Source organism: Heptranchias perlo, unplaced genomic scaffold, assembly GCF_035084215.1.
Source record: "Heptranchias perlo isolate sHepPer1 unplaced genomic scaffold, sHepPer1.hap1 HAP1_SCAFFOLD_65, whole genome shotgun sequence".
In the NCBI taxonomy this organism is placed as follows: domain Eukaryota; kingdom Metazoa; phylum Chordata; class Chondrichthyes; order Hexanchiformes; family Hexanchidae; genus Heptranchias; species Heptranchias perlo.
The window spans coordinates 1,038,993-1,111,081 of record NW_027139677.1 but is presented as its reverse complement, the minus strand read 5'-3'; the positions used below and the strand labels follow the sequence as shown (position 1 = coordinate 1,111,081).

The 72,089-nt window shown below is 45.2% G+C and overlaps 1 protein-coding gene and 1 pseudogene across 1 annotated transcript; both read left to right on the top strand.

Annotated features, from left to right (window-relative positions):
- The first annotated feature begins 16,746 nt into the window (after positions 1-16,746).
- LOC137318109 (neuropeptides capa receptor-like) lies at positions 16,747-24,827 on the top strand (annotated as a pseudogene).
- A 15,949-nt stretch (positions 24,828-40,776) lies between these two features.
- Positions 40,777-41,685, top strand: LOC137318108 (probable G-protein coupled receptor 139). Its single transcript, XM_067981084.1, has one exon. It carries the CDS (start codon positions 40,777-40,779, stop codon positions 41,683-41,685), a length of 909 nt encoding a protein of 302 aa, XP_067837185.1.
- The last annotated feature ends 30,404 nt before the right edge of the window (positions 41,686-72,089 follow it).

Here is a 72,089-nt window from a genome sequence, read left to right as displayed (position 1 = left end):
TCAGGTTTGTAAGGCATGACTTTCCCTGAACAAATCCTTGCTGACTATCCCTGATTAAACCATGCCTTTCCAAGTGACAGTTTAACCTATCTCTCAGTATTGAATCTAATGGTTTGACCACCACCGAGGTAAGACTGACCGGCCTATAATTGTTTGGCCTTTACCTTGTACCCTTTTTAAACAATGGTACTACGTTTGCAGTCTTCCAGTCCTCCGGTACTTACCCTGTATATAGTGAGGATTGGAAAATGATGCTCAGAGCATCTTTTATTTCCTGCCTGGTTTCCTTCAATAGCCTATGAAACAATGCACCCGGACCTAGTGACTTATCAACTTGCAAGGATTCCAGTCCCTCTCGTGCTTTCTCTCTCGTTATGTTTACCTTATCCAATGTTTCATACCTCTCCTCTTTAACTTCTACGTCCGGATCATCCCTTTCTTTTGTGAATACGGAGACAAAATATTCATTTAAAACCCTGCTCACATCTTCTGCGTCTGCACATACGTTACCCTTATCATCCCTGATAAGTTCCACCTTTTCCTTAGCTATCCTCTTGTTCGTAATATACTAATACAACATCTTTGGCTTTTCTTTAATCTTACTAGCTAATATTTGTTCATGCCCTCTCTTTGCATTCCTTATTTCCATTTTTACGTCATCCCTGTATTTTCTATGCTCCTCTAGGCTTTCCGCAGTATGAAGCTGTCATAAGCTTTCTTTTTCTGCTTTATCTTGCCCCGTATGCTTCCAGACAACGACACTGCTCTAAATTTGGCAGTGCCACCCTTTTCCTTTGAGGGGACGTGTCTGCATTGTACCCGTAGAATTTCACTTTTTCGTGCCAGCCACCGGCTTGCCACTGAGTTCTCCTCAAGTAGTTGTGTCCAGTCCACTTCTGCCAAATCACCTCTTAGTTCTGCAAAATTTGCCTTCCCCCCAATTTAAAACGTTTGCTTCGAATTTAACTCTGTCCTTTTCCATAATAATGCTAAAACTAACTGAATTTTCATCACTATCCCCAATATGGTCACCCAGTATCACTTCACCCACTTGCCTATCTTCATTTCACAGGATTCAATCTAGAATTACATCCCCTCTTGTTGGGCTTGTCACGTAGTGGCTAAAAAAAGTTCTCCTGGACACCGATAAAGAATTTTGGGCCCTCTGTGCCCCTCATACTGTTTGAATCCCAATTGATGTTAGGGTAGTTGAAGTCCCCTACTATTATTGCCCTCTTATTTTTGAACTCAGTAATTTGCCTATATATTTGTTTTTCTATCTCCCTTTCGCTATTCGGGGGTTTATAGCACACTCCTAGTGGTGTGACTGCAACCTTTCTTATTTCTTAGTTCAACCCATACGGCCTTGATTGATGATCCATTTCGCATATCAACCCTTCTCACAACTGTAATTGAATATTTTACCAATAATGCTGCCACCCCTCCTTTTTAATACCCACTCTATCCTGCCTGAAAACTCGATATCCACAGATATTGAGCTGCCAATTATCCCCCTCTTTAAACCAGGTTATAGCAATGATATCATGCTGCCACGTGTCGATCTGTGCCCTTAGCTCGACTGCTTTGTTTGTAATACTCATTGCATCGAAGTATATACCCTTTAACCCCGTCGAATTCCTGTGCTGAACACAATTTAAACATTGCTTCCTCGGCCTTTCTGAGTCGCTGACGACGTCACTAACTGTTTTTCTACTGTTCTGAGTTTGTCCTATTATTACCTGGCTTTGGTTCCCATCCCCCTGCTATACTAGTTTCAACCCTCCGCAAAAGAAGTAACAAATGCCCCCTATAGTAACTTCACTGGTGGTGACGCGATACTAACTTCACAGTTAGTGGCCCCATACTAACTTCATTGGTGATGACCCTATACTAAGTTCGCTGTTAGGGGCCCTATACTAACTTCATTGGTGGTGACCCTATATCAACTTCAATGGTGGTGACTATACTAAATTTACTGTTGGGGTCATATACTAACTTCACTGTTGGTGGCCCTATACTAACTTCATTGGTGATGACCCAATAGCAACTTCACTGGTGGTGACTCCATACAAAATTCACTGTTGGGGTCATATACTAACTTCACTGTTAGGGGCGCTATACTAACTTCACTAGTGGTGACCCTATACTGTCTTCACTGGTGACCTTACACTAACTTCACTAGTGGTGACCCTATACTATCTTCACTGGTGACCTTACACTAACTTCACTAGTGGTGACCCTATACTGTCTTCACTGGTGACCTTACACTAACTTCACTGGTGGTGACCCTATTCTAACTTCACTGGTGTTGACTCCAACGAACTTCCCTGGTGGTGATCCTATACTAACTTCCATATGGTAACCCTACATTAACTTCACTGATGTTATCACCACACTAAATTCACTGGTGGTGACGTTATACTCAATACATTGGTGGTGAAACTATACTAAAGTCACTGGTGGAGATCCAATATTAAATTCACTGGTGGTCACCCCAGCCCAACTTCACTGGTGGTGACTCTGTACTAAATTCACTGTTAGGGGCCCTATACTATCTTCACTGTTGGGGGCACTGTACCAAATTCACTGGTGGTAACCCTATACTCAATTCAGTGCTGGTGGCCCTATACTCAATTCAGTGCTGGTGGCCCTATACTCAATTCACTTGTGATGACCCTGCACTAAATTCACTGGTGGTGACCCGATACTCTCTTCACTGGTGGTGACCCGATACTCTCTTCACTGGTGGTGACCCGATACGCTCTTCACTGGTGGTGTCCCGATACTGTCTTCACTGGTGGTGACCCTATACTAACTTCACTGGTGGTGACCCTATAGTAACTTCACTGGTGGTGTCCCGATACTGTCTTCACTGGTGGTGTCCCGATACTGTCTTCACTGGTGGTGTCCCGATACTGTCTTCACTGGTGGTGTCCCGATACTCTCTTCACTGGTGTTGACCCGATACTCTCTTCACTGGTGTTGACCCGATACGCTCTTCACTGGTGGTGTCCCGATACTGTCTTCACTGGTGGTGACCGTATACTAACTTCACTGGTGGTGTCCCGATACTGTCTTCACTGGTGGTGACCCTATAGTAACTTCACTGGTGGTGACCCGATACTCCCTTCACTGGTGGTGACCGTATACTAACTTCACTGGTGGTGTCCCGATACTCTCTTCACTGGTGGTGACCCGATACGCTCTTCACTGGTGGTATCCCGATACTGTCTTCACTGGTGGTGACCCGATACGCTCTTCACTGGTGGTGTCCCGATACTGTCTTCACTGCTGGTGACCCTATACTAACTTCACTGGTGGTGAACCGATACTCTCTTCACTGGTGGTGAACGTATACTAACTTCACTGGTGGTGTCCCGATACTGTCTTCACTGGTGGTGACCCTATACTAACTTCACTGGTGGTGACCCGATACGCTCTTCACTGGTGGTGTCCCGATACTGTCTTCACTGGTGGTGACCCTATACTAACTTCACTGGTGGTGAACCGATACTCTCTTCACTGGTGGTGACCGTATACTAACTTCACTGGTGGTGTCCCGATACTCTCTTCACTGGTGGTGACCCGATACTCTCTTCACTGGTGGTGACCGTATACTAACTTCACTGGTGGTGTCCCGATACTCTCTTCACTGGTGGTGTCCCGATACTCTCTTCACTGGTGGTGACCGTATACTAACTTCACTGGTGGTGTCCCGATACTCTCTTCACTGGTGGTGACCGTATACTAACTTCACTGGTGGTGACCCTATACTAACTTCACTGGTGGTGACCCTATATTAACTTCACTGGTGGTGACCCTATATTAACTTCACTGGTGGTGACGTTCTTCAAACATTACTGTTATTATTGCTTTCTCACATTGCTGCTGATTATTCCGTATTCCCACTATATTCGTAATGACATTACTGCTGCTGATTATGGTACAAGTTTCAACACCTGGTACCTCAAGCGTCCGCTGCTAAAAAACACATAAATGCCTTTATTACTTGCTTGCTCGATTGAGACAAAGATGTCCTCGCCAACCTCCGTCACCCCATGAACTCCAGATCCTCAAAACCATTACTATTTGTAACATATTCTGGCGAAAAGTGCTCATGGTATCATAATGTAGGTCCAGCACAGAAGGAGGTCATTCAGCCCTTCTTCCCTGTGCTGGCGCTTTGAAAAAGCTATCCAATTAATCCCATCCCTCTGATCTTTCCCCACAGCTCCGTATTTTTTTCCATTCAAGTATTTATCCAATTCCCTTTTAAAAGTTACTTCTGAATCTGTTTCCAGCACTCTTTCTGACAATGCATTCCAGATCATTACAACTTCCTGCAAAAAATATCCTCATTTCGCCTCTGGCTCTTTCACTGATCACCTTATAGCCGTGTCCTCTGTTTCCTAACCTTCTGCCACTGGAAACAGTTACACTTTATTTATTTAATCAAAACCGTTCATGATTTTGAACACCTCTACCAAATATCCCCTAACCTTCCCTGCTGTAAGGTGAGCAACCACAGATTCTCCAGTCTCCCCTCATAAATGAAGTCCCTCATCCCTGGAACCTTTCTTGTAAATCTCTTCTATACCCATTCCAAGGCCTGACATCTTTCCTAAAGTGTGGTACTCAAAATTTAACACAATACTCCAGCTGAGGCCTAACCAGTGTTTTATAGATGTTTAACATAACTTCCCTGCTTTTGTACTCTATGCCTCTGTTGTTAACGTCCAGGATCCCGTATGCTTTTTAACAACCTTCTCAACTTGTCCTGCCGCGTTCAAAGATATTTATTCCCCGTTCTCTCTGCTCCTGCACCTTATGGGAGCTCTTGATTTTCACTTCGTAGGAACCTATCTACTCTGTATCCCAATCCATTCCTCCTTGAAGGCAGCCCTTTGTTCAATTGCTGCTTTGCCTACCAATTTGTGATTCCAATCCACATCAACGAGATCGCTTTTCAACTCACTGAAATTTGCCTTCCTGCAGTTAAGTTTTTTTTTAGATTTGATTGTTCCTTGTCCTTTTCCATAACTATTCTAAACCTAAGGATATTATGATCACTGTTCCCCAAATGCTCCCCCACTGAAACATGCGCCAACTGTTCAACTTCCTTCTCCAGAAGTGGACCCAGCATTTTTTTCCTTCCAGGTATGGCTGGAGACATATTGATCCGGAAGTTTCTCTTGTACACATTTCAGGAATTCCTCCCCCTCTTCGCCCTTTACACTTGTATTGTCCCAGTCTATAGTTGGATAATTGAAGTGCCCCATTATTATTACATAAGAACATAGCAACATAATAAATAGGAGCAGGAGTAGACCATACGGCCCCTCAAGCCTGCTCCACAATTCAGTAAGATCATGGCTAATCTTCGACCTCAACTCCACTTTCCCGCTCGATCTCCATATCCCTTGATTCCGCTAGAGTCCAAAAATCTATCTCGCTCAGCCTTGAATATCCGCAACGAGTGAGCATCCACAGCCCTCTGTGGTATAAAATTCCAAATGTTCTCGATCCTCTGAGTGAAGAAATTGCTCCACATCTCAGTCCTAAACGTCCCACCCCTTATCTTGAGACTATGCCCTCTCGTTCTGGACTCTCCAGCCAGGGGAATCATTCTGTCTACCCTGTCAAGCTCTCTTAAAATATTATACGTTTCAAAGAGATCATTCTTCTAAACCCCAGAGAGTATAGGCCAAATCGAGTCAATCTTTCTTCATAGGACAACACTCTCATCCCAGGAATTAATCGAGTGAACCTTCGCTGCACCGCCTCTAGGCTTCTATCCTTCCTTAGGTAAGGAAACTAAAACTGACTACAATACTATAGGTGTGGTCTCAACAAAGCCTTGTACAATTGCAGCAAGACCTCCTTACTATTGTACTCCAAACCCCTTGCAATAAAAGCCCACATACAATTTGCCTTCCTAATTGCTTGCTGTACCTGCATGTTAAATTTCTGTGTTTCTTGTACCAGGACACCCAAATCCCGCTCAACACCAACATTTAATACTTTTCCACCATTTAACAAATATTCAGTTTTTCTGTTCTTACTACCAAAATGAATAACCTCACATTTCTCCACATTATACTCCATCTGCCAACTTCTTGCCCACTCACTTAACCTGCCGATATCCCTTTGCAGACCATTTGCAGTCCTCCTCAAAGCTTACTTTCTCAGCTAGCTTTATATCGTCAGTAAACTTGGATACATTACTCTCGGTCCCTTTATCTGAGCTATTAATATAAATTGTAAATAGCTGAGGCCCAAGCACTGATCCCTGCAGCCACCCATTAGTTACAGCCTGCCAACCTGAGAATGACCCGTTTATTCCTACTCTCTATTTTCTCTCCTTTAATCAATCCTCTATCCATGCTAATATATTACCCCCAACCCCATGAGCCATTACCTTGTGTAACTACCCGTTGTGAGGCACCTTATCGAATGTCTTTTGAAAATTCATGTATACTACAATGGGCCGAATGGCATCCTCCTGTTCTGTACCTACTATCACAATAATTCACTAAAATGCATCTAGTGTAATTGTAGGGTGCCACCAGTAACGGTGGAGCGAGGTTTTCTCGAGTGTATGTGTGTTATTCCATGAGTCTCAGAGGAGCACAGTTATCTGGTGTAAGTGTGGTATACCATGAGTACCTGAGGAGCGCGGATATCTCTCGTGTAAGCATGGTATACCATGAGTACCTGAGGAGCGCGGTTATCTCTCGTGTAAGCATGGTATACCATGAGTACCTGAGGAGCGCGGTTATCTCTAGTTTAATGTGGTATACCATAAGTACCTGAGGAGCGCCGTTACCTCTAGTGTATATGTGCTATACCATGAGTACCTGAGGAGCGCTGTTATCTCTCGTGTAAGTGTTGTATACCATGAGTACACGAGGAGCACAGTTATCACTAGTGTTTGTGTGGTATACCATGAGTACCTGAGGATCGCGGTTATCTCGAGTGTAAGTGTGGTATACCATGAGTATCTGAGACACGCGGATATCTCTAGTGTAAGGGTTACCACTAGTACAGGAGGAGCACGGTCACCTCTATTGTAAGTGTAGGGGCACCACTAGTACAGGAGGAGCACGGTCACCTCTATTGTAAGTGTAGGGGACCCACTAGTACAGGAGGAGCACGGTCACCTCTATTGTAAGTGTAGGGGCACCACTAGTACAGGAGGAGCACGGTCACCTCTATTGTAAGTGTAGGGGCACCACTAGTACAGGAGGAGCACGGTCACCTCTATTGTAAGTGTAGGGGACCCACTAGTACCGGAGGAGCACGGTCACCTCTATTGTAAGTGTAGGGGACCCACTAGTACAGGAGGAGCACGGTCACCTCTATTGTAAGTGTCGGGGCACCACTAGTACCGGAGGAGCACGGTCACATCTAATGTAAGTGTAGGGGCACCACTAGTACAGGAGGAGCACGGTCACCTCTATTGTAAGTGTAGGGGACCCACTAGTACCGGAGGAGCAGGGTCACATCTATTGTAAGTGTAGGGGCACCACTAGTACAGGAGGAGCACGGTCACCTCTATTGTAAGTGTAGGGGCACCACTAGTACAGGAGGAGCACGGTCACCTCTATTGTAAGTGTAGGGGCACCACTAGTACAGGTGGAGCACGGTCACCTCTATTGTAAGTGTTGGGGCACCACTAGTACCGGAGGAGCACGGTCACCTCTATTGTAAGTGTAGGGGCACCACTAGTACAGGAGGAGCACGGTCACCTCTATTGTAAGTGTTGGGGCACCACTAGTACCGGAGGAGCACGGTCACCTCTATTGTAAGTGTAGGGGCACCACTAGTACAGGTGGAGCACGGTCATCTCTATTGTAAGTGTAGGGGCACCACTAGTACAGGTGGAGCACGGTCACCTCTATTGTAAGTGTAGGGGCACCACTAGTACAGGTGGAGCACGGTCACCTCCATTGTAAGTGTAGGGGACCCACTAGTACAGGAGGAGCACGGTCACCTCTATTGTAAGTGTAGGGGCACCACTAGTACAGGAGGAGCACGGTCACCTCTATTGTAAGTGTTGGGGCACCACTAGTACAGGTGGAGCACGGTCATCTCTATTGTAAGTGTAGGGGCACCACTAGTACAGGAGGAGCACGGTCACCTCTATTGTAAGTGTAGGGGCACCACTAGTACAGGTGGAGCACGGTCACCTCTATTGTAAGTGTAGGGGCACCACTAGTACAGGAGGAGCACGGTCACCTCTATTGTAAGTGTAGGGGCACCACTAGTACCGGAGGAGCACGGTCACCTCTATTGTAAGTGTAGGGGTACCACTAGTACAGGAGGAGCACGGTCACCTCTATTGTAAGTGTAGGGGACCCACTAGTACAGGAGGAGCACGGTCACCTCTATTGTAAGTGTAGGGGACCCACTAGTACAGGAGGAGCACGGTCACATCTATTGTAAGTGTAGGGGTACCACTAGTACAGGAGAAGAGTGATCAGGTTTAATGCTGCAAGACTGAGGTCATCACCAGTATTGCAGGATTAGGTTCCGCACCTGTTGCTGGTGGAGTTGGGTCACCGGGAGTGAGTCCAAGGCAAGGTCAGGGCGATTACTTCAAATGTAGCTGCCTCCACCAGTCCTGTAGTTATAGGGTCAGGACGAGTACTGGGAGATTCCACTTTCCATTTGTAAAGAATGTTTTAAATGTGTGATTTTTTAAACTGTCCACTAATAATTCCAACTATTACTCTGAATTCGATGTCTCAGACCAAAAAAGAACTTCCCTTAGTCTATTTGACTGTGAGTAATGTTAATTATGATGTAACCTGATTGACTCCCTGCTGAATTGATATGGGTATAAATATAGTGATCCCTTCTCCCGTCTCAGCCAGGCACTAGTCAGAGACATTCAGCTCCGACAGAATTCATCCATTCTCACAGAAAATGGGGCAAATAACTACACTGCTGATAAAAGAGATTTCCTACCCGATTATCGCAGCCGTCGGTGTCCCAGGTGAGGTATTTTAACCTGTTAGTTGTTAATCGCTGTTAATTGTATCACTGTTCTTACCGCATGTTGGATAAGGTAACGTATTTCCCAGATGTCAGCATTACACAGTCAGTCGTTACCGGAACCAACTCGTGAACCATGGGTCTGCAATTTCTGCGTTCCCCTTCATCTGATCATTTCACTGATGTTACAATATTCTTTGAAGCTCCAACACAAGCGTTTTAGCGGAATTACGGACCGTTTCTTCACCCCGTGCAGAGTGAGCGCTGCAGCAGCTCATTACACTGTGTGGGTCGCTTTCCCAAGTAGTGACTCGAATATTAATCCTGCTCTCACACTGCTCCGTGTTGATAATCACACCGAATGGAACAAAATGCTTTCAACAGGCATCTGCAAATATATTTGCAATCAGACACTGGAATATTATTTCTCTCCTCTCTCTTTCTTACAGCGAACTTGATGACAATTGTGATTCGCTCAAGAGGAAACTGCGGCCTTTCGAATTGTATCTCTGTCTACATGGTGGCCATGGCAACAGCGGATCTCCTGGTCATGATCATCAATATAATCGTGTATTATATTTTCAGTTATCACTTCCCACTTTCATTCCTCTCCCACACTCCCGTGTGTAGGTTCATTTTATACATGGCCACTGTCACCCTCGATTTGTCTGTTTGGTTCACCGTCTCTTTCACATTTGACCATTTTGTAGCTCTCTGCTGCCGGAAGTTTAAAACTGCGTCCGCGGTTATAACAACGGTCTCTGTCCTTATTTTTTTAAAGGACATCCCCATTTTGTTTGTATATTCATATGAACAAATAATTAACAAAGTTCAGTGGGGCTGCCGGTCCAGTGAGGCTTTTCTCTCCTCACCTCCAGCAATACCGTACGGCTGGTTTCACGGCATCTCGCTCATTTGGCTTCCTTTTACTTTAATTGCCTTGTTTAATTCTTTGACCATCAGACGGATTGCAATGGCGAATAGAACCCGCAGGAGACTCCGGGATCACAACAGTGAGAATCAGAGTGATCCAGAAATAGGGAACTGAAGGAAATCCATCATTTTACTGTTCACTATATCGGGCAGTTTTATACTGTTATGGCTGACAACTTCTGTGAGTTTTGTAACTACCAGACTGACAAACACCAATTATTACCGAGGGGACCGCACAAACCCAACATATATCGCCGCAGAAACCGGAGCGATGCTGAAGTATTTGAGTTGTTGTCCAAACACGTGTATTTATGCAGCTACCCAGAGGAAATTCAGAGAAGAGCTGAAGAAGCTGCTGAAATCTCCCTGGACACTGATTCTAAGATTGGTTAAAAATGAAAGAAATGCGAACTAGAGCTCCCATCGTGATACAAGATTTCACTTTCAGCCCCTATTCCAGTTTAGACTGAGGTTCCCTCTCCTTACCGCTACATAAACATGGTTCTTATAAAAACCCACTGGTCCGCGATTACATATGTGATTTCAATTCCATTTCATGCTAGCTTTGACCGAGAGTTTCTAAAGTTCATTGGCCGAGTGATTCCTAAAATATAAGGACATCCGCCGTTAAGTATGAAACGTCTCAGTGATGAAGTGAACTTTAATAGTGGAATAGAATGTTTGATCACCGAGTTTAATATCACTGTGCGAGGACGGTAATTAAATTCTGCCGTGTAATTGACAGGAAAATCCATCAGTTTTAGGTAAAGATTCGGTCGTTTCGAACTCCCGGAGAATTTACTTTTTCCGGGAAGTCTGATGAAAATATTTCTCGGACTGATGTCAGCTGCACCGACCGTCTCATCCCCTCTCCAGGGAATAAGGAGAGGTGCCGCTGTCTCGCTCGCAGTCTGGCGAGGTTTCAGCATTTTTGAATGTTAACAGTTGTTGCCTTGTTTTACCTGGTTTTTTCTGAGATCTCGATTAATTAGAAATACTTGAAGGCTGTCTGGCAACATTAAACATAACATTTTTATTTGTTGTTATTAAATGTAACACAGGGATCCTGACTGCTATTAATCTTAATCAACGACCCAGTAAAAATGATAAAGTAACGTGAGAAGTAGGAATTTATAACAATCAGGACATTTGAGGCAATCAATACTTTCAGATATTGAGAAGGATTAATCCACTGTGTGTGTTGGTGCAGAGACAGTAGCATCTAATGCCCCCTCCGCTTTTACCAAGGCTGTGCATCGGAGTTCAGTCCGGTAACACTGCAGACCGGGGTTTGAGAGCGTTGCTCGGTGCAAAGGCATCAGATGGCGACCTGAGGCAATTAACTAAAACTTTGTCCTCCCGCCAGTTTTTGTGCCTCGGATGAAACTGTTTCCGAATTTATCCTGCAGTATAGGGGTTACAGATTGGAAGATGTCGAGGAGAGGCTGCCCCTGGGACTGGTCAAATCCACCGCTCACACTGCAGCATGTGTGAGATCATCAGTGGAGATGTCTCTGACTGCTTCCATTGTTCTATTCAGTACACCCGGTTGCACATGGCACACAGACAGCGCTTTGTTCGATCTTTACAAACTCTGTGATTGATGGGCACCGCAAATATTGATTGCTGTGTTGTTTCAAATTTCCTTTAAAATTTATTGACATACATGTGTTTTATTTTGGTCAGCCGATTTATAATTTTAGCGAGATGCATTCCATCGACTGGACAGATAAACAGCGTGAAATGCCGATACTTACCTCATAGATAGGGACTAAACTCGCCCCAAAACGTTCGGGCTTGTCCATTCCAGTGTAAGTTCATTTTTAACAGCGTGGTAAGTCTTAATTACTGCCAATCAACCTCTCTGGCCATGAAAATTAAATTTACAAGTATGGAGTCTCCTTCCTTCAGCTTCTAATTATTGTCGGACATTTAAAAAGTATTTTGAAACATTTTTCTGAAACTTTTTCTATCCTTCTCTTTACTTCACTCACTGCACCTAATTTGATATTGAATTCATTATTCCAACTGACACTTCCTGGTCGAGACTCTTTTCTGCTCATCATCAACGATTCTTCAATCTGATTGATTGTGGAGATACGCAGTTGCTTGCGCTGTTCACAAAGCTCCAAGATGTCCATTAGAGGGCGCCACGCCATTTGGCTGCCCCGTTGACAGCAACTTGCCGTCAAAACCTCAGAGAAAGCCTTAAACTAAGAGCAAGTCTAACGAAAGGCTGGCGTCGTTCACAGCAAAATCCGGACCAATGTATATTTAGTCTATTACGGGGCAAAAACCTAACGGTAAAATCAGGCTGAGTCTCATCGACTCAGCAATGCTAAACCGCAGCTCACCAGATATACAGCGCCCCCTGGTGACGGTGAAAGGAAATTACACTCGCTTCACATTTCCTTCCACCTGCCAGGAGCACTGGGAAGGGTCAGAACACCAGGTCTCTGAAAAAGGCTCCACAGATAATTTCATCTCATGCTTTTTGAAGTTGCGGGTTGTAAAAGCACTACACGTGTGCAGCAAGTCAGTGGCTGGGAATGAGCAGCTGCCCAGGTATTGATTGATCAGAGACAGGGAAACAATTTTTGTTGATTCACTTCAGCTGTGGTATATTATTTCCCTTATTTTTCACAGGAGAGGAGAAAAAGATCACCACAGAGTTAATAATAAACATTCACAGATCCTCTCCCCAGCAACAAACTCTAGGCTTTTAAAAATGCATCATTCCATCGACTACATTTTCTGTTAAAATTGTGACTGTGCTGAGACTATTTATCGCGTGTTACATTTCAATTTGCAGAAGCATGAATCAGAATCGACGTTAGTACAGGAAATGAAGAGAGGGAGAGAGAGAGTGGGAGAAATGAAGGAAAACGTTCCACAAACGCGAGGATTTCCAGCATTTATTTAGCAGTTGAAATGTTCCTTTCTGTTAACCATTTCCATTAGCCGCGTCACTGACGACCCCAGGCAGCGGCTGCAACTTAAGGCCCAGACAGCGGAGTTACGGGAATATCTTGGAGTGTCGATATTCAGCTGTCCAATGTCACAGGCTAGGGTTGTGAAAGTTAATGACATACCGCAACCCCGCAAAGTGGAAAATCTTCTCAGGTTCCTAGCGATTATCGTCACAATTCCATCAATAGAGATGAAGTGATAACATTTCTTAGGATTATTTATTTTCTGTATTTTTCAAATTTGTGTCCATTTATTAAGATATAAAATTCTCATAACATTGGCCATTAACTTTCAACAGTGTTAACGATCCATTGATCAACAGAGGAAAGCTCAGTCAATGTTTCGATTAAGTATGGACTGATAGCACAGGCAGTGTGTGGGGACTGCAGTATGAACTGATAGCACAGGCAGTGTGTGAGGACTGTAGTATGAACTGATAGCACAGGCAGTGTGTGAGGAGTGCAGTATGAACTGATAGCACAGGCAGTGTGTGAGGACTGTAGTATGAACTGATAGCACAGGCAGTGTGTGAGGAGTGCAGTATGAACTGATAGCACAGGCAGTGTGTGAGGACTGTAGTATGATCTGATAGCGCAGGCAGTGTGTGAGGACTGCAGTATGATCTGATAGCACAGGCAGTGTGTGAGGACTGCAGTATGATCTGATAGCACAGGCAGTGTTTCGGGACTGCAGTATGATCTGATAGCGCAGGCAGTGTGTGGGGACTGCAGTATGAACTGATAGCGCAGGCAGTGTGTGGGGACTGCAGTATGAACAGATAGCACAAGCAATGTGTGGGGACTGCAGTCCGAACTGATAGTACAGGCAGTGTGTGGGGACTGCAGTATGAACTGATAGCATAGGCAGTGTGTGAGGACTGCAGTATCAACCGATAGCACAGGCAGTGTGTGAGGACTGCAGTATGAACCGATAGCACAGGTAGTGTGTCGGGACTGCAGTATGTGGGAATTTGTAGACAGCGAGACTGAGCCGGTTGTCCACCTCTGTACCCCAATCCATTCCTCCTTGAAGGCAGCCCTTTGTTCAATTGCTGCTTTGCCTACCAATTTGTGATTCCAATCCACATCAACGAGATCGCTTTTCAACTCACTGAAATTTGCCTTCCTGCAGTTAAGTTTTTTTTTAGATTTGATTGTTCCTTGTCCTTTTCCATAACTATTCTAAACCTAAGGATATTATGATCACTGTTCCCCAAATGCTCCCCCACTGAAACATGCGCCAACTGTTCAACTTCCTTCTCCAGAAGTGGACCCAGCATTTTTTTCCTTCCAGGTTTGGCTGGAGACATATTGATCCAGAAGTTTCTCTTGTACACATTTCAGGAATTCCTCCCCCTCTTTGCCCTTTGCACTTTTATTGTCCCAGTCTATAGTTGGATAATTGAAGTGCCCCATTATTATTACATAAGAACATAGCAACATAATAAATAGGAGCAGGAGTAGGCCATACGGCCCCTCAAGCCTGCTCCACAATTCAGTAAGATCATGGCTAATCTTCGACCTCAACTCCACTTTCCCGCTCGATCTCCATATCCCTTGATTCCGCTAGAGTCCAAAAATCTATCTCGCTCAGCCTTGAATATCCGCAACGAGTGAGCATCCACAGCCCTCTGTGGTATAGAATTCCAAATGTTCTCGATCCTCTGAGTGAAGAAATTGCTCCACATCTCAGTCCTAAACGTCCCACCCCTTATCTTGAGACTATGCCCTCTCGTTCTGGACTCTCCAGCCAGGGGAATCATTCTGTCTACCCTGTCAAGCTCTCTTAAAATATTATACGTTTCAAAGAGATCATTCTTCTAAACCCCAGAGAGTATAGGCCAAATCGAGTCAATATTTCTTCATAGGACAACACTCTCATCCCAGGAATTAATCGAGTGAACCTTCGCTGCACCGCCTCTAAGGCTTCTATCCTTCCTTAGGTAAGGAAACTAAAACTGCCTACAATACTATAGGTGTGGTCTCAACAAAGCCTTGTACAATTGCAGCAAGACCTCCTTACTATTGTACTCCAAACCCCTTGCAATAAAAGCCCACATACCATTTGCCTTCCTAATTGCTTGCTGTACCGGCATGTTAAATTTCTGTGTTTCTTGTACCAGGACACCCAACTCCCGCTCAACACCAACATTGAATACTTTTCCACCATTTAAGAAATATTCAGTTTTTCTGTTCTTACTACCAAAATGAATAACCTCACTTTTCTCCACATTATACACCATCTGCCAACTTCTTGCCCACTCACTTAACCTGCCGATATCCCTTTGCAGACCATTTGCAGTCCTCCTCAAAGCTTACTTTCTCAGCTAGCTTTATATCGTCAGTAAACTTTGATACATTACGCTCGGTCCCCTTTATCTGAGCTATTAATACAAATTGTAAATAGCTGAGGCCCAAGCACTGATCCCTGCAGCCACCCATTAGTTACAGCCTGCCAACCTGAGAATGACCCGTTTATTCCTACTCTCTATTTTCTCTCCTTTAATCAATCCTCTCTCCATGCAAATATATTACCCCCAACCCCATGAGCAATTACCTTGTGTAACTACCCGTTGTGAGGCACCTTATCGAATGTCTTTTGAAAATTCATGTATACCACAATGGGCCGAATGGCATCCTCCTGTTCTGTACCTACTATCACACTATGTCACTAAACTGCATCGTGTGTAATTGTAGGGTGGCACCAGTAACGGTGGAGCGAGGATTTCTCTAGTGCATGTGTGGTATTCCATGAGTATCAGAGGAGCACAGTTATCTGGTGTAAGTGTGGTATACCATGAGTACCTGAGGAGCGCGGATATCTCTCGTGTAAGCATGGTATACCATTAGTAACTGAGGAGCGCGGATATCTCTCGTGTGTGTGTGGTATACCATGAGTACCTGAGGAGCGCGGTTATCTCTAGTTTAATGTGGTATACCATAAGTACCTGAGGAGCGCCGTTACCTCTCGTGTATATGTGGTGTACCATGAGTACCTGAGGAGCGCGGTTATCTCTAGTTTAATGTGGTATGCCATAAGTACCTGAGGAGCGCCGTTACCTCTAGTGTATATGTGGTGTACCATGAGTACCTGAGGAGCGCAGTTATCTCTCGTGTAAGTGTTGTATACCATGAGTACAAGAGGAGCACAGTTATCACTAGTGTTTGTGTGGTATACCATGAGTACCTGAGGCACGCGGATAGCTCTAGTGTAAGGGGTACCACTAGTACAGGAGGAGCACGGTCACATCTATTGTAAGTGTAGGCGTACCACCAGTACAGGAGGAGCACGGTCACATCTATTGTAAGTGTAGGCGTACCACCAGTACAGGTGGAGCACGGTCACCTCTATTGTAAGTGCAGGGGTATCACTAGTACCGGAGAAGAGTGATCAGGTTTAATACTGCAAGACTGAGGTCATCACCAGTATTGCAGGATTAGGTTCCGCACCTGTTGCTGGTGGAGTTGGGTCACGGGGAGTGAGTCTAAGGCGAGGTCAGGGCGATTACTTCAAATGTAGCTGCCTCCACCAGTCCTGTTGTTATAGGGTCAGAACGAGTACTGGGAGATTCCACTTTCCATTTGTAAAGAATGTTTTAAATGTGTGATTTTTTAAACTGTCCACTAATAATTCCAACTATCTTTCTGAATTCGATGTCTCAGACCAAAAAAGAACTTCCCTGGGTCTATTTGTTAAGTGACTGTTAATAATGTTAATTGTGATGTAAGCTGATTGACTCCCTGGTGAATTGATATGTGTATAAACATAGGGATCCCTTCTTCCGCCTCAGCCAGGCGCTAGTCAGAGACGATCAGCTTCGACAGAATTCATCCATTCTCACAGAAAATGGGGCAAATAACTATCCTGCTGATAAAAGAGATTTACTACCCGATTCTCGCAGCCGTCGGTGTCCAAGGTGAGGTATTTTAACCGGTTAGTTGTTAATCACTGTTAATTGTATCACTGTTCTAAAAGCATGTTGGATAAGGTAACGTATTTCCCAGATGTCAGTAGTTACCGGAACCAACTCGTGAACCGCGGATCTGCAATTTCTGTGTTCCCCTTAATCTGATCATTTCACAGATGTTACAATATTCTTTGAAGCTCCAACACAAGCGTTTTAGCGGATTTACGGACCGTTTCTTCACCCCGTGCAGAGTGAGCGCTGCAGCAGCTCATTACACTGTGTGGGTCGCTTTCCCAAGTAGTGACTCGAATCTTAATCCTGCTCTCACACTGCTCCGTGTTGATAATCACACTGAATGGAACGAAATGCTTTCAACAGGCATCTGCAAATATATTTGCAATCAGACACTGGAATATTATTTCTCTCCTCTCTCTTTCTTACAGCGAACTTGATGACAATTGTGATTCTCTCAAGAGGAAACTGCGGCCTTTCGAATTGTATCTCTGTCTACATGGTGGCCATGGCAACAGGGGATCTACTGGTCATGATCATCAATATAATCGTGTATTATATTTTCAGTTATCACTTTCCACTTTCATTCCTCTCCCAGACTCCCGTGTGCAGGTTCATTTTATACATGGCCACTGTCACCCTCGATTTGTCTGTTTGGTTCACCGTCTCCTTCACATTTGACCGCTTTGAAGCTCTCTGCTGCCAGAAGTTTAAAACCAAGTATTGCACGGAGAGAACAGCTGCCGCGGTTATAACAACGGTCTCTGTCCTTATTTTTGTCCTCACTGCAGTGCTAGTGAGAGTCATATAGGGGAGGGGAAGGAATATCTGGATAGTTTACTCCAAAGTACAGTCACACCTGATAGTAAAAACAAGGTGTATGAGAGTGTGACTGTCAATCAGCAGGTATGGGGTGGGGGCTGGGGGCTTAGTGTTGGTAGAGAAGGAAGTACGACAGAAACGTGCGCTATCCAACAGGCACGATGTAATTGCTACCTGTGAGAATAAGGATAAAGGCTGCAGGGAGAATGACCAGAATCCCAACCAAAGCACCGTGATGTAGGAGGCAGTCCAAGGGGACGGGGGGTGGGGGGGGGTGGAGGGAGGAGGAGCAGAAAAGAAAGGTTGTGGTCATAGGACATTCGATACGTAGGGGGTTAGATTGCACGCTCTACTGCCACCACCGTGAGTCGAGGGGGGTCGCCTACCCGATGCAAGGGTAAATGATATCTTGATGGAACTGGTGAGAAACTAAGAAAGGGAGGGGGAAGATTCAGTTTTTGTGTCCCATATCGGGACCAATGAAAGAGGGAAGAACAAGGAGGCGGTCCTGCTAAGGGAGCATCAGGAGGGAATATCAGAAACGTAGGACCCCAAGGGTGGTAATCTCAGGACTACTACCCGAGAGATGCTCCAATTGGCATGGGGATATCGAGATCAGAACGATAAATGCGTGGTTGAAAGAGTGTTGTGGGAAAGAGGGGTTTCATTTCGTGGGCCTTTGGCACCAATGCTGGAATGGGGGAGATCGTTGATAAAATAAACAAACTGAGAGAGGATAAAACGTCGGGTCTGGGTGGATTGTATCCATGCATAATAATAGAATCTAGAGAAGAAACAGCAGAAAAGGAAATAGTGCGAGATGGCTGGAGATCAGCTGATGTTATTCAGATTTAGAAACGGAAATAGAAGCAATCCAGGGAATTACAGACCAGTGACCTTCACGTCGGTAAATGTAATAGAAAAACATCTGGAAACCGAAGATATAATGAAGGATAATCAGCACGGATTTCAAAAGGGAAGGTCGGACTTAACCAACCTAATTGAATTTTTTGAAGAAGTAACCGAAAGAGTATGTGGGGTAATCCAGTCGATAGAATACACCTGTATTTTCAAAAAGGCTTCGATAAAGTACCGCTTCGTACACTCAGGATTTTAGTCAGAGCATGCGGATTCAGGGGGCAAGTAGCAGAACGGTAGCAAGCTGGCTACAAAACAGAAAACAGAGAAAACTCAGATTAATACACTATGAAATTCAAATAAAGCTCTGGGGTTCATTTCTAGAGGAATATAATTGAAAAGCAGGAAAATTATGTCAAACTTGTAAAGAATCTTGGATAGACCACGCTATTGATGCAGTTCTTAGCGAATTTGATAGTCAGGGAGATAGACAGGCGTTTCTACAACCGCTGACGTGAGTCCCGCGTGGTGTGTTGCCTCCCTGATGCCAGGATGAAAGGTATCACTAAGTGGGTGCAGAACATTTTGAGGGGGGAAGTTTAACAGCCAGAAGTTGTGGTTCCTGTGGGAACCAATGATATGGAAGGGAAAGGGTCGAGGTCCTGCAGTCAGAGTTTCAGGAGCAAGGGAGGAAGCAAAAAACGAGACCTTCGTCCCTGTGCTGGCGCTTTGAAAAAGCTATCCAATTAATCCCATCCCTCTGATCTTTCCCCACAGCTCCGTATTTTTTTCCATTCAAGTATTTATCCAATTCCCTTTTAAAAGTTACTTCTGAATCTGTTTCCAGCACTCTTTCTGACAATGCATTCCAGATCATTACAACTTCCTGCAAAAAATATCCTCATTTCGCCTCTGGCTCTTTCACTGATCACCTTATAGCCGTGTCCTCTGTTTCCTAACCTTCTGCCACTGGAAACAGTTACACTTTATTTATTTAATCAAAACCGTTCATGATTTTGAACACCTCTACCAAATATCCCCTAACCTTCCCTGCTGTAAGGTGAGCAACCACAGATTCTCCAGTCTCCCCTCATAAATGAAGTCCCTCATCCCTGGAACCTTTCTTGTAAATCTCTTCTATACCCATTCCAAGGCCTGACATCTTTCCTAAAGTGTGGTATCCAAAATTTAACACAATACTCCAGCTGAGGCCTAACCAGTGTTTTATAGAGGTTTAACATAACTTCCCTGCTTTTGTACTCTATGCCTCTGTTGTTAACGTCCAGGATCCCGTATGCTTTTTAAAAAACTTCTCAACTTGTCCTGCCGCGTTCAAAGATATTTATTCCCCGTTCTCTCTGCTCCTGCACCTTATGGGAGCTCTAGATTTTCACTTCGTAGGAACCTATCTACTCTGTACCCCAATCCATTCCTCCTTGAAGGCAGCCCTTTGTTCAATTGCTGCTTTGCGTACCAATTTGTGATTCCAATCCACATCAACGAGATCGCTTTTCAACTCACTGAAATTTGCCTTCCTGCAGTTAAGTTTTTTTTTAGATTTGATTGCTCCTTGTCCTTTTCCATAACTTTTCTAAACCTAAGGATATTATGATCACTGTTCCCAAAATGCTCCCCCACTGAAACATGCGCCAACTGTTCAACTTCCTTCTCCAGAAGTGGACCCAGCATTTTTTTCCATCCAGGTTTGGCTGTAGACATATTGATCCAGAAGTTTCTCTTGTACACATTTCAGGAATTCCTCCCCCTCTTCGCCCATTGCACTTTTATTGTCCCAGTCTATAGTTGGATAATTGAAGTGCCCCATTATTATTACATAAGAACATAGCAACATAATAAATAGGAGCAGGAGTAGGCCATACGGCCCCTCAAGCCTGCTCCACAATTCAGTAAGATCATGGCTAATCTTCGACCTCAACTCCACTTTCCCGCTCGATCTCCATATCCCTTGATTCCGCTAGAGTCCAAAAATCTATCTCGCTCAGCCTTGAATATCCGCAACGAGTGAGCATCCACAGCCCTCTGTGGTATAGAATTCCAAATGTTCTCGATCCTCTGAGTGAAGAAATTGCTCCACATCTCAGTCCAAAACGTCCCACCCCTTATCTTGAGACTATGCCCTCTCGTTCTGGACTCTCCAGCCAGGGGAATCATTCTGTCTACCCTGTCAAGCTCTCTTAAAATATTATACGTTTCAAAGAGATCATTCTTCTAAACCCCAGAGAGTATAGGCCAAATCGAGTCAATATTTCTTCATAGGACAACACTCTCATCCCAGGAATTAATCGAGTGAACCTTCGCTGCACCGCCTCTAAGGCTTCTATCCTTCCTTAGGTAAGGAAACTAAAACTGCCTACAATACTATAGGTGTGGTCTCAACAAAGCCTTGTACAATTGCAGCAAGACCTCCTTACTATTGTACTCCAAACCCCTTGCAATAAAAGCCCACATACCATTTGCCTTCCTAATTGCTTGCTGTACCTGCATGTTAAATTTCTGTGTTTCTTGTACCAGGACACCCAACTCCCGCTCAACACCAACATTGAATACTTTTCCACCATTTAAGAAATATTCAGTTTTTCTGTTCTTACTACCAAAATGAATAACCTCACATTTCTCCACATTATACTCCATCTGCCAACTTCTTGCCCACTCACTTAACCTGCCGATATCCCTTTGCAGACCATTTGCAGTCCTCCTCAAAGCTTACTTTCTCAGCTAGCTTTATATCGTCAGTAAACTTGGATACATTACTCTCGGTCCCTTTATCTGAGCTATTAATATAAATTGTAAATAGCTGAGGCCCAAGCACTGATCCCTGCAGCCACCCATTAGTTACAGCCTGCCAACCTGAGAATGACCCGTTTATTCCTACTCTCTGTTTTCTCTCCTTTAATCAAACCTCTAACCATGCTAATATATTACCCCCAAACCCATGAGCAATTACCTTGTGTAACTACCCGTTGTGAGGCACCTTATCGAATGTCTTTTGAAAATTCATGTATACTACAATGGGCCGAATGGCATTCTCCTGTTCTGTACCTACTATCACACTATGTCACTAAACTGCATCGTGTGTAATTGTAGGGTGGCACCAGTAACGGTGGAGCGAGATTTTCTCGAGTGTATGTGTGGTATTCCATGAGTCTCAGAGGAGCACAGTTATCTGGTGTAAGTGTGGTATACCATGAGTACCTGAGGAGCGCGGATATCTCTCGTGTAAGCATGGTATACCATAAGTACCTGAGGAGCGCCGTTACCTCGAGTGTATATGTGGTATACCATGAGTACCTGAGGAGCGCAGTTATCTCTCGTGTCAGTGTTGTATACCATGAGTACACGAGGAGCACAGTTATCACTAGTGTTTGTGTGGTATACCACGAGGACCTGAGGATCGCGGTTATCTCGAGTATAAGTGTGGTATACCATGAGTATCTGAGGCACGCGGATATCTCTAGTGTAAGGGTTACCACAAGTACAGGAGGAGCACGGTCACATCTAATGTAAGTGTAGGGGCACCACTATTACCGGAGTAGCACGGTCACCTCTATTGTAAGTGTAGGGGCACCACTAGAACCGGAGTAGCACGGTCACCTCTATTGTAAGTGTAGGGGCACCACTAGTACAGGAGGAGCACGGTCATCTCTATTGTAAGTGTAGGGGCACCACTATTACCGGAGTAGGACGGTCACCTCTATTGTAAGTGTAGGGGTACCACTAGTACAGGAGTAGCACGGTCACCTCTATTGTAAGTGTTGGGGTACCACTAGTACAGGAGGAGCACGGTCATCTCTATTGTAAGTGTAGGGGACCCACTAGTACAGGAGCAGCACGGTCACATCTATTGTAAGTGTAGGGGTACCACTAGTACAGGAGGAGCACGGTCACCTCTATTGTAAGTGTAGGGGACCCATTAGTACAGGCGGAGCACGGTCGTCTCTATTGTAAGTGTAGGGGTACCACTAGTACAGGAGGAGCACGGTCACCTCTATTGTAAGTGTAGGGGCACCACTAGTACAGGAGGAGCACGGTCGCCTCTATTGTAAGTGTAGGGGCACCACTAGTACCGGAGGAGCACGGTCACCTCTATTGTAAGTGTTGGGGCAACACTAGTACAGGAGGAGCACGGTCACCTCTATTGTAAGTGTAGGGGCACCACTATTGCCGGAGGAGCACGGTCACCTCTATTGTAAGTGTTGGGGCACCACTAGTACAGGTGGAGCACGGTCACCTCTATTGTAAGTGTAGGGGCACCAATAGAACCGGAGGAGCACGTTCACCTCTATTGTCAGTGTCGGGGTACCACTGGTACCGGAGGAGCACGGTCACCTCTATTGTAAGTGTTGGGGCACCACTATTGCCGGAGGAGCACGGTCACCTCTATTCTAAGTGTAGGGGTATCACTAGTACCGGAGAAGGGTGATCAGGTTTAATACTGCAAGACTGAGGTCATCACCAGTATTGCAGGATTAGGTTCCGCACCTGTTGCTGGTGGAGTTGGGTCAACGGGAGTGAGTCTAAGGCAAGGTCAGGGCGATTACTTCAAATGTAGCTGCCTCCACCAGTCCTGTAGTTATAGGGTCAGGACGAGTACTGGGAGATTCCACTTTCCATTTGTAAAGAATGTTTTAAATGTGTGATTTTTTAAACTGTCCACTAATAATTCCAACTATTACTCTGAATTCGATGTCTCAGACCAAAAAAGAACTTCCCTTAGTCTATTTGACTGTGAGTAATGTTAATTATGATGTAACCTGATTGACTCCCTGCTGAATTGATATGGGTATAAATATAGGGATCCCTTCTCCCGTCTCAGCCAGGCACTAGTCAGAGACATTCAGCTCCGACAGAATTCATCCATTCTCACAGAAAATGGGGCAAATAACTACACTGCTGATAAAATAGATTTACTACCCGATTCTCGCAGCCGTCGGTGTCGCAGGTGAGCTATTTTAACCTGTTAGTTGTTAATCGCTGTTAATTGTATCACTGTTCTTACCGCATGTTGGATAAGGTAACGTATTTACCAGATGTCAGCATTACACAGTCAGTCGTTACCGGAACCAACTCGTGAACCATGGGTCTGCAATTTCTGCGTTCCCCTTCATCTGATCATTTCACTGACGTTACAATATTCTTTGAAGCTCCAACACAAGCGTTTTAGCGGAATTACGGACCGTTTCTTCACCCCGTGCAGAGTGAGCGCTGCAGCAGCTCATTACACTGTGTGGGTCGCTTTCCCAAGTAGTGACTCGAATATTAATCCTGCTCTCACACTGCTCCGTGTTGATAATCACACCGAATGGAACAAAATGCTTTCAACAGGCATCTGCAAATATATTTGCAATCAGACACTGGAATATTATTTCTCTCCTCTCTCTTTCTTACAGCGAACTTGATGACAATTGTGATTCGCTCAAGAGGAAACTGCGGCCTTTCGAATTGTATCTCTGTCTACATGGTGGCCATGGCAACAGCGGATCTCCTGGTCATGATCATCAATATAATCGTGTATTATATTTTCAGTTATCACTTCCCACTTTCATTCCTCTCCCACACTCCCGTGTGTAGGTTCATTTTATACATGGCCACTGTCACCCTCGATTTATCTGTTTGGTTCACCGTCTCTTTCACATTTGACCGTTTTGTAGCTCTCTGCTGCCGGAAGTTTAAAACCAATTATTGCACCGAGAGAACTGCGTCCGCGGTTATAACAAGGGTCTCTGTCCTTATTTTTTTAAAGGACATCCCCATTATGTTTGTATATTCATATGAACAAATAATTAACAAAGTTCAGTGGGGCTGCCGGTCCAGTGAGGCTTTTCTCTCCTCACCTCCAGCAATACCGTACGGCTGGTTTCACGGCATCTCGCTCATTTGGCTTCCTTTTACTTTAATTGCCTTGTTTAATTCTTTGACCATCAGACGGATTGCAATGGCGAATAGAACCCGCAGGAGACTCCGGGATCACAGCAGTGAGAATCAGAGTGATCCAGAAATAGGGAACCGAAGGAAATCCATAATTTTACTGTTCACTATATCGGGCAGTTTTATACTGTTATGGCTGACAACTTCTGTGAGTTTTGTAACTACCAGACTGACAAACACCAATTATTACCGAGGGGACCGCACAAACCCAACATATATCGCCGCAGAAACCGGAGCGATGCTGAAGTATTTGAGTTGTTGTCCAAACACGTGTATTTATGCAGCTACCCAGAGGAAATTCAGAGAAGAGCTGAAGAAGCTGCTGAAATCTCCCTGGACACTGATTCTAAGATTGGTTAAAAATGAAAGAAATGCGAACTAGAGCTCCCATCGTGATACAAGATTTCACTTTCAGCCCCTATTCCAGTTTAGACTGAGGTTCCCTCTCCTTACCGCTACATAAACATGGTTCTTATAAAAACCCACTGGTCCGCGATTACATATGTGATTTCAATTCCATTTCATGCTAGCTTTGACCGAGAGTTTCTAAAGTTCATTGGCCGAGTGATTCCTAAAATATAAGGACATCCGCCGTTAAGTATGAAACGTCTCAGTGATGAAGTGAACTTTAATAGTGGAATAGAATGTTTGATCACCGAGTTTAATATCACTGTGCGAGGACGGTAATTAAATTCTGCCGTGTAATTGACAGGAAAATCCATCAGTTTTAGGTAAAGATTCGGTCGTTTCGAACTCCCGGAGAATTTACTTTTTCCGGGAAGTCTGATGAAAATATTTCTCGGACTGATGTCAGCTGCACCGACCGTCTCATCCCCTCTCCAGGGAATAAGGAGAGGAGCCGCTGTCTCGCTCGCAGTCTGGCGAGGTTTCAGCATTTTTGAAAGTTAACAGTTGTTGCCTTGTTTTACCTGGTTTTTTCTGAGATCTCGATTAATTAGAAATACTTGAAGGCTGTCTGGCAACATTAAACATAACATTTTTATTTGTTTTTATTAAGTGTAACACAGGGATCCTGACTGCTATTAATCTTAATCAACGACCCAGTAAAAATGATAAAGTAACGTGAGAAGTAGGAATTTATAACAATCAGGACATTTGAGGCAATCAATACTTTCAGATATTGAGAAGGATTAATCCACTGTGTGTGTTGGTGCAGAGACAGTAGCATCTAATGCCCCCTCCGCTTTTACCAAGGCTGAGCATCGGAGTTCAGTCCGGTAACACTGCAGACCGGGGTTTGAGAGCGTTGCTCGGTGCAAAGGCATCAGATGGCGACCTGAGGCAATTAACTAAAACTTTGTCCTCCCGCCAGTTTTTGTGCCTCGGATGAAACTGTTTCCGAATTTATCCTGCAGTATAGGGGTTACAGATTGGAAGATGTCGAGGAGAGGCTGCCCCTGGGACTGGTCAAATCCACCGCTCACACTGCAGCATGTGTGAGATCATCGGAGGAGATGTCTCTGACTGCTTCCATTGTTCTATTCAGTACACCCGGTTGCACATGGCACACAGATAGCGCTTTGTTCGATATTTACAAACTCTGTGATTGATGGGCACCGCAAATATTGATTGCTGTGTTGTTTCAAATTTCCTTTAAAATTTATTGACATACATGTGTTTTATTTTGGTCAGCCGGTTTATAATTTTAGCGAGATGCATTCCATCGACTGGACAGATAAACAGCGTGAAATTCCGATACTTACCTCATAGATAGGGACTAAACTCGTCACAAAACGTTCGGGCTTGTCCATTCCAGTGTAAGTTATTTTTTTAACAGCGTGGTAAGTCTTAATTACTGCCAAACAACCTCTCTGGCCATGAAAATTTAATTTACAAGTATGGAGTCTCTTTCCTTCAGCTTCTAATTATTGTCGGACATTTAAAAAGTATTTTGAATCATTTTTCTAAAACTTTTTCTATCCCTCTCTTTACTTCACTCACTGCACCTAATTTGATATTGAATTCATTATTCCAACTGACACTTCCTGGTCGAGACTCTGTTCTGCTCATCATCAACGATTCTTCAATCTGATTGATTATGGAGATACGCAGTTGCTTGCGCTGTTCACAAAGCTCCAAGATGTCCATTAGAGGGCGCCACGCCATTTGGCTGCCCCGTTGACAGCAACTTGCCGTCAAAACCCCAGATAAAGCCTTTAACTAAGAGCAAGTCTAACGAAAGGCTGGCGTCATTCACAGCAAAATCCGGCCCAATGTATATTTGGTTTATTAAGGGGCAAAAACCTAACGGTAAAAACAGGCTGAGTCTCATCGACTCAGCAATGCGAAGCCGCAGCTCACCAGATATACAGCGCCCCCTGATGACTGTGAAAGGAAATTACACTCGCTTCACATTTCCTTCCACCTGCCAGGAGCACAGGCAGGGTCAGAACACCAGGTCTCTGAAAAAGGCTCCACAGATAATTTCATCTCATGCTTTTTAAAGGTGCGGGTTGTAAAAGCTCTACACGTGTGCAGCATGTCAGTGACTGGGAATGAGCAGCTGCCCAGGTATTGAGAGATCAGAGACAGGGTAACAATTTTTGCTCATTCACTTAAGCTGTGGTATATTATTTCGCTTATTTTTCACAGGAGAGGAGAAAAAGATCACCACAGAGTTAATAATAAACATTCACAGATCCTCTCCCCAGCTTTTAAAAATGCATCATTCCATCGTCTACCTTTTCTGTTAAAATTGTGACTGTGCTGAGACTATTTATCGCTTGTTCCATTTCATTCTGCAGAAGCATGAATCAGAATCGACGTTAGTCTCGGAAATGCAGAGAGAAAGAGGGAGACTGGGAGAAATGAAGGAAAACGTTCTACAAACGCGGGGATTTCCAGCATTTATTTCGCAGTTGAAATGTTCCTTTCTGTTAACCATTTCCATTAGCCGCATCACTGACGACCCCAGGCAGCGGCTGCACACTTAAGGCCCAGATAGCGGAGTTACGGGAATATCTTGGAGTGTCGATATTCAGCTGCCCAATGTCACAGGCTAGGGTTCCGAAAGTTAATGACATACCGCAACCCCGCAAAGTGGAAAATCTTCCCAGGTTCCTTGCGATTATCGTCACAATTCCATCAATAGAGATGAAGTGATAACATTTCTTAGGATTATTTATTTTCTGTATTTTTCAAATTTGTGTCCATTTATTAAGATATAAAATTCTCATAACATTGGCCATTAACTTTCAACAGTGTTAACGATCCATTGATCAACAGAGGAAAGCTCAGTAAATGTTTCGATTAAGTATGGACTGATAGCACAGGCAGTGTGTGGGGACTGCAGTATGAACTGATAGCACAGGCAGTGTGTGAGCACTGCAGTATGATCTGATAGCACAGGCAGTGTGTGGGGACTGCAGTAAGAACTGATAGCACAAGCAATATGTGGGGACTGCAGTACGAACTGATATCACAGGCACTGTATGGGGACTGCAGTATGAACCGATAGCACAGGCAGTGTGTGGGGACTTCAGTATGATCTGATAGCACAGGTAGTGTGTCGAGACTGCAGAATGAACTGAAAGCACAGGCAGTGTGTGGGGACTGCAGTATGAACAGATAGCACAAGCAATATGTGGGGACTGCAGTACGAACTGATAGCACAGGCACTGTGTGGGGACTGCAGTATGAACCGATAGCACAGGCAGTGTGTGGGGACTTCAGTATGAACTGATAGCACAGGTAGTGTGTCGGGACTGCAGAATGAACTGAAAGCACAGGCAGTGTGTGGGGACTGCAGTATGAACAGATAGCACAAGCAATATGTGGGGACTGCAGTACGAACTGATAGCACAGGCACTGTGTGGGGACTGCAGTATGAACCGATAGCACAGGCAGTGTGTGGGGACTTCAGTATGAACTGATAGCACAGGTAGTGTGTCGGGACTGCAGTATGAACTGATAGCACAAGCAATGTGTGGGGACTGCAGTCCGAACTGATAGTACAGGCAGTGTGTGGGGACTGCAGTATGAACTGATAGTACAGGCAGTGTGTGGGGAATGCAGTATGAACTGATAGCACAAGCAATGTGTGGGGACTGCAGTCCGAACTGATAGTACAGGCAGTGTGTGGGGACTGCAGTATGAACTGATAGCACAGACAATGTGTGGGGACTGCAGTCCGAACTGATAGTACAGGCAGTGTGTGGGGACTGCAGTCCGAACTGATAGTACAGGCAGTGTGTGGGGACTGCAGTATGAACCGATAGCACAGGTAGTGTGTCGGGACTGCAGTATGTGGGAATTTGTAGACAGCGAGACTGAGCCGGTTGTCCACACCTGTGGGAAACCCCTCTGCCTTGAGAAACTATGGCTCAGAGTCATTGAGCTGCAGTGCTAGTGAGAGTCATATAGGGGAGGGGAAGGAATATCTGGATAGTTTACTCCAAAGTACAGTCACACCTGATAGTAAAAACAAGGTGTATGAAGGGGAGAGTGTGACTGTCAATCAGCAGGTATGGGGTGGGGGCTTAGGGTTGGTAGAGAAGGAAGTACGACAGAAACGTGCGCTATCCAACAGGCACGATGTAATTGCTACCTGTGAGAATAAGGATAAAGGCTGCAGGGAGAATGACCAGAATCCCAACCAAGGCACCGTGGTGTAGGAGGCAGTCCAAGGGGACGGGTGGGGTGGGGTGTAGGGGCGGGGGGTGGTGGGTGGAGGGAGGAGGAGCAGAAAAGAAAGGTTGTGGTCATAGGACATTCGATGCGTAGGGGGTTAGATTGCACGCTCTACTGCCACCACCCAGAGTCGAGGGGGGTCGCCTACCCGATGCAAGGGTAAATGATATCTTGATGGAACTGGTGAGAAACTAAGAAAGGGAGGGGGAAGATTCAGTTTTTGTGTCCCATATCGGGACCAATGAAAGAGGGAAGAACAAGGAGGCGGTCCTGCTAAGGGAGCATCAGGAGGGAATATCAGAAACGTAGGACCCCAAGGGTGGTAATCTCAGGACTACTACCCGAGAGATGCGCCAATTGGCATGGGGATATAGAGATTAGAACGGTGAATGCGTGGTTGAAAGAGTGGTCTGGGAAAGAGGGGTTCCATGTCGTGGGACTTTGGCACCAATGCTGGAATGGGGGAGATCGTTGATAAAATAAACAAACTGAGAGAGGATAAAACGTCGGGTCTGAGTGGATTGTATCCATGCATAATAAAAGAATCTAGAGAAGAAACAGCAGAAAAGGGAATAGTGCGAGATGGCTGGAGATCAGCTGATGTTATTCAGATTTAGAAACGGAAATAGAAGCAATCCAGGGAATTACAGACCAGTGACCTTCACGTCGGTAAATGTAATAGAAAAACATCTGGAAACCGAAGATATAATGAAGGATAATCAGCACGGATTTCAAAAGGGAAGGTCGTACTTTACCAACCTAATTGAATTTTTTGAAGAAGTAACAGAAAGAGTATGTGGGGTAATCCAGTGGATAAAATACACCTGTATTTTCAAAAATGCTTCGATAAAGTACCCCTTAGTACACTCAGGATTTAAGTCGGAGCATGCGGATTCAGGGGGCAAGTAGCAGAACGGTAGCAAGCTGGCTACAAAACAGAAAACAGAGAAAACTCAGATTAATACACTATGAAATTCAAATAAAGCTCTGGGGTTCTTTTCGAGAGGAATACAATTGAAAAGCAGGAAAATTATGTGAAACTTGTAAAGAATCTTGGATAGACCACGCCATTGATGCAGTTCTTAGCGAATTTGATAGTCAGGGAGATAGACAGGCGTTTCTACAACCGCGGACGTGATTCCCGCGTGGTGTGTTGCCTCCCTGATGCCAGGATGAAAGGTATCACCAAGTGGGTGCAGAACATTTTGAGGCGGCAAGTTTAACAGCCAGAAGTTGTGGTTCCTGTGGGAACCAATGATATGGAAGGAAAAGGGTCGAGGTCCTGCAGTCAGAGTTTCAGGAGCAAGGGAGGAAGCAAAAAACGAGACCTCAAATGTAGTAATCTCTGGATTACTCCCAGTGCCACGGGCTAGTGAGTTTAGGAATATTAGGTTAAGAGAGGTTAATGAGCGGCTGGAGAAATTGTGCAGGAGGGACGGATTCAGATTCCTAGGGCATTGGGATCTGTTCTGGGGAAGGAGGGATCTGTTCAAGATGAACGGGTTGCACCTCAACAGAGCTGGGACCAATCTCCTGGCGGGGAGGTTAACTGGTGCTGTGGGGGAGGGTTTAAACTAATTTGGCAGGAGGATGAACTCCTGGATGAAACTTTAAAAAGGAGAAGCAAGTTGCACAGAGGATTGGGAGGAACAAGTAGCGTTAGAGTAAAGATTAGTTCAGAAATAGGAGGGATCAGGCAGGGGGAAATTGCGAGGCAGTCTAAGATGAGATTGAAGTGCATGTGTGTAAATACACATCGCGTGGTAAATAAGGTTAGTGAGCTGCAGGCTCAAGTCGCCACATACTATAGTGTAGTGGCAAAAACAGAGAGCTAGCTCAAAGAAGGGGAGGATTGGGTACTTAATATTCCTGGCTACAAGGTATTCAAGAAAGATAGGGAAGGAAAGCAAGGATGGGGATGGCAGTATTGATCAAAGAAACCTTTATATCTCCGGGTAGGAATAATGTAGTTGAGGGGTCAAAGACAGAATCCATTTGCTTAGAATTGACAAATAATAGAGGAGCTATTACACATCGGGGTTTATTCTATAGGCCACCAAATAGTGGGGAGGAAATAGAGGAGAACATTTACAGACAAATTACAGTAAAATGCAAGAAATATAGAGCAATGATAATGGGGGACTTCACGTATCCTAATATTGACTGGGACAGTAACAGTGTAAAAGGCAAAAAGGGGGAGGAATTCTTAAAATGTGTTCAAGATCATATTCGGTAACAGTTTGTTTCCAGCCTAACGAGGAAGGAAACAGCGCTGGATCTAGTTCTGGGGAAACGAAGTGGGCCAGGTGGAGCATGCTTCAGTGGGAGAGCATTTGGGGAACAGTGATCATAATCTCATTAGGTTTAGAATAGTAATAGAAAAGGATAAGGAACAATTAAATCTAAAACTTGAGCAGGGCAAATTTCAGTGAGTTAAAAAGGGATCTTGCCCAGGTGAATTGGAATCAAAGATTGGTCGGCAAAACAGTAATTGAACAGTGGGAGGCCTTCAAAGAGGGGTTGATTCTGGCAATGAGTAGACAACATTCCTACGAAGGGCAAAGGAAGGGCATCCAAAGATAGCGCTCCCTAGTTGACGAAAGATACAGACATTAAAATGAAACAGAAAAAGGAGGCTTATGATGCATGTAAGGTGCATAATACGGTCGAGAACTAGGCTGAATATCGAAAGTTCAGAGGAGTTCCAGTAAAGGGAATAAGAGGGGCAAAGAGAGAGTATGAGAATAAATTAGCTGCTAACATAAAAGGAACCCAAAATTCTTTTATAAACACATAAACAGTAAAAGGGTTAAAGGAGGCGTGGGGCCGATTAGGAACAAAACAGGAGATCTTCTTGTGGAGGCAGAGGGCGTGGCTGAGGCACGAAATGAATATTTCACATCTGTCTTCACTGGAGAAGAGGATGCTGCCATTGCAGCAGTAAAGGAGGAGGTAGTAGAAAAGTTGGATATGATAAAAATAGATAAAGAGGTGGTAATTAAAAGATTGGCAGCACTCAAAGTAAAAAAAGTCACCCGGTCCTGATGCGATGCATCCTCGGTTACTGAACTGAACCTGGATTATCATAAACTGGGAGATTCAGGAGTGAAACTACTGTCTGCGGTTCTGAGGAGCCCAGACTGTAAAATGCAGAAACTGGGGTAAGTATAAGACTGTGTGAGATTGTGTTTATAATTACTGGACGTCAAACGTTATGATTGGTATCAATAAGAGCATAATTAATAAACACTGTATATTATTATTCGTATCGGAAGAGGAGTTGGTCATACAGCCCCTCGAGCCTGGTCCACCATTCAATGACCTTAGACACTGTTTGGGCCGAATGGCCTGTTTTTGTGCTGTGAATTCTATGTAATTTCAAGAACACTTTCAATATTACAATGACGTTTAAGAAAGATAATTTTCTAAAATTCAACTTCGGCCGGGCGCACAATGGCAGTAATTGGTTGGTCGCCCGTTGTACATCCGATCGCATTTGCAACGAGGAGAATGATCATTAGTGTCACAGCCGTATATAGAACATTAATGCGACACTGGTAGAGTGATCACTGGTGTCACAGCAGCAGGTATAATATTAGTATGACACTAGTAGATTGATCACTGGTGTCCCAGCAATTGTATAACATTAGTGCAACAAATGTAGGAACAGCATGGTTGTCACAGCCGAGGTATATCACCAGTGCTGCAAAAGTGGACGGAGCACTGGTGTCACAGCAATAGGTATACCATCAGTGCGGCAAAAGTAGGGTCAGCCCTGGGGCCCCAGCAGTACATATACCACGAGTGCTGCACTTGTAGTGTCAGCACTGGTGTCAAAGCAGTAGCTATTCGTCCAGTCCTGCAAAAGTAAGCACTAGTGCCCAGTACTAGGTATATCAGCAGTTCTCCAACCGTGGACTCATCGCCTGTACCAGAGGAGTTGAGACATCGGCAGTGCAGTAAGTGTAGTGCCTCGAAGAGCACTGTAGGAATAGGATCAGCACTTGCGCAGTTGGAGCTTTGTGACCTCTGGTGCAAGTGCAGGGTAGCACTAATACCAGAGCAACACGGTCATCTCCAGCGTAAGTGTACAGTACAGATAGTACCAGAGCAGAACATTCACCTCCAGTGTAAGTGCAGGATATCACTAGTACCGGAGGAGCATTTGTCACCTCTACTATAATGTAGGGTACCACTATTATCGGTGAAGCACGGTCACCTTCAGAGTAACTTTAGTGCATCACTCGATCTGGAGGAGCACGGACACCTCTCCTGTAAGTCTAGGTTATCACTAGAACCGGAGAAAGGTCAGCTCGAGTATAACTGTAGGGTATCACTACTAACAGGTGAGAACACACACCTCCAGTGTAAGTGTATTGTACCACTAGTACCGGAGGAGCAAGGTCACCTCTAATGTAAGTGCAGGCTACCACTAGTACAGGAGGAGCACAGTCACATCTAGTGTAAGTGCAGGCTGCCACTTATATAGGAGGAGCAAAGTCACACCTTGTGTAAGTACAGGCTACCACTAGAACTGGAGGAGCACGCTCACCTCTATTAGAAGTGCAGAGGTACCACAAGAACAGAGGAACAAGGTCACCCCTAGTGTCATTGTAGCTTGCCATTTGTACCGGAGGAGAATGCTCAACTCTAGTGGAAGTCTAGGGGCAGCACGAGTACCGAAGAAGCATGGTCACCTCGGGAACGAACTGGAACAGTGCGCTTACAGCCCAACCAGGAAGGGGACGGTGCTGGATCTAGTTCTGTGTAATGAAGCGGAGCCGGTGGAGTATGTTTCAGTGGGGGAGTATTTGGGGATCATTGATCATAATATAATTAGGTTGAGAATAGTTAGGGAAAAGGACATGAAACAATCAGGCGTAAATATACTTAACTCTAGGAGGTTAATTTCAGTAAGTTAAAAATGATCCTTCCCCAGGTGGATTGGAATCAAAAATTGGCAGAACAGTAAATCAACAATCATGTAAGAGTTAGTTCGGGTACAGAGCAGGCACATTTCTACAGTAGTGGGGGCGGGGGAGTGGGTTGATGGATGGGGTGGGTGGAAGGAAGGTTATCGAAAGCTACAGCTTCCTGGATGACGAAAAATATGGGGACGAAAATGAAACAGAGAAATGAGGCTTATGACGAATGTAAGGATAATATTGCAGTTAAGAACCAGGCTGAATATGGAAAGCACAGAGAAGATCAAAAAAGGAGAGAGCATGAGAATACATCAGCGGCTAAAAAAAAGGGAAACCAATAGTCCATTATAAACATATAAATGGTGAAGGCTAGTCAAAGGAAGGGTGGGGCCGATTAGGGACAAACAAAAGGCGATCATCTTGTGGTGGCAGAAGGCATGGCTGAGGAACGGAATGGACAATTCGGATCCGTCTTCGCTGGAGAAGAGGATGCTGCCATTGTAGCAGTAAAGGGGGAAGGACTAGCGATATTGGATATGATAAAAATAGACAAAGAGGAGGTACTTAAAAGATTGGCAGGAGTCAATGTAGAAAAGTCACCCGGTCCAGATGGGATGCATCCTCGGTTTTCTAAGGGAAGTAAGGATGGAAATTGGGACGGGTCTGCGCCAAATCTTCCAATCCTCTTTCAATATGGGGATGGTGCCGGAGGACCGGACGATTGCAAATGTTACACCACCTAAAAGGGCTAATCCTGTCATTTACAGGCCAGCCAGCCTAACGTTGGTGGTGGAGAATGCTTCAGCGTCAATAACCCGGGTCAAAATTAATTAGAGCTTGGAAAATTTTGGAATAATAAATGAAAGTCATCACGGATTTATTATCGCTAAATCGCGTTTGATTAACTTGATTGAGTTCTTTGATGAAATAGCGTAGATAGTTGATGAGGGTAGTGCGGTTGATGTGTGCTGGACTTTTGAAAGGCATTTGGAAAACACCACATAATCGACTTGTTAGCAAAATTGAAGCCCGTGGAATTACAGGAGCAGTGGCAGCATGGATACAACATTGGTTAGGGGACAGAAAGCAGAGAATAGTGGTGAATGGTTGCTTTCAGACTGGAGGGACGTGTACGGTGGTGTTCCCCAGGGGTCGGTATTAGGATCACTGCTCATTTTGATATATATTAATGGCCCAGTCTTGAGTATAGAGAACAGAATTTCTAAGTTTGCAGATGAAACTAAACTCGGAAATGTAGGAAGAAATGTGGAGGATAGGAACAGACTTCAGAAGGAAATAGATAGACTGGTGAACTGCAGATGAAATTTACACAGAGAAGTGTGGAGTGATACATGTTGGTAGGAAGAAGGAGGAGCGGCAATATATACTAAATGACACTATTTGAAAGGGGGTGCGGGAACATAGAGACCTGGGGTTACACATATATCAAGCTTCATGGTGGTCGGACAAATTGAGAAGGCAGTTCAAAAAGTAAATGGGAAGCTGGGCTTTATTAATAGAGTCTTGGGTACAAAAGAAAGGAAGTTATGTTAAACCTTAATAAAACTTTGGTTAAGCCTCAGCTGGAGTATTGCGTCCAATTCTGGGCACCACATTTTAGGAAGGATGTCAAGGCCTTCGAGAGAATGGAGAAGAGATTAACTAGAATGGTACCAGGGATGAGGGACTTCAGTTATGTGGAGAGATTGGAGAAGCTGGGGTTATTCTCCGTGGAGCAGAGAAAATGAAGGGGTGATTTGATAGCGGTGTTCAAAATCATGAACAGTTTTGATAGATTAAATAAGGAGGAAATCTTTCCAATGATAGAAGGGTCGAGAACCAGAAGGTGATCGGCAAAAGAGGCAGAAGCAGTGTGAGGAAACATTTTCTTCCGCATTGAGTTGTTATGATCTGGGATTCAATGCCTGAAAGGGTGGTGGAAGCAAGTTCAATAGTAACATTCAGAAGGGAATTGGAAAAAGTAGTTGAAGTGGAAAATTACATTGCTATGGTGAAAGAGCAGGGGAATGGGAGTAATTGGGTCGCCCTTTCGGAGAACTGGCATACGTATGATGCACAGAATGGAATCATCCTATGCTGCATCTACCATGACAACATGATACTGTGACACCTCTAGTGTAAGTGTAGAGTACTACTAGTACCGGAGGAGCACGGTTATCTCAAGTGTAAGTGCAGCATGCCACAAGTACTGGAGAAGCACAGCATTCTCCAATGTAAATGTAGTATACTACAAGTAATGCAAAGCACAGTTATCTCAAGTTTAAATGTAGTATACCACAATTATTGTAAAGTACAGTTATCTCCAGTGTAAGTGTAGTACACCACAAGTAACGTAAAGGACAGTTATCTCTTGTTTGAATGTAGTATACCACAAGTACTGTAAAGTCATAGAGTCATAGAGTCATACAGCACGGATGGAGGGCCTTCGGCCCATCGTGTCCGCGCCGGCCATCAAGCCCTGTCTGCTCAAATCCCATATTCCAGCATTTGGTCCGTAGCCTTGTATGCTGTGGCATTTCAAGTGCTCATCCAAATGCTTCTTGAATGTTGTGAGGGTTCTTGCCTTCACAACCCTTTCAGGCAGTGAGTTCCAGACTCCAACCACCCTCTGGGTGAAAAAGTTCTTTCTCAAATCCCCTCTAAACCTCCCGCCTTTTACCTTGAATCTATGTCCCCTTGTTATAGAACCCTCAACGAAGGGACAAAGCTCCTTAGTATCCATCCTATCTGTGCCCCTCATAATTTGGTACAACTCAATCATGTCCCCCCTCAGCCTCCACTGCTCGAAGGAAAACAAACCCAATCTTCCCAGTCTCTCTTCATAGCTGAAGCGCTCCAACCCTGGTAACATCCTGGTGAATCTCCTCTGCACCCTCTCCAAAGCGATCACATCCTTCCTGTAGTGTGGCGACCAGAACTGCACACAGTACTCCAGCTGTGGCCTAACCAGTGTTTTATACAGCTCCATCATAACCTCCTTGCTCTTATATTCTATGCCTCGGCTAATAAAGGCAAGTATCCCATATGCCTTCTTTACCACCTTATCTACCTGTTCCGCCGCCTTCAGGGATCTGTGAACTTGCACACCAAGATCCCTCTGACCCTCTGTCTTGCCTAGGGTCCTCCCATTCATTGTGTATTCCCTTGCCTTGTTAGTCCCTCCAAAGTGCATCACCTCGCACTTTTCCGGGTTAAATTTGCCACTGTTCCGCCCATCTGACCAACCCATCTATATCGTCCTGCAGACTAAGGCTATCCTCCTCGCTATTTACCACCCTACCAATTTTTGTATCATCAGCGAACTTACTGATCATACCTTTTACATTCATATCCAAGTCATTAATGTAGACCACAAACAGCAAGGGACCCAGCACCGATCCCTGTGGTACCCCACTGGCCACAGGCTTCCAGTCACAAAAACAACCGTCGACCATCACCCTCTGCCTTCTGCCACTAAGCCAGTTTTGTATCCAAAGTGCCAAGGCACCCTGGATTCCATGGGCTCGTACCTTCTTGACCAGTCTCCTGTGGGGGACTTCATCTCTAGTGTAAGTGTAGTACACCACAAGTAACGTAAAGGACAGTTATCTCCAGTGTAAGTGTAGGACACCACAGGTACTGCAAAGCACAGTTATCTCCAGTGTAAGTGTAGGATACCGCAGGTAATGCAAAGCACAATTATCTCCAGTGCAAGTGTAGGATACCACAGGTAATGCAAAGCACAGTTATCTCCAGTTTAACTGTAGGATGCCACAGGTAATGCAAAGCACAGTTATCTCCACTGAAAATGTATTGTGTCACATGTAATCTAAAGCACAATAATCTCCAGTGTAATTATAGTATACCACAAGTACTGTAAAGCACTGTTATCTCCAAGGTAAGTGTAGTATATTACAATTAATCTAAAGCACAGTTATCTCCAGTGTAAGTGTAGGATATCACAAGTAATGTAAAGCACAGTTATTTCCAGTGTCATTGTAGGATATCCTTAAGTAATGTGAAGCACAGTTATCTCTAGTTTAAGTGTAGTCTGCCACAAGTACTGTAAAGCACAGTTATCTCCAAGGTAAGTGTAGTATATTACAAGTAATGTAAAGCACGGATATCTCGAGTGTAAATGTAGTATACCACAAGTAATGCAATGCACAGCATTCTCTTGTGTAATTGTAGTATACCACAAGTAATATAAAGCACAATAATTTATAGGGTACGTGTAGGATACCACTCGCACCGGAGGAGCACAGTTATCTGTAGTGTAAGTGTTGGGGCACCACGAGTGCCAGAGGAGTACGGCAAATTCTATCATTAGTGTGGGGTATCAACAAAGGCGCAACGTCATAACTGTTGTAAGTATAGGGCACCAGTAGTAACGGAGGAGCACGGTCACATTTAATGTAAGTATAGGGTATCACTAGTACCGGAGGAGCACGGTCACATTTAATGTAAGTTAGGGTACCAGTCGTACCGGAGGAGCAAGGTAACATCTACTGTAAGTGTAGGGTATTACTAGTACCGGAGGAGAACGGTCACATCTAATGTAAGTGTAGGGTATTACTAGTACTGGAGGAGCACATACACAACTAATGCCAGTGTAGGGTATCACTCGTACCGGAGGAGCACGGTCACAACTAATGTAATTATGTGGAGATGCCGGTGATGGACTGGGGTGGACAAATGTAAGGAATCTTACAACACCAGGTTATAGTCCAACAATTTTATTTTAAAATTAAATTGTTGGACTATAACCTGGTGTTGTAAGATTCCTTACAACTAATCTAAGTGTAGGGTGTCACTAGTAGCGGAGGAGCACGGTCACATCTAATGTAAATGTAGGGTATCACTAGTACTGGAGGAGCAAGTTCACATCTCATGCAAGTATAGGTTATCACTGCTACTGGCGGAGCACGGCCACAACTACTGCAAGTGTCGGGTATCACCAGTACCGGAGGAGCACGGCCACAACTAATGCCAGTGTAGGGTATCACTAGTACCGGAGGAGCACGGCCACAACTAATGTAAGTGTAGGATATCACTGGTACCGGAGGAGCACGGCCACAACTAATGTAAGTGTAGGATATCACTGGTACCGGAGGAGCACGGTCACATCTCATGCAAGTAAAGGGTATCACTGCTACTGGAAGAGCACGGTCACATCTAATGTTTGTATGGGGTATCACTAGTACCGGAGGAGCACGGTCACATCTAATGTAAGTGTAGGGTGTCACTATTACCGGAGGAGCACGTTCACAACTGATGTAAATGTCGGGTTTCACTAGTACTGGAGGAGCAAGGTAACATCTAATATAATTGCAGGATATCAGGAATACTGGAGGAGCACGGTCACAACTAATGTAAGTGTAGGTTATCCTTAGTACTGGAGGAGCACAGTCACATCTAATGTAAGTGTAGGTTATCCTTAGTATTGGAGGAGCACAGTCACATCTAATGTAAGTGTACGTTATCCTTAGTACTGGAGGAGCACAGTCACATCTAATGTAAGTGTAGGTTATCCTTAGTATTGGAGGAGCACAGTCACATCTAATGTAAATATGGGGTATCACATGAACCGGAGGAGCACCGTCACATCTAATGTAAGTGCAGGTTATCCTTAGTATTGGAGGAGCACAGTCACATCTAATGTAAATATGGGGTATCACATGAACCGGATGAGCACCGTCACATCTAATGTAACTATAGGGCATCACTATATGTGGCGGAGCACAGTTGCCTCGAATGTAAGTGTACGGGTGCCACTAGTACCAGACACGCCCGCTTAGGTCTAATGCTGCAAGACTGGGGTCATCACCAAAATTGCAGGATTATTTTCCGCAACTGCACTGATCGAGTTGGGGCACTCGGAGTGAGTCAAAGGCAGGGTCAGGGCGATCAGTTCAAGGGTATCTGCCTCCACCAGTCCTGTAGTTATCGGGTCAGGACCGTTACTGGGAGATTCCACTTTCCATTTGTCAAGAATGTTTAAATTGTGTGATTTCTTAAACTGTCCAATAACTAATTCAACTATTTCTCTGAATTCGAAGTCTCATGCAAAAAAAAACAACTTCCCCGAGTCTATTTGTTAAATGACTGTAACTAATGCTAGTTATGGTGCAACATGATTGACTCCCTGGACAATTGATGTGTGCATAAATGGAGGAATCCCTTCCATTTCCTCAGACATGCACTGGTCAGAGTCGTGTCAGGTCCTCGAGAATTTATCCATTCTCACAGAAAATGGGGCAACCAACTATTCTGCTGATAAAACAGATTTACTACCCGATTCTCGCAGCCGTCGGTGTCCCAGGTGAGCCGTTGTGACCTGTTCCTTGTTCATCTGTGTTAACTCTATCACTGTTCTTACTGCATGATCAATAAGGTAACGTGTTTCCCAGATGTCAGCATTACCCAGGAACATGCCGTGAACCGCGGGTCTGCACTTTCTACGATTCCGTTGATCCGTTAATATTCACGTTGTTACAATGTTTCTGAAGCTCCAACGTAAGCGTTTCATTGGATTTACGAACCATTTCGTCACCCCGTGCAGTGAGCGCTGCAGCAGCTCATTCCACTGTGTGGGTCGGTTTCCCGGGTCGTGACTCGAATATTAATCCTGTTCTCACACTGCTCCGTGTTGATAATCACACGGAATGGAGCAAAATGCTCTCAACAGGTATCTCCATATGTATATCAAACAGTGGAATATTATTTCTCTCCTCTCTCTTTCTTACAGCGAACTTGATGACAGTTGTGATTCTCTCCCGAGAAAACTGCGGCCTTTCCAAGTGTATCTCTGTCTACATGGTGGCCATGGCAACAGGAGATCTACTGGTCATGATCATCAATATTATAGTTTATCATATTTTCAGTTATCACTTCCCACTTTCATTCCTCTCACTCACTCCCGTTTGTACGTTCATTTTATACATGACTGTTGTCGCACTCAATTTGTCTGTTTGGTTCACCGTCTCCTTCACATTTGACCGTTTTGTTGCTCTCTGCTGCCAGAAGTTTAAAAACAAGTATTGCACCGAGAGAACTGCGGCCGCGGTTCTAACAGGCGTCTCTATTCTGATCTTTTTAAAGGACATCCCCGTTTTTTTTGCATTTGAGCCTCACCAAATAATTAACAAAGTGCAGTGGGGCTGCCGGTCAAGAGTGGCCTTTTTCTCCTCCCCTCAAGGTGCAACGTACGCCTGGTTTCACCTCATCTCGCTCATTTGTCTTCCTTTTACATTGATTGCCTTGTTTAATTCTTTGACCATCAGACGGATTTTAGTGGCTAATAGAAAGCGCAGGAGTCTGCGGGGTCACAGCAGTGTGAATCAGTGTGATCCAGAGATGGAGAACCGAAGGAAATCCATCATTTTACTCTTCACTGTATCGGGCAGTTTTATGCTGTTGTGGCTGACAGCTTTCGTGAGTTATGTAAGTACCGGACTGACAAACTCCAATTATTACCGAGGTGACCGCACAAACCCAGGATATATCGCCACCGAAGCCGGAGCTGTGCTGAAGCATTTGAGTTCCTGTCCAAACACCTGTATTTATGCAGCTACCCAGAGGAAGTTCAGAGAAGAGCTGAAGAAGCTGCTGAAATCTCCCTGGACACTGATTCTAAGATTGGTTAGAACACGAACTCCGAACTAGACCTCCCTTTGGAACATTAGGATTCAGTTTTAGCACCGATTCTATCTTAGACTGGGGTTCCCTCTCCTCACAGATCCATAATGATCTTTCTTGTAAAAACTCACAGGTACGCGACTATATTTCCTGCACTTTATAGAATCTAGCGCTAACTTTGACCGCGGGTTTCTGCAGTTGATTGGCCGAGTGACTCCTGACAAATAAGAACAGTCCCCATTAAGTATGAAAAGTGTCAGTGATGAAGTGAACGTTAATAGTGGAATAGAATATTTAATCAACGAGTTTAATATCACTGTGCAAGGAAAGTAATGCAATTCTACCGTGTAATTGGCATGAAGATACATCAGTTTTAGGTAAAGATTCGATTGTTTAAAATTCCTGCTGAATTTACTTTTTCTCGGAGGTTTGATGAACTCGGTGCCTGGACTGACGTCAGCTGCACCGGCCGCTTCATCCCTTCTCCTGGGAATAAGGAGCGGAGCGGCTGTATCATTCGCAGTGCTGCGAGATTTCACCATTTTTGAATGTTAACAGTTGTTGCCTTGTTTGATCTGCTTTTTCTGAAATTTCGATTAATGAGGAATATTTGAAGGCTGTCCAGCAACATTAAAAATAAAGTCTTTACCTGTTGTTACTAAATGTATCTGACTGTTACTAATCTGAATCAGCGACCCGGTAAAACTGATAAAATAATGTAAGAACCAAGAATGTAAAATAACATTCATCATCAGGAAATGTGATGCATCGTTCTGCAATCAATGCTCTCGTATATTGGAATGGAATAATCCGCTCTGTGTATTGATGCACAGACAGTAACATGTAATACCCCCTGCCCTTTTATCAATGGTGTTGTTTGGGCATCCCAGTGCGAGGCTGTGTATTCGGAGTTCCGACCGGTAACACTGCAGACCGGGGTTTGAGAGCGTTGCTCGGTGCAAAGGTATCAAATGAAGACTTGTGCCAATTAATTGGCAATTTTTCCGCCCGCCAGTTTCTGTGTCTCGGATGAAACTGTTTCCCGATTTATCCTAATTGGTGCAAAGTTCAGGGATTCTGTGACGCGTCACCAATTCTATTCAGGAGCTCGTGCATCTTTCACTCCCTGAAGTTTGTTTATTCAGCAGTTTGATTTTAACTTTACAGTTCAAAGATAACAAATAAATCGCTTTAAAAATATTTACTATTTAATTATTTTAGCTTTTATCAGACTGCTGGACGTCAGCGCTGGGCACTGATTTTCTTCCCTTTAATATAACGTAAAATTTTCCAGACTGCGCTCCGCCCCGTCGAGGCTTAAAGACCACGTGATAAATACAAACATTTCCCCCTCCATTTTAACCATTTTAATCTTGAGGGGGAAGACAGCCCACCATATCTTCCTAACATTAAAATCATAGTATCGCAGATTCATCGTATTGTACAGCACAGGTTGATGCCGTTCTGCCCGTCGTGCCGGTTCTTTGAAAGAGCTATCCAATAAGTCTCATTCCCCCGCTCTTTCCCCATACCCCTGCACAATGTTGCCTGCAAGTATTTTCCAATTCCCTTTTGAAAGTTACCATTGAAGCTGTTTTCACCACCCTTTCATCCAGTGCATTCCAGATCATTACAATTCTCTGCGTAAATTTCTCATGTGTCGTCTGGTTACCCACTCTTTCCGGCCCAACGAGGAAGGAGGCATTGCTGGATCTGGTTCTGGGGAATGAGAGCGGTCAAGTGGAGGAAGTGTCAGTGGGGGAACATTTAGGGAGCAGTGAACATAGTATCATAAGATTTAGAGTCGCTACGGAAAAGGAAAAGGACCAATCTGGAGTAAAAATACTTAATTGGAGGAGGGCAAAATTCAGTGGCTTGAGAAGGAATCTGGCCCGGGTAAATTGGAATCAAAGATTGGCAGGCAAATCTGTAATCGAACAATGGGCAGCCCTTAAAGAGGAGTTGGTTCAGGTCCAGTCTATATACATTCCCAAGAGGGGGAATGGTACGGCAACTAAATCCGGAGCTCCCTGGATGATGAAAGAGATCGAGAGTAAGATGAAGCTAAAAAAAAGGGAGCGTATGACAGATGTCAGGTTGATAATACAAATGAGAACCAGGCTGAATACAGAAAGTTCAGAGGAGAAGTGAAAATGGAAATAAGAGGGGCAAAGAGAGATTCTGAGAATAGACTGGCGGCTAACATAAAAGTGAATCCAAAAGCCTTCTACGGGCATTTAAACAGTAAACGGGTAGTCGGAGAAGGTGTCCGGCCAATTAAGACCAAAAAGGAGATCACCACATGGAGGCAGAGGGAATGGCTGAGGTACTAAATGAGTACTTTGCATCTGTCCTTACCAAGGAGAAGATGCTGCCAAAGTTACAGTAAAAGAGGGGTTCGTTGAGAAACTGGATGGGCTAAAAATTGAGAAAGAGTTGGTGCTACAAAGGCTAGCTGTACTTAAAGTAGGTAAGTCACCTGGTCCCGACTGATTGCATGGAATCATAGAAGTTACAACATGGAAACAGGCCCTTCGGCCCAACATGTCCATGTCGCCCAGATTATACCACTAAGCTAGTCCCAATTGCCTGCACTTGGCCCATATCCCTCGATACCCATCTTTCCCATGTAACTGTCCAAATGCTTTTTAAAAGACAAAATTGTACCCGACTCTACTACTGCCTTTGGCAGCTCGTTCCAGACACTCACCACCCTTTGAGTGAAAAAATTGCCCCTTTGGACCCTTTTGTATCTCTCCCCTCTCACCATAAATCTATGCCCCCTCGTTATAGACTCCCCTACCTTTGGGAAAAGATTTTGACGATCTACCTTATCTATGCCCCTCATGATTTTATAGACTTCTATAAGATCACCCCTTACCATCCTTCCCTCCAGGGAAAAAATACCCAGTCTATCTAACCTCTCCCTATTAGTCAAACCATCAAGTCCCGGTAGCATCCTAGTAAATCTTTTCTGCACTCTTTCTTGTTTAATAATATCCTTTCTATAATAGGGTGACCAGAACTGTACACAGTATTCCAAGTTTGGCCTTACTAATGTCTTGTACAACTACAACAAGACATCCCAACTCCTGTATTCAATTTTCTGACCAATGAAACCAAGCATGCCGAATGCCTTCTTCACCACCCTATCCACCTGTCACTCCACTTTCAAGGAGCTATGAACCTGTACTCCTAGATCTCTTTGTTCTGTAACTCTCCCCAAAGCCCTACCAGTAACGGAGTAGGTCCTGGCCCGATTCGATCTACCAAAATGCATCACCTCACATTTATCAAAATTAAACTCCATCTGCCATTCATCGGCCCACTGGCCCAATTTATCAAGATCCCGTTGCAATCCTCGATAACCTTCTTCACTGTCCACAATGCCACCAATTTTGGTGTCATCTGCAAACTTACTAACCATGCCTCCTAAATTCTCATCAAAATCATTAATATAAATAACAAATAACAGCGGACCCAGCACCGATCCCTGAGGCACTCCGCTGGTCACAGGCATCCAGTTTGAAAAACAACCCTCTACAATCACCCTCTGTCTTCTGTCGTCAAGCCAATTTTGCATCCAATTGGCTACCTCACCTTGGATCCCGTGCGATTTAACCTTATGTAACAAACTACCATGCGGTACCTTGTCAAAGGCTTTGCTGAAGTCCATGTAGACCACGTCTACTGCACAGCCCTCATCTATCTTCTTGGTTACCCCTTCAAAAAACTCAATCAAATTCGTGAGACATGATTTTCCTCTCACAAAACCATGCTGACTGTTCCTAATCAGTCCCTCCCTCTACAAATGCCTGTAGATCCTGTCCCTCAGAATACCCTCTAACAACAAAAGCAAAGAGGTTATGATCAACCTTCGTAAAACACTGGTTCGGCCACAACTGGAGTATTGTGTCCAATTGTGGGCACTGCACTTTTGGAAGAATGTGAAAGCCTTAGTGAGGGTGCGAACAAGATTTACTCGAATGGTTCCAGGGATCAGGAACTTCTGTTACGCGGATAGGGTTCGACACAGAGGAGATAAGGAGAAACTGTACCCATTGGCGGAAGGACCGAGAACCAGAGGAAACAGAATTAAGGTGATTGGCAATAGAACCAAAGGCGATCCAAAGAAAAAAAAATTTATGCAACGAGTTGTTATGATCTCGAATGCACTGCCTGGGGAACGGTGGAGGAAAACTCAATCGTGACTTTCAAAAGGGAATGGGATAAGAACTTGAAGGGATAACATTTCAGTGCTACTTGGAATGGGTGGGGAGTGGGACTAACTGGATTGCACTTGCAGAGAGCCGGCATGGGCTCGATGGGCAGAATGGTCTCCTCCTGTGCAGTAACCATTCTATGATTCTATGATTTAATCTATTAAGAACGTGCGTAATTCTCCGCTACAACTGATACCCTATAGTTACATAAGATGTGACCTTGCTCCTCCGGTACTTGTGGTACCCTCGACTTACCTCTGATATGACCGTGCTCCTCCGGTATTAATGGTATCCGAAACTTACTTAAAATATGCCAGTACTCCTCCGGTACTAGTGGTGCCCTATACTTACATGAGATGTGCCTGTGCTCGTCCGGTACTGGTGATACCCGAAACTTACAGTAGATGTGAACGCGCTCCTCCGGTTCTCGTGATACCCTATACTTACATTAGATGTGAACGCGCTCCTCCTGTACTAGTGGCCCCCTATACTTACATTAGATGTGAATGTGCTTCTGTGGTACTAGTGATACCCTATGCATCCTTCAGATGTGACCGTGCTCCTCCGGTACTAGTGATACCCTATACTTACATTAGATGTGACCGTGCTGCTCCAGTACTAGTGATACACTATACTTACATTAGACGTGAACGCGCTACTGCAGTTCTAGTGATACCCTATATTGACATTGGATGTGGCCGTGCTCATCCAGTACCAGTGATACCTTTTACTTACATTAAATGTGACCGTGCCCCTCCGGTACTAGTAATAGGCTATACTTACATCAGATGTGACCGTGCTCCTCCAGTACCAGTGATACCCAATACTTACATTAGATGTGACCGTCATCCTCCGCTGCTAGAGATACCCTATACTTACATTAGATGTGACCGTGCTCCTCCGGTTCTAGTGACACCCAATACTTACATTAGATGTGACCGTGCTCCTCCGTTGCTAGAGATACCCTATACTTACATTAGATGTGACCGTGCTCTCCGGATAATAGTGACACCCTATTCTTACTATAGATCTGACCGTGCTCCTCTGATGTGGAGATGCCGGTGATGGACTGGAGTAGACAAGTGTAAGGAGTCTTACAACACCAGGTTATAGTCCAACAGCTTTATTTAAAATCACAAGCATTCGGAGGCTGCCTCCTTCGTCAGGTGAGTGTGGGATTCCATAAAGGTACAGCATTTATAGTCAGAGAAAATGCTTGGTGATTGCAGATAATCTTTCCAACTGACCGCTATCAAGGCAAAGGGGTTGAATCGTGTTCAGACAGAGAAACATTACATACAAGACGATTGAATACACATACGGTCAGAACACAAAGACAGAGAGAGTGAGAGAGAGAAACATCCGAAAGGCAGAGAAATTGAGAGAATAACCAGTTGTATTAAAAACAGATAACTTTTTTTCGCTGGTAGGGTTACATGTAGCGTGACATGAAGCCCTGTTGAGGCCGTCCTCATGGGTGCGGAACTTGGCTTAAAATTTTTGTTCGACGATTTTGCGTTGTCGTGTGTCTCGAAGGCCGCCTTGGAGAAAACTGACCCGAAGATCGGAGGCTGTATGTCCTTGACTGCTGAAGTGTTCGTGACCGTGCTCCTCCGGTACTCGTGATACTCTATAATGACATTTGATGTGACCATTCTGCTCCGGTACTACTGGTACCCTACACTTACATTAGATGTAAACGCGCTCCTCCGGTTCGAGTGATGCCATATACTTACATTGGATGTGACCGTGCTCATCCTGTACCAGTGATACCCTACACTTGCATTAGATGTGAACGCGCTCCTCCAGTACCAGTGATACCCTATACTTACATTAGATGTGACCGTGCTCCACCTGTACCAGTGATACATTTACTTACTTTACATGTGAACGTGCCACTCCGGTACAAGTGATAACCTATACTTACATTAGATGTGACCATGCTCTCCCGATAATAGTAATACCCTTTACTTACTATCGATCTGACCGTGCTCGTCCGGTTTTGGTGATGCCCTATATTTACATTAGATGTGACCGTGCTACTCCGGTACGAGTGAGACCCTATACATAAATTAGTTGTGACGTGCTCCTCCGGTACAATGATACCCTATACTTACGTTAGATATGACCGTGCTCCTCCGGTACTACTGGTACCCTATACTTACTTTAGATGTGAACGCGCTCCTCCGGTACTAGTGATACCCTATAATGACATCAGACGTGAGCGTGCTCCTGCGGTTGCAGTGATACACCATACTTACATTAGATGTGACCGTGCTCTTCCCGTACTGGTGTGATGCCCATTACTTACATTAGATGTGACTGTGCCTCTCCGGTACTGGTGATACCCTATACTTAAACAAAATGTGACGGTGCTCCTCCGGTTTTAGTGATACCCTATACTTACATTAGATCTGACCCTGCTCCTCCAGTACCAGTGACACCTTTTACTTAATTTACATGTGACTGTGCCCCTACGGTACGAGTGATTCTTACATTAGATGTGACCGTGCTCCTCCGGTGCGAGTGAGACCCTGTACTTACATTAGATGTGACCGTGCTCCTCCGGTACTTATGAAAACCTATGCTTACATTAAATGTGACCCTGCTTCTCCGGCACTAGTGATACACTATACTTACATTAGATGTGACTGTGCCACTCCGGTACTAGTGATACCCTATAACAACATTAGATGTGACCGTGCTCCTCCGGTACTAGTGAGACCCTACACTTAAATTCGATGTGAACGTGGTCCTCCGGTTCCAGTGATGCCCTATACTTACATTAGAGGTGACCGTGCTCCTCCGGTGCAAGTGATACCCTATACTTACTTTAAATGTGACCGTGCTCCTCCAGTACTGGTGATACCCATTACTTACATGAGATGTGACGCTGCTCCTCCAGTACCAGTGACACCTTTTACTTAATTTACATGTGACTGTGCCCCTATGGTGCTCATGATACTTACATTAGATGTGACTCTGCTCCTCCGGTAATAGTTATACCCTATACTTACATTAGATGTGACTGTGCCCCTCCGGTTCAATGATACCATATAATTACATTAGATGTGACTATGCTCCTCCGGTACTAGTGAGACCCTGTACTTACATTAGATGTGACTGTGCCCCTCCGGTCCAATGATACCATATACTTACATTAGATGTGACTGTGCTCCTCCGGTACGAGTGATACGATATACTTGCATTAGATGTGACCATGCTCCTCCGGTACTATGATACCCTATACATATCAAAGATGTGACCGTGCTCCTCTGGTATTAGTGATATCCTATCCTTACATTAGATGTGACCGTTCTCCTCTGGTACTAGTGATACCCTATTCATACATTAGATGTAATGTAAACAATTTTACAACACAAGTTATAGTCGAACGATTTTATTTGGAAATCACAAGCTTTCGGAGGCTTCCTCCTTCCTCAGGTGAATGTGGAAATGAAATCCTCGAAACTATCGCATTTATAAATCACATAACAATACCTGGTGATTACAGGCAGTCTTTCCAACTGCCCGTTGTCAAGGCAATCAAAGTGTTCAGACAGAGAGGTGTTGCCTACCGGGCCACCGAATATACAAACACCCAAAAAAAAAACAGAGAGAGAGAGGCAGAAACATAGGAACATACGGAAGGAAGAAAAAGACAGCAAATGACCCGTTATATTAAAAACAGATAACTTTTGTTCGCTTGAGGCCGTCCTCATGGGTGCGGAACTTGGCTATCAATTTCTGCTCGACGATTTTGCGTTGTGGTGTGTCTTGAAGGCCGCCTTGGAGGACGCTTACCCGAAGGTCGGAGGCTGAATGTCCTTGACTGCTGAAGTGTTCCCCGACTGGGAGGGAACCCTCCTGTTTGGTGATTGTTGCGCGGTGTCCATTCATCCGTTGTCGGAGCGTCTGCATGGTCTCGCCAATGTACCATGCTCTGGGGCATCCTTTCCTGCAACGTATGTGGTAGACAACGTTGGCCGAGTCACAGGAGTATAAACCATGCACCTGGTGGGTGGTGTACTCTCGTGTGATGGTGGTATCTGTGTCGATGATCTGGCATGTCTTGCAGAGGTTACCGTGACAGGGCTGTGTGGTGTCTTGGTTTGCTGCGAACGATGGTCTGTTTGAGGTTGGATGTCTGTTTAAAGGCGAGTAGTGCAGGTGTGGGGATGGCCATAGCGAGGTGTTCGTCGTCATTGATGACATGTTGAAGGCTGCGGAGAACATGGCGTAGTTTCTCCACTCCGGGGAAGTACTGAAAGACGAAGGGTACTCTGTTGGTTGCGTCCCGTGTTAGTCTTCTGAGGAGGTCTATGCGATTTTTCGCTGTGGCCCGTCGGAACTGTCGATCGATGAGTCGAAAGTCATATCCCGTTCTTACTAGGGCGTCTTTCAGCGTCTGCAGGTGTCCATTGCGTTCCTCCTCGTCAGAGCAGACCCTGTGTATTCGCAGGGCCTGTCCATAGGGGATGGCCTCTTTGACGTGGTTAGGGTCGAAGCTGGAAAAGTGGAGCATCGTGAGGTTGTCCGTGGGCTTGCGGTAAAGTGAGGTGCTGAGGTGCCCGTCTTTGATGGAGATTCGTGTGTCCAAGAAAGAAACTGATTCTGAGGAGTAGTCCATGGTGAGCTTGATGGTGGGATGGAACTTGTTGATGTTATCGTGTAGTCTCTTTAGTGATTCCTTGCCGTGGGTCCATAGAAAGAAAATGTCGTCGATGGATCCGGTGTATAGTGTTGGTTGGAGGTCTTGTGCAGTGAAGAAGTCCTGCTCGAACTTGTGCATGAAAATGTTGGCGTATTGGGGTGCGAATTTGGTCCCCATGGCTGTTCCGTGTGTTTGGGTAAAGAACTGGTTATCGAAGGTGAAGACATTGTGATCCAGGATGAAGCGGATGAGTTGTACGATGGCGTCTGGAGATTTGCTGTTGTCGGTGTTGAATATTGATGCTGTCGCAGCGATGCCGTCATTGTGGGGGATACTGGTGTATAGTGCCGAGACGTCCATCGTGGTGAGAAGTGTTCCTGGTTCAACTGGTCCGTGGGTACTGAGTTTTTGTATGAAGTCTGTAGTGTCGCGACAGAAGCAGGGGGTTCCCTGTACGATGGGTTTCAGGATGCCCTCGATGTATCCAGAGAGGTTCTCACACAGGGTTCCGTTGCCTGATACGATAGGACGTCCGGGTGTGTTGGCTTTGTGTATCTTTGGGAGGCAGTACAAGTCTCCCACGCGGGGAGTACGTGGGATGAGAGCGCGTAGGATGCTTTGAAGGTCTGGATCGATGGTCTTGATCAGTTTGTTGAGCTGGTGGGTGTGTTCTTTGGTCGGATCTGCGGGTAACCGTCTGTAGTCTTCCTGGTTGTCCAGTTGTCGGTATGCTTCTTTGCAATAGTCCGTTCTGTTCTCTATGACGATGGCTCCTCTTTTGTCCGCTGGTTTGATGACGATGTTGCGGTTGGTCTTGAGAGCGTTGATGGCGTTGCATTGTGCTCGTGTGACATTCTGGACTGTCTTCTGAGTGCGGCTGATGAATCTGGCATTGATGCATTTCCTGACAGCTTGAGCATACATGTCAAGGTGAGGGCAGCGACCCTCCGTAGTTGTACCATGGATCCCTCTGTCTGCTGCCCCGGATCGTTGATTGTCTCATTGGGTTCGCTGCTGAAATCTTGGGATTTGTGGAATAATTCCCGGAGCCTCATTCTCCTGATGAATTCCTCTGTGTCTGCCGGGAGACCATGGGGTCCATTTTGCTGGTGGGGTAGAAATTGAGCCCTCGGCTGAGAACTTCGATTTCGTCTGGTTGAAGGGTGTGGTTGGACAAATTGACGATAGACTTCCCTGTGGTTGCAACCGTGGTACCGGGGGAGGCTTGGTTGATGCTGGTGGTGATGCCGAGTTTCTCAAGCTTCCTGCTCTTGGTTTTCATGTAGGCAGCGTAGGTCCGTTGCCTCATCTGTTTGGTGGTGTCTCGTAGCTGGTCTGCTGTGTCCTGACGACAGGTTGGGAGTATCGACTCTATCTTGGTTTCGAGGTTGCGGCGTCTGCTGTCGAGTTGGTGTCCGAGACGGTTGCGGAGTGTGCGAGAGGTACGTCGGCAGAGTCTCTCATCGTAATCTGAGTTGTATGTCGACTTGAGTGGGTTTGTGATCTGTAGTCCTTTCTGGATCTTGTCTGCTTTCTTGCAGCTCTGTAAACACTTCATGACTGTGTCTTTTTGCGCGATCTTCTTGGATATCCTCTCCACTGTGAGCCGGCAGTTTGTGGTGTCGATACTAGCCATGATGTGGAGATGCCGGTGATGGACTGGGGTTGACAAATGTAAGGAATCTTACAACAACAGGTTATCGTCCAACTGTTTTATTTGAAAATCACAAGCTTTCGGAGGCTTTCTCCTTCGTCAGGTGAGTGTGGGAATCGGATTCCTTGGATGGTTGCCGCATTTATAGTCAGAGAACAATACCTGGTGATTACAGATAATCTTTCCAACTGCCCGTTGTCAAGGCAATTAAAGTGATCAGACAGAGAGATGTTACCTACAGGGCCACCGAATACACAAACGGCCAGAACAAAAGACAGACGGACAGAGAGAGAGAAACATCCGAAAGGAAGAGAAAGACAGCAAATGACCCGTTGTATTAAAAACAGATAACTTTTTTTTCGCTGGTGGGGTTACTTATAGCGTGACATGAACCCAAGATCCCGGTTGAGGCCGTCCTCATGGGTGCAGAACTTGGCTATCAATTTCTGCTCGACGATTTTGCGTTGTCGTGTGTCTCGAAGGCCGGCTTGGAGAACGCTTACCGGAAGATCGGTGGCAGAATATCCTTGACTGCTGAAGTGTTCCCTGACTGGAAGGGAAGCCTCCTGTCTGGCGATTGTTGCGCAGTGTCCGATCATCCGTTGTCGCAGTGTTTGCATGCTCTCGCCAATGTACCATGGTCCGGGGCATTCTTTCCTGCAACGTATGAGGTAGACAACGTTGGCCGAGTCACAGGAGTGTGAACCATGTACCTGGTGGGTGGTGTCCTCTCGTGTGATGGTGGTATCTGTGTCGATGATCTGGCATGTCTTGCAGAGGTTACCGTGGCAGGGTTGTGTGGTGTCGTGGACGCTGTTCTCCTGAAAGCTGGGTAATTTGCTGCGAACGATGGTCTGTTTGAGTTTGGGTGGCTGTTTGAAGGCGAGTAGTGGAGGTGTGGGGATGGCCTTAGCGAGGTGACCCATGAGAAGGCCTCAACCGGGATCTTGGGTACGTGTCACGCTACACGTAACCCCACCAGCGAAGAAAAGTTATCTGTTTTTAATACAACGGGTCATTCTCTGTCTTTCTCTTCCTTTCGGATGCTTCTCTCTCTCTCTCTCTCTGTGTTTTGTTCTGGCCGTTTGTGTATTCGGTGGTTCTGTAGGCAACATCTCTCTGTCTGAACACTTTGATTGCCTTGACAACGGGCAGTTGGAAAGATTATCTGTACTCACCAGGTATTGTTCTCTGACTATAAATGCGATAACCTTCCAAGGAATCCGATTCCCACACTCACCTGACGAAGGAGAAAGCCTCCGAAAGCTTGTGATTTTGAAATAAAACAGTTGGACGATAACCTGGTGTTGTAAGATTCCTTACATTACACAATAATAGTGTATTGTTCGCTACTCTGTAGTATTTACATTGAATTACATAGAATTTACTGCACAAAAGCAGGCCATTCGGCCCCACTGGTCCATGTTGGTATTTATGCTTCACACGAGCCTCCTCCCATCCGAATTCATCAAACGCTTTCGGCATATCCTTCTATTCCTTTCTCTCTCTTGTACTTACATAGCTTCCCCTTCAATGAATTTATGCTATTCGCTTCAACTACTTCATGTGGTTGCAAATTCCACATTCTCACCCTGTCTGGGTAAAGAAGTTTCTCCCGAATAAACAAAGTTCCGCTAAAATTTATAAAATATTGTTTCATATACAGACTGCAATAATGATATCTGAGTCTGATTTTAAGCCCAAACTACAGAGTGGAATATAAATATGATGAAACATGATTTACCGGATCAGCTTCAGCTTCTTTCTTTGTGCCGCGAGGTTCTCGAGCTGTGAAAATGAACTAAATGTGAAGCAATTTGCCCTTTTGTCGATATTTCCATCTGAAATGACATCTAATACGCTCAGTGATTGGTTTCCATCGAGTGCGGAGCAGAGTCCCTCGATACAAGCATCTGTGAGCCGGTTATTGTTCAGCCTGTATTACAAAGCGACAGAAGGTTATTACGTGTCTCAGAACTCAATCGATGTTATTTTCAGAGGACATCAAGAAAAGCAAAAATAGCAATAAATTTACAACAGGGCTGGGGGAACAGATCTGATGCAGCATGGACCTGAATGACTGGTGCAACATTTAATCAAGCAGAATTTCACTTACTCCAGTGTTTCTATTTTACAATCAGGTTTCTCCAGTGCTTTCAAGAGTCGTTTCACTCTTGAATCTTTCAGGTCATTGTCTTGCAGGCTGGAAGCAGGGAAATGCAATTTGAGAAAGAAGCAGAATGCGGAAAATGATTCATTATTTGATACAACATAGATTAGCAAAATAATGCCTTTATTAAACGAAATACATTATTGGAGCAGATTCCCGTATTCAGTGCCCATTATATACCCTGTTCCATTTTACTTTCCATTGACTTCTGAGATCGTCCATTTTACAGCATTGCTGGAAGTTAAAATGACCTTTATCAGCTGGGCGTTAAGGATCGCCTGGGAGATGCACAGACAGGAAAATCTGAACCGGTGGGTTTTAATTCCATGCATTAGATTTTAACTTTCACTGCAGGGCGATGATCACGGGCTTTGTGAATGGGCCGCTACTTTACGGACTGTCTGATTTTCCTTTTCACGAAAATAAGTGGAAGTCCCATCTGCAAGGTCTAGTTGACAACTTGGAAGTTAATGTTGAATTCTGTGAACACCCCCTGTACATTTTCCTCTCTGCAATCTTCCCAAGCGATGTTTAACGATAAACAAATCTACCCTGTGTACTCCAGGCTATTCCAATGTGTGTGAACGTGATGGTACAGTACAATGAACAAATATACCCTGTGTGCTCAAGGCTGTTCCAATGTGTGTGAAGGTGATGGTAAAGTACAATGAACAAATCTACCCTGTGTATTTCAGGGTGGACCATTGTGTGTGAGGGTGATGGGACAGTGCTTTGAACAAATCTAACCTGTGTACTCCAGGCGAGACCAATGTGTGTGAATGTGGTAGGATAGTGCAATGAATAAATCTACCCTGTGTAGTCTAGACTAGTCCAATGTGTGTGAAGGTGATGGTATAGTACAATGAACAAGTCTACCCTGTGTACTCTAGGCTCGTCCAATGTGTGTGAAGGTGATGTTATATTACAATATGAAAATCTACCATGTGTACTCTAGGCTAGTCCAATTTGTGAATGTGATGGTATAGTAAAATGAACAAATCTACCCTGTGAATTCTGGGCTAGTTTAATGTGTGTGAATGTGATGATATAGTACAATGAAGAAATCTACCCTGTGCACTCTAGGCTTGCCCAATGTGTATGAATGTGATGGGATACTACAATAAACAAATCTACCCTGTGCACTCTAGGCTAGTCTAATGTGTGTGAAGGTGATGTAATAGTACAATGAACAAATCTACCCTGTGTACTCTGGGCTATTCCAATGCGTGTGAAGGTGATAGTATAGTGCAATAAGCAAATCTACCCTGTGTACTCTAGGCTAGTCTAATGTGTGTGAAGGTGATAGTATAGTGCAATGAACAAATCTACCCTGTGTACTCTGGGCTATTCCAATGCGTGTGAAGGTGATAGTATAGTGCAATAAGCAAATCTACCCTGTGTACTCTAGGCTAGTCTAATGTGTGTGAAGGTGATAGTATAGTGCAATGAACAAATCTAGCCTGTGTACTCGAGACTAGACCAATGTGTGTAAAGGTGATAGTATAGTACAATGAACAAACCCACGACCTCTACCACCTAGAAGGACAATACAGCAGGCACATGGGAACAACACCACCTGCACGTTCCCCTCCACGTCACACAACATCCCGACTTGAAAATATATCCCCATTCCTTCATCGTCGCTGGGTCAAAATCCTGGAACACCCTCCTTAACAGCACTATGGGAGAACCTTCACCACACGGACTGCAGCGGTTCAAGAATGCGGCTCACCACCACCTTCTCAAGGGCAATTATTAGGGATGGGCAATTAGTGCTGACGGCGCTAGCGACGCCCATGTTCCATGAACGAATAAAAAAATGCAGAACTTAATATCGGGCGTTTGCTGTAACGGGCGGCCGATGCTATTCCGCCTGAGAGATGATGATCAAATATAACGTGGAGTGAATCGCATTGGCTGAAGACTGGCTCCTGTGATGGTGGGGATATCGGGAAGAGGCTGAGATGGATCATCCACTCGACACTTCTGGCTGAAGATGGTCGCAAACGCTTCAGCCTTATTTTTTGCACTCACGTGCTGGATTCCGCCATCATTGTGAATGGGGATGTTTACAGAGACTCCTCCTCCCATTAGTTGTTTAATTGTCCACCACCCTTCACGACTGGATGTGGCATGACTGCAGAGCTTTGATCTGATCCGTTGATTGTGGAACCGCTTCGTTCTGTCTATAGCATGTTGCTTCCGCTGTTTAGCATGCATGTTGTCTTGAGTTGTATCTTCACCAGATTGGCACCTGATTTTTGGGTTTGCCTCGTGCTGCTCCTGGCATGCTCTTCTACACTCCTCATTGAACCAGGGTTGATCCCCTAGCTTGTTGGTAATGGTAGAGTGAGGAATATGCCGGGCCCTCAAGTTACAGATTGTGCTGGAATACAAATCTGCTGATGCTGGTGGCCCACAGCACCTCATGGATGCCCAGTTTTGAGCTGCTGCAGGTGTTCTGAATCTATCCCATTCAAATACGGAAGTAGTGCCACACAACATGTTGGATCGTGTCTTCAGTGCGAAGTCCAGACTTCGTCTCCAAGAGGACTGTGCGGTGATCAATCTTACCTATACTGGCATGGATAGATGCATCTGCGATTGGTGGATTGGTGAGGAAGAGGTCAAGTAAATTTTTCCCTCGTGTTGGTTCCCTCACACCTGCCGTCGGCCCAGCCTGGCAGCTATGTCCTTCAGGACTCGGCCAGCTGTGGTGCTACCGAGCCACTCTTGCGAATGGACATTGAAGTCCACTACGCAGAGCATTTTTGTGCCCTTGATACCCTCAGTGCTTCCTCCAAGTGGCGCTTAACTTGGAGGAGGAATGATTCATCAGCAGGAGGTTTCCTTGCCCATGTTTGGCCTGATGCCATGTGGTCCGTAATCAATGTTGAGGACTCCCAGGGCCACTCACTCCTGATTGTATATCACTGCAGCGCCACGTCTGGTGGGTCTGTTCTGCCGTTGGGACAGGACGGACCCAGGTGTGGTGACGGAAGAGCCTGGGACGTTGGCTGAAAGGTATGATTCTGTGAGTATAACTCTATCAGGCTGTTGCTTGACTAGTCTGTGGTAGAGCTCTCCAAATTTTGGCACAAGTCCCCAACAAGTTCGTGAGGAGGACTTTGCCGGGTCGACAGGGCTTCGTTTGCCTTTGTCGTGTCCGGTGCCTCGTGGTCTGTCCGGTTTTATTCTTATAATAACTTTTCATAGCGAGATTTTACAATGACTGTCTTGCTAGGCCATTTCAGAGGGCGTTGTGGAATCAACCACATTGCTGTGGGTCTGGAGTCACATATAGGCCTGACCGGGTAAGGACGACCGGTATCCTTCCCTCAAGGGCATTAGTGAACTCGATGACTTTTCGTGACAATCCGGTAGTTTCATGGCCACCAATCCTGATAATAGCTTTTCTTTAATTTCAGATTTTTATTTAATTAATTGAATTTAAATTCCCCAGCTGCTGTGGCGAGATTTGAACTCATGACTTTGAATCATTAATCCAGGCCTATTGGATTTCTCGTCTAGTAACATAACCAATATACCACCGTATCCACATTTCCCTCTATTTCAACAGTTACTCAGCTTTAAAAGTGCTTAATTGACTGTAAAGCCCTTTGGGACGTCCTGAGGTCATGAAAGGCGCTGTATAAATGAAAGCTCTTTCTTCCTTTATGATTTTGGACACGTCTCTTAAATCTCACCGTAACCTTCTCTGCTGTAAGGAGAACAATTCCAAATTCTCTAGTCTCTCCATTTAACTGAATTCCCTCAACCCTGGAAACATTCCAGAAAATCTCCTCTGCACCCTCTCGCAGGCCTTGACATCCTTCCTAAAGTGTGGTGCCCAGAATTGGACACAATACTCCTGCTGAGGCCTAACCAGTGTTTCATAGAGGGTTAGCATAACTCCCTTGCTTATGTACTTCATGCATCTATTTATAAAGCTCAGGATCCAGTATGTTTTATCGATTGGACTGACGTCTCCCTTGGTGACTGTGATCTGAAGCTGAACTTTGGCCGGCGTGTGGAGTGGAACTTCTGTAATGATTCGATCGAAAAGGCTAGGTTTGTGGAGTTTGCTCTGGGTGTGTTTGATAAGAAGACATACGTTCACTGAGTCACTTTAGAAGGTGCTACACTACAAGGTAGGAAAAAAGCAAATTACCCGACTCTGTCTATTATGGATTTAAATTTCTTAACATCCGCGTAGTTGTACATTTATCCTGATAGATTAATGTTGAATTGAAAGGCAAAACGTTTTGTGTGTTTAACTGATCAGCTTTTCAGTCGCAAGGTGAGGGTTTAAATAATCGAGATGTTAAAGATGATTAAAGGATTCGATAGGTAGAGAGAGAAACTCTTTCCTCTGGTGGGGGGAGTCCAGAACAAGGGTGCAGAATCTTAAAATTAAAGCCAGGCCGTTCAGGGTGATGTCAGGAAGCATTTCTTCACACAAAGGGGTGTAGAAGTCTGGAACTCTCTCCCACAAATAGCTGTGGAGGCTGGGGGTTAATTGGAAATTTGAAAACTAAGATTGATAGATTTTTGTTCAACAAGGGGTTTCGGAACCAAGTGAGGGGTGGTGGGGGAGATTAGATGGAGTTCAGCTACAGATCAGCTACAAGCTGATTGAATGACGGAACACGCTCGATGGCTGAATGGCCTCCTCCTGTTCCTGTGCAACAGGCTCGATGGGCTGAAAGGCCGACTCCTGTTCCAATGTAACAAGCTCGAGGGGGACTGAATGGCCTTCTCCTGTTCCTGTGTAACAGGCACGATGGGCTGAAAGGCCTACTCCTGTTCCTATGTAACAAGCTCGAGGGGGACTGAATGGCCTTCTTCTGTCGCTGTGTGACAGGCTCGATAGGTTGAATGGCCTTCTCCTGTCCCTGTGTAACAGGCTCGATGGACTGAATGGCCTTCTCCTGTCCCTGTGTAAAAAGTTCGATGGGCTGAAATGCCTACTCCTGTTATGTAACTTGCTGGAGGGGAGCTGAATGGCCTCCTCTTGTTCCTATGTAAACAGGCTTAAGGGGGCTGAATGGCCTCCTCCTGTTCCTCACTTTAACGTCTTGTCCGAAGACAGTACCAACCACAGTGCAGCACTCCCTCAGTACTGGCACCGTGGAGTGTCGGCCCAGATTGTCTGCTCAAGTCTCTGGAGCGGGACTGCGAACCATCCACCTTCTTCCACGGCCGATAGTCATTAATACGACGTGGAGTTGGTTCCATGTGTTGATCACACTTTGTAGGATGAAGAAGTTCCTGATGTAATCTGTCATAATAACATGTTTTCTGAGGACTTTATATCACCTGGAGGACGGTCTGGAATCGCAGATCCCAGTCCCCGAGTGCTAGTCGTGATTATAACCTTGGAATGTCCTACCCAACAGACCTGAAAGCAAGAGAGGAATCCAATGCTTACAAGTTAGGGCCCTATTACAAAGTCCTTGATGTTTGTGGGATCTTGCTGTCCGTACACCAGCTTCCGTGATTCCCTCCGTTTATAGCACTGAATAGACATCAAAAAAGTCCTTCATTGTCTGTACAGCGGCTTTGGGAGGTCCTGAAATGTGCCGTATAAACATCCGTTCTTTCGTTCCTTCTAGGGAGTAATATTGGGCGGCGGGTGTAAAACCAATCTCGGCCGTTTCCCGGCGGCCGAGATAGGTTCAAATTGCCACCCTTAAGCTATCCGGAAGTGAGAGAGTTGTGAAAAAGAATTTTTAATTCTAACCTTCAGCAGTGAAGCCAGAAAGCAGTGAAGGAAGACCTTAATAATTGTACCCCTTACAATTTAATAAGGTAGAATTGTGATATCATCGAATCATACAGCACAGGAGGAGGCCATTCGGCCCATCGTGTCTGTGCCCGCTCTTTGAAAGAGTTAACTAATTAGTCCAATTCCCCTGCTCGCTCCCCATAACCCTGCAACATTTTCATTTTCAATTATTTCCTTTTGAAAGTTACAATTGAATCTGTTTCCACCGCCCTTTCAGGCAGTGAATTCCAGATCATCAAAACTCTCTGCGTAAAAACATGTTTCCTCATCTCCGCCTCTGATTCTGTTGCCGATCACGTTAAATCAGCGTCCTTTGGTTACCGATCCTCCTGCCACAGTTTCGCCTCATTTACTCTATCAATAACTATTCATAACGTAACTTCATTCCATTAATTGTATTGGATCAATCCACCGGATATTAATTGTCGATATTTACCTATTCTAATGAATGAAGTTTATTTCCGCTCAGATTCCGAGCAGATGTTTCCATTATGGCTGAGGGGTGGAAAACGGGACCAGGACAAAGTACTCCGACAGGAGGGAAAAGTGGAAAAGGGGCAATTCGAAAGGTGATCAACTATATAACTGGCAATGGTAAGGGTTGATGAGGGAATTTACAACTGGTTGCCAACCGGCTGAAACAATATTCTTGTAAATTACTTAATCATATCTTGTATGTTGCAATTTTCATTCACGTTAAATTACATTGTTTTTTTTAGCTGAGGAGAAAGATGGAGTCAGACGACTTCTGGCCAGTTATAATGACACAGAGTTACAAGTCATCACCCAGTTCTACCGTCAGAGAATAGAGGAAGCGATGGTTGAACTGGTGGAGAATATCGCCCTGGCACTAATGGCAGAAAATTCACTGAGTGACGAGGAATATGGGGTATGTTGGATTACACCAGTTGCCTCATTTTGCGTCAAAGCGTTGGTCATTTAGAATCGAGAGTAAATCATAGTCGTATCGCAGTATTGTACAGCAAAGGTGGAGGCCACTCGGCCAATCGTGCCTGTGCCGGCTCTTTGAAATGTCTCTCCAATCAGTCCTATTCCCCTCACTCTTTCCCCATTGCCCTGTAAATGTTTCCTCTTCAAGGATTTACCTTTGGAAAGTTACTATTGAACCTGCTTCCACCGCCCTTTCAGGCAGTGCACTCCAAATAATCACAACTCGCTGCATTAAAAAATGTCGCCCCTGGACCTTTTGCACATTACCTTAAATCTGTGTCCTCTGGTTACCGGACTTTCTCCCACTGGAAACAGTTTCTCCATATTTACTCCATCAAAACTTTTCACGATTTTGAATCCCTCTATTAAATCTTCTTTTAACCGACTCTGCGCTAAGGAGAACAATCCCAGTTTCCCCAAACTCTCCACATAACTTTAGTCCCTCATCCCCGGTACCATTCTAGTAAATCTCTTCTGCACCCTTTCTAAGGCCTTGGCGTCCTTCTAAAGTGTGGTGCCCAGAATTGGACACAATACTCCAGCTGGGGCCTGAACCAGGGTTTTATAAACTTTCAACATTAAAAGTAAAGTATCGATTACATCTTGAGAAGGAGGCCTCAAAGTACAGCAAAATCGGACAGGTCCGAAATTGGAAGCTCAGCCCAATGTGGGCAATTTAAACTTTGGGCGGTGGTGTGAACCGCACACTGCCCAGTCGGTCGCCATTATACACCACGCCAGGTTTTCCCCTACATTATCCCCATTATTTCATGTAGGCGCTCAGATGTTCTTCTCCCCCTCCCCTCTCCAACACTCCCACCATTTCCCAACCAAGAAAGCTGTTAGACAATCACCTACTAGGCCCTTGCTTGTGTCCATTAACCGGCGCCAAGAAATGCACAGAACCATTCTGGAGAGATTGGACAGCCAGGTCTTCCTCAGCTACTCTTGAAAACTTGCAACAATTTCTTGTTCTTGCCAGTTGCGCTGAGCCTGAGTGGAACCCTGCAGGACGCTGCAAGTGAGACACGTGTAATCGGGTGTAAAGCAAAAATACCCAGTGTTAAAAATCGAAGAAACTCGGACGCAAGTGTGTTACGCTGCAACTGAATTTCCTGACTGTTGTACGCATATCTGTCAATCCCTTTCCCTTGAACCTATCACGGCTCATTACAATAGCTCCGCCCCCAGGTTAAAGCACGGTACACTCGAATTTCCTGCAATTACACTGGCTCAAGATGGGTGTTAAATGAATCCCAGTATTTCAGGCATTGAAGGAAACAATCATCTTTCTTTATTTTATTGCTACTTTCGAGCGATGTTTTACTATTGATCCTCACTGAGGCCTGCTCTGTATTTTCTGTTTCTTTGTAATTCTAAACCTTTCCCCTAACAAACCACTGAAGGTGATGTTATTTCAGCACAATGGTCGCGGTCTAGTACCATTACAGGTGTCAGCTGTGACTCAGTGAGTAGAACTCTTGCCTTTGAGTCTGCAGGTAGTGGGTACAAGTTCCAGTCCAGAGGGTTGAGCACAAAATCCAGGTGGACACTCACAGTGTTAGTACTGAGGGAGTGCTGCACTGTCACTTGGTGTCGTTTTTTGTTGAAACGTTAAACCGAGGCTCCGTCTGCCCCTGTCTGATGGACATAAAATATCCCACGGCCATTATTTCGCAGAAGAGCAGATGGAGTTCTTCTCAGTGTCCTGAGCCCGATATTTATCCCTCAACCAACATCACTAAATCAGATTATCTAGTCATTATCACATTGCTTTTTGTGGGATCTTGCTGTGCGCAAATTGGCTGTCGCCTTTTATACATTACAACAGTGACTACACTTCAAAAGTACTTAATTGGGTGTAAAATGCTTTGGGATATCCTGAGGTCGTGAAAGGCGCTCTATAATTGCAAAAGTCTAACTTTCCTTTTTCTTTTTATCTTTCTATCTTTCTGTCTTTCTTTCTTCCGCATTATCTCTTGGTGATTGCAGTTCATCAGTCAATCAGTGAAGCACCAACGCAGAAAGGAAGCCTCTCGATACCTTCTGGATAGAGTGACGGAAAAGAACGGCCGCGCAGAACGGACATTGTGGGAAACCTTGGTGAAAATGCAGGGAGCCAGGCCAAAGCTGAAATACATATTGAAGGAAATACAGAAGAAAGGTATTGTCCGACACAATGTCTCGAACTGGCCACCGGAAGTGGTTATTTCACTATTTGTCCCAGAGATAAAGCTCAATACTAATGAGGTGAAACGTCTTTCTCAGGTCCGAATCTGCTTCACAACGCACGCTGCAGTCAGGTGGAAGAGAAACTGTCAGGTGATCTGAAAGGTAAGTCAATGGCTCAGCTTCTGAGCCAATGCGATCATCCGATTTATACCACGAGGATCCGGCAGCTGATGAATGGTGATTTCAAACTTAAGACACGAAGCGGGTGAAATTTGATTTAGGCGGGGGCCCAAAACGGGTCCGTATCGCAACTGCCGCCGATATTGGCCCTGCACCCGATATTCACCTCCACTGAAGTATAACGAGCGTTTTATATCACCACCCAAATCGAGTTTCACCACACCCCACCCCCCAACTGGTACTTAATGTCTGAAGTTTCTGATGCCCCAATGCAAATTGCCCCAGTACTGACCTGTACCAGTCAGAAAGATCACATCTCCACCCCACCCTCGGCCACGCACCCCCCCCCCCCCGAATGTACACAGGGCGTCAATAATAACTTGCAATCGTTTATTTCTTTAGTCATTCTTGAGATGTGGGCGTCGCAGGCAGTTATTGCCCACCCATAAACTCTCTTGGATACAGCTGAGTTTCTTGCTAAGCCCACCTCAGAGGGCAGTTAAGAGTCAACCACGTTGGTGTGGGGACTGGAGGCGTAAAAAGGTACAGAACGGGTAAGGACTGGAGTCATATATCGGCCCAGAACGGGTAAGGACTGGAGACACAAATAGGCCCAATCCGGGGAAAGACTAGAGTCACAAATAGGCCCAGACTGGGTGAGGACTGGAGTCACATAGATGCCCAGACCGGCTAAGGATTGGAGTCACATATAGGCCCAGAACGGGTAAGGACTGGAGTTACATATAGGCCCAAACCGGGGAAAGAATAGAGTTACATATAGGCCCAGACTGGTTAAGGTCTGGAGTGACGTATAGGCCCAGACCGGGTAAGGACTGGAGTCACATATAGGCCCATACCGGCTAAGGACTGGAATCACATAGAGGCCCAGACCGGGTAAGGACTGGAGTGACGTATAGGCCCAGACCAGGTAAGGATTGGAGTGACGTATATGCCCAGACCAGGTAAGGATTAGAGTGGCGTATAGGCCTAGACCGGGTAAGGACTGGAGTGGCGTATAGGCCTAGACCGGGTAAGGACTGGAGTCACATATAGACCCAGACCGGGTAAGGACTGGATTCACATACAGGCCCAGACTGGGTAAGGAGTGGAATCGCAGATAGGCCCAAACCGAGTGAGGAGTGGAGTCGCAGAAAGGCCCTGACTGAGTAAGGACGGCAGGTTTCCTTCCCCTGAAGGGACATCAGGGAACCAGTTGTGTTTTTATGAAAATCCAACACCTTCCCGGTCACTTTTACCGATTCCAGCTTTTTATTTCCAGCATTTTTAAAACTGATTTCCAATTCTCAAACAGCCCTGGTAGGATTTGAACTCACGTTCTCTGGATTATTAGTCCAGGCCTCTGGATTCCAGTTCAGTAACAAAACCACAAAAATTGGCATTAACTCTTTGGGAAGCGAGAGGATAATGGGCTATAGACCCTTTCCTTATCTGTGAGACTGTGCAATAAGGGTTAGTGATTGAAGCAGAGACTATATCTACATTTCAGAATAGGTTAGATCGGTGATTGAAGGAAAGGGAGGGGGTAAATCGATATGGGAACAGGACGAGCAGATGCGATTAGTTATACTGCTCCTGTGGAGGGTGAACACCAACACGGACTGTTCGGGTCCAACTGGCTGTTCCCCCATTGTAATTCTATGAAATTAAATTGAACTACCGAGAAGGTACAGCACAGAAACAGGCCATTCGGCCCAACAGGTCCGTGCTGGTGTTTGTATTCCACAAGACCCTCCTCCCACCATTCCTCATCCTACCCCATCAACGTATCATTTTATTCCTTTCTCCCTCGTGTGTTTATCCCGTATTCAAATCGCGTCCCCTGTTGGTGGGCTCTCAGCCCGTGGTTTCCCTTCCAATAATTCACTTGGCTGTCCCAAATGGGTATAACAAGGATTTATTATAACATCAGCGGAATCATCAATGTACACAGTATTTCAGCGGCAATAACACAATACAAGGTTGGCATTACCCGGTTTCAAGTCTTCTGGTCAACAGCGTAAAACGGGAGATCTCGTTCCGAGCTTTGTTTAGATCCTTTGCGTTTTTTGATTCACACCTTTCGTTATATTTTTGTTGGATCCGCCCACTCTTTCTTTAGCTGAAACTCATCTAAAAGGCACAGCCTGAGTGTCTTTTCCGATTTGTCTTTAAACAGCTTGTTTATTACAAAGATTGCTGGGTCCTTGTTTGCCTCAATTAGGTGTAAATGTCCTCCCATACACTGGATTGATCTTTGTTTGTTGCTTATCAGGTAACAAGTTCGAAGACCCTTAAAGTAATTCAACAGTCAACAGGATTATCTTTATTTCCTTTGTTTGACAAGACAGAGCTGGTCAAAACTTCTAATCTTATGCTTCCCCGGGCAAAAATGTGGTCTCAGGTGACACCGTTTACATGTACACAGCAGAACTTCAATGGCTTGGCTGGGACATGTTTTGACAATTTCATTATACAGGACATACGTTGTTGACAATTGCTTAGTTACAGGCTGGCCATCTCAATGAATGACATCTGTTCTTTGATTAATAGAGATCTCTTATCAGCAGAACAGGCAGTTCTTGTGTTTTTTGATATTCTAGTCTTCTATTTGACCCTTTTGTGCGCAGGGTACTTTTTAAAATAATCTAGCAATTTTTGTTCCGACACAGTATTATTTTACACCAGCTTCCCCTTAAATGCATCTACGCTATTCTCCCCAACTACTTCCTATGTTAGCGAGTTCCACATTCTCACCATTCCCTGTGTAACGAAGTTTCTCCTGAATTCCCTGCTGGATTTAATGGTGACTGTCTCAAGTTTATGATTCCTAGTTCAGGTCTCCCCGCAAGTGGAAATATCTTCTCTGCATGTACTCTATCAAATCATTTCATAATCTTCAAGATGTTTATCTGGTCAGCCTTCTCTTTTCTATAGGAAGGCGCCGCAGCCTGTTCAATCTTTCCTGACATATATAACCTGATATCATTCCAGTAAATCTTCTTTGCACTTGCTCCAGTGCCTCTCTATCCTTTTTATAACATGGAGACCAGAACTGTTCACAGTGCTCTTAGGGTGTTCTAACCAAGGTTCGATATAAGGTTAACATAACTTCGCTGCTTTTCAATTCTCTCCCTCTAGAAATGAACCCGTGCTTTGTTTATTAACTTGCGTCGCTTCTTTTAGTGATTTGTGCATCTGTACCCCAGATCCCTCTGACCCCTTACCCCATTTAGACTCTTATTTTCCAATGTGGCATCCTTATTCTTCCAACCAAAATGTACCACCTCACACATATCTGTATTGAAATTATTTTGCCAATTACACGCACATTCTGCATGTTTATTAATGTTGCAGTCCTCCTCTGTATTAACTATAACCCCCAATTTGGTGATGTCTGCAAATTTTGTTATTGTACTTCCCGATTCCTAAGTCCACATCGCTTATGTAAATGGTGAACAACAGTGGTCTCAGCACCGATCCTTGTGGAACACCACTTCCCACCTTTTGCCAGTCTGAGTAACTACATTTAATCCCGACTCTCTTTTCTGTTTTGTAGCCAACTTGCTATCCATTCTGCTACTTGTCCACTGAGTCCACATGCTCTGACCTTAGTCAGATGTCTACTATGCGATAGCTTATCGAAGGCTTTTGAAAATCCAAACATATGCTATCTACTGCATTACCATTGTCTACACCTTCTGTTACTTCTTCAAAGAATTCAAAGGTTGACAAAGCATGACCTTCCCTTTTGAATTCCGTGCTGACTACTCTTTATTATATTTTTGGTTTCTACGTGTTTTCTATTACATCTTTGTGTAAGGATTCCATTACCTTTCCTGCCATCGACATTAAGCTAATTGGTCCAAAGATCCGTGGACTGGTTCTATCTCCGTTATTAAATACAGGAGTCACATTAACTGTCCGCCAGTCCTCTGGCACTAGTCCCCTTTCTAATATATTTTATATATATATGCCGTGCAGCAGAGACAGGGAGATAGACAGGAAGAAAGAGAGACGGGGAGAGAGAGAGAGACAGGGACAGAGACAGAGAGACTGAGGGACAGATAGGAAGAGACAGAGACTGATAGAGAAGGAGAGAGAGACTCGAAGAGGGAAAGACAGAGAGTTAGAGATAAGAAGAGAGAGATTCAGAGAGGGAGGGAGAGAGACAAAGAGAGAGAGCAGAGAGAGAGAAACACACAGACACAGAAAGAGAGAGGGAGAGAGAGAGGGACACATAGAGAGAGACAGAGAGAGAGAGACAGAGAGGAAGCGACAGACAGAGAGAGAGAGAGGGAGAGACAGAGGGGTAGAGAGCAAAAGAGACAGAGAGAGACAGACAGAGAGACAGAGAGAGAGGGGGGGGCAGAGAGAGACAGAGTGAGACAGGCAGAGAGGGAGGGAGAGAGAGAGACAGAGTGAGACAGAGAGGGAGAGAGGGAAACAAAGCGAGAGAGAGAGCGACAGAGAGCGACATATATATAGAGAGAGCCAGAGATATAGATAATCAGAAAGAGAGAGACAAACAGATAAAAAGTTCCATCCTGCTCCACTCTGTTTATCCCATCGTTCGACACTCCCAAAGGCTTGAAGTCTCCTCTTGAAATGGTGGCCTATAAACTCTTCGAGCCTTAGTCTGAAATTCTGCCATCTTTGTTCTAGCTGAGCTGGTAACGAATGTCTTTACGACCTTGGCTAAAATAATGGGGAGAGAAACCTCATTCGAATCCAGTACACAATGGTGCTAAATTTCCCGATACAACACTGCAGTCTCAGACACAATGTAAGGAAACTGATTGAGGTACGAGCAGGTTGCGAGCGGCCAGGAAGCAGATTCCAGGGTAATTCTCGGCCTTTTGAATGTTAAAACGAGCGTTTCACTGCGATATGTAACTTTGCGAATGGCAGAAATAGAAGTTTCCTCTTGCAAGCTGGAAAAGGAACAGTGTATGAAACTAGAAATTACTGTTCATCATATTGGGGTAGCAAGTCTGAACGGACCTGTACGATACCCTTAAGATCCCTCACCGCCAACATTAAATGTTGGTACCCGAATAAGGCAGAAGGTCATTTCTAGTCTCTGGCAGGGGAGGGGTAAAATTTTTTAGGGCAAGATGGGCGCTAGCGAATCACCAATCCGTTTTAAACTCCGCCCAATTTCTTTCCATTGGGTGTCATTTTAACTTTTGCCGACGATGCAAATTAGGTGATATCGAATTAGCCGCCTGTTGTACACTCCGCCCGATTTTCCTCTCCACTGGAGGCAATGGATGGGAAAATCGGTCCACTTGTAGAACGGGCGACCAATTCGACATCGGCCATTTTACATCATTGCCCAGAGTTAAAATCGCACCCAATGCTAAAGTAAATAGGTGTGGGGTGGAAACTCATCTCGGGAGCTGGTGCAAAACAGGCGGTATTTCATCCACCGTCCGTTATATGTCTCGCCCAATATTGCAGTTCATGGTATTGAATATCAGGCAGGACGTATAACGGACCGTCAATCCGATCGAGATATGTTTCCACCCCGTGGAGCGGCCTGACATGACACGGAGATCGACACTAATGGCGTTGTTAATGTTGCCCCGAAAGATATCCAGAAGCAGCACAAGGAACATCTCTGCTCCCAAAACGAGAGGGTGGCCAAAGGCGCCATCCGAGGAAGGGACAAGGCAAAGAGTTTCTCCGGCACCAATCGCTACACCGAACTGGTAGTTATTTCTTCTCTCCGGGAGCGGAGACTAGTGGAGCACGAGCTGCTGGCCAGAGGCAGGGACCACGAGGAGTGGCAGCAGAAGCATGTGGTCAGTGAACTGGAGAAGATCCGCATCCATCAACTGTTCAGGAGTAGCTTCGGCCACAGCAGCCTGTCTGGGACCTCAGTGGTCAGTGGGGTGGCCGGGATCGGTAAGACCACCATGGTCCAGAAGATGGTCCATGAATGGGCCTTGGGGAACATCTATCCTCAGTTCCAATTCGTCTTTCATTTCAAATTCAGAGACCTCAACGCCGTAAAGGGGAGCACGTCCCTGAAAGACATGGTGTTAGAGTCCTACCCTTATTTGGAAAAGATACTTGGAGAGATATGGATGAGGCCGGAATATCTGCTCTTTGTGTTCGATGGGTTGGATGAGTTCCAGTACAGGATTGATTTCACCGGCCGTGGGGCAAGTCAAGTCTCTGGGCACGGCTGTACAGGGCCCGAAAGCAGATGTGAAGTGTCCGAGATTGTCCGCTGCCTGGTGCAGGAACGGCTGCTGAAAGGGTGTTCCGTGCTGCTCACAAGCCGACCAACCGCCCTTGACTCTTTGGAACAGGCCAACATCAACCTCTGGGCCGAGATTCTGGGCTTCCTCGCCGCCGAACGGAAGGATTATTTCAGACGCTTCTTCGGGGACGAGAAACTGTCCGCCGACGTCTTCAAACACGTTGAGGAGAACGAGATCCTGTACACCATGTGCTACAACCCTTCCTACTGCTGGATCACGTGCTCCACCTTAGGCCCGCTCTTCACTCAACCGGAGGGGAAACGACCGCTCCCCAAAACAATCACGCAACTCTTCTCCAACTACGTTTGTAACCTCTTGAGGAACCACTGTCGGGATGTTGAAGACCAGCGGGCCATGTTGCTCCGAGCCGGGGAGATGGCCTACCAGGGAGTTTCCGAGAGGGTCATCGTCTTCAACGAAGATCACTTCCGCCAACACCAGCTGGAGCCCTCTAAGTTCATTTCCGGCTTCATGATGGAGATCCTGGAGAGGGACGAGGAGGCGAGGAATGTTGTCTATACGTTTCTCCATCTCACTATCCAAGAGTTCTTTGCCGCCCTGGCTCAGTACCTGACCCCGAAGCGCCAGAACGTGTTCGAACTCCTTAACTGGGCGTTCAGGAAGGACGACGGCCGCTTTGAGATCTTTCTCCGCTTCGTGGTGGGCCTCTCGTCGCCCGCCTCCGCCGAGCAGCTGGAGGAGATCCTGGGCCCGTTGAACCACCATACCATCTGCCAGGCCGTCGACTGGCTGAAGATCAACGTTCAGGCTGAGATCAAGAGGACAGACAGGAACGCGGGCAAGAGACAGCTCCTCAATCTGTTCCACTACCTGTGCGAGTCTCAGAACAGTGCGCTGGCCCAGCGGACAGTCGGGGCGGTTGAAAGGCTGAACTTCGGGGATTCCAACCCGCGGCTCGCGCTGAGGCTGAGCCCCCTCGACTGCGCCGTGCTCTCCCACGTTGTCCGACTGTGCGAAACTCTGGAGGAGCTGAATTTGGAGAAATGCTACATCCAGGAGGAAGGGGTCAAGCGACTGGTCCCCGCGATGCACAAATGCAAAGTTCTGAGGTATTTATTAACGGGAGAGGGAGGGCTGAAATTGGAAACGAGTAGGGACACAAAAACGGGACAGTGTCCCAGTGTCGCCTGTTAAATGTCCCGGCTGTAATTCACTTAAATAAACTTCAATACGTGCCTTCCTCCAGTTGGGCCCACCGTTCTTCCACTACACATTCCAGGGCCACAAGAGCCTTCTCCTCCTTTCCAGATTTTTGTTGCTTCCCACCTTCTCTGCTATTCTGCTGCAACCAATTCCACCTCCTCTGGACCTGTCTTTTGTTTTAATACTTGTCCGCCCCCTTTTGCCTTGCAACATCATCCACTTTTGCCATTGAATCACTTCTGTGTTCCACCCCATCACAGACCTCTCCCTTTTGTTCTCCCCCCCCCCCCCTTTTCCCTGCCTCTTAATCTGGTTAAAAGCTGTTCATCTCTTAAAAGGTACACTGTTTTTTCTCCGTATATAGTTACGCCAAGCCTTTTTCAAGCACTGGTTAGGCCCCAACTGTCGTATTGTGGCCAATTCTCGGTACTGCACTTTTGGAAGGATGTGAAGGCCTCGGAGAGGATGCAGAGGGGATTTACCAGAATGGTAACAGGGTTGAGGGATTTCAGTTTCGTGGAGAGATTGAGGAAACTGGGGTTGTTCTCCTTAGAGCAGAGAAGGTTAATGGGAGATTTGATAGAAGTGATCAAACTCATGAAGGGTTTGTTGGAGTAAAAATAAGTAGAAACTGTTTCCAGCGGCAGAAGGGTCGTGAACCAGGGGACATGGATTTAAGGTAAGTGGGAAAAGAGCCAGAGGGAAGAAGAGGAGATTTTTTTTGCGCATTCCATTCGGCCCATCGTGCCTGTGCCGGATCTTTGACAGAACTTTCCAATTAGTCCCACACTCCCCCTTTCCTGCAAATTTTTCCCTTCCAGTATTTCTCCAATTCCCCCTTTGAAGTTTATTATTGAATTTGTTTCCACCTCCCTTTAGGCTGTGAATCACAGATCATCACAACTCGCTGCGTAAAAAGAATTCTCCTCATCTCCCCCTCTGGTTCATTTGCCAATTACCGTAAATCCGTGTCCTCTGGTTACTGACCCTCCTGCCACTGGAAACAGTTTCTCCCTATCTCCTCTATCAAAACCCTTCATGATTTTGAACACCTCTTCAAATCTCCTCTTAACCTTCTCTGCTCTAAGGAGAAACTTTCCTGTAAACTGCAAGAGATTTAGATCAGAAGCGAGATTTGTTTTTTTACCTTATCCGTGACACTTTTTCTCTTTGTGTCCAGGCTGAATCACAATAATATCGGAGACG

Coding starts and splice junctions, on each gene's coding strand:
- LOC137318108 (XM_067981084.1), top strand. CDS start 40,777: ATGACAGTTGTGATTCTCTCCCGAGAAAACTGCGGCCTTTCCAAGTGT.